This window comes from Amphibalanus amphitrite, unplaced genomic scaffold (genome assembly GCF_019059575.1).
Source record: "Amphibalanus amphitrite isolate SeventyFive unplaced genomic scaffold, NRLGWU_Aamphi_draft 000019F_arrow, whole genome shotgun sequence".
In the NCBI taxonomy this organism is placed as follows: Eukaryota; Metazoa; Arthropoda; class Thecostraca; order Balanomorpha; family Balanidae; genus Amphibalanus; species Amphibalanus amphitrite.
The window spans coordinates 45001-98657 of NW_024881515.1; the positions used below are offsets into that span (position 1 = coordinate 45001).

The 53657-nt window shown below is 50.1% G+C and overlaps 1 protein-coding gene across 1 annotated transcript; it reads right to left on the reverse strand.

Annotated features, from left to right (window-relative positions):
* Positions 1-35097: 35097 nt before the first annotated feature.
* LOC122389071 (protein BTG2-like) lies at positions 35098-36820 on the reverse strand. The gene has a single exon (XM_043380754.1). The coding sequence runs from the start codon at positions 36794-36796 to the stop codon at positions 36338-36340; it is 459 nt and encodes a 152-aa protein (XP_043236689.1). The 5' UTR covers positions 36797-36820; the 3' UTR covers positions 35098-36337.
* Positions 36821-53657: the final 16837 nt, after the last annotated feature.

The following is a 53657-nucleotide window of genomic DNA, read 5'->3' on the forward strand; positions in this document are numbered from 1 at the left end:
CCGATACACGGCGCTGGCGTCAGCAGTGTCTGTACTCGGCGCGCGTCACGAGCGAACGCTCTGTGACGGCTGTGACGGCGCGTCAGCTGCGGTCACGTGTCGCGTCGCGTGAGCGCGCGGAGCGGCTGCGGGGGAGGCTGGGGGGGGGGGGGGGACCGGCAGTGGTCCGGTCCCAGGAGTGCGCACCTACCAGCGGCACCTTATCGGCATCGACCACACGGGGGACGGACGACAGTAGCTCGGGGATCAGGGGCGCAGCTAGCTTCTGTCCACAGGGAGGATGGACGAGTAGCACAGGATCAGGGGCAGAGACAGTCAACCACCCAGGGGAGGACGGGTGACAGTGGGGCAGGTATCAGCGGCGCAGCTAGAGTTTGTCCACACGGAAGACGGACGACAGTAGCACAGGATCAGGGGCGCCGCCAGCTACAGTCACAAGGGAGGATGGCCGACAGTAGCACAGGTATTAGGGGCGAAGCTAGCTGTCCACAGGGAGGATGGCCGACAGATAGCACAGGATCAGGGGCGCCGCCAGTCACTGCCCTGGGAAGGACGGGTGACAGTAGCACTGTGGAGACACCCGTAGCGCAGCCAGCCACTGCACCGTCCACAGGGAGGATGGACGACAGTAGCGCAGGAATCAGGAGCGCAGCCAGCTACCGCTCTAAGAGAGGACGGACATCACACGGACTACTGTGTCCGTTTGGAACACCTGGACTAACTGTGGTTCGGTAAAACAGCGAGTGTATGCGTCAGTTATTGCAAGCACACAGTAATTTTTTAAAAGTGTAAGCTGTTCAATGTTTTGTGTTTTAGAGTCCTTGGTTTAATTGCGCTGTCAATAGTCCGCCTTTTTATCGTAACAATGGTATTTATCTGGGTAAGCTCTTTGCGTAGTCGCCTCTCAACTGCTGCCTCCTTGGCATTGACCATGTAGCATTGCCCGTTGAGTAAAATTGTGAAAAGGACGCTCGAGTTTGCATTTAGTTTACAGTTTACTCCGAGTTACAACTCTCAGCTTAGTTACCTACGCAATGCGCATGCCCTTATTTTCCGTGCATTCTAAATTCTAATGGGACGCCATTTAATTGCGTCCCAGAAAAGCTATTTCTGGCACCTAAAAGCTGACTCGCCCCAAAATTGGTCCTCAGCACCTATTTGGTGGATACCAGCACCAATCATGGAAAATGACCTTAATTAGCTGTTTCTGGCACCTATTCATCGGTACGCGTTACTCTTTTTTCTGAATCTGGCACCTAAATGCTGAGCGTAGCACCAATCTAGTAGAAAAATGACCTACTGGCTGGTAGAATCATGTTGTTCTGGTATAATGACCCCTGGAGTCTAGCCTAAAGGTTGCCAGTGCAGCTACACTCTAAGACAGCCCCGTAGTGATCTCAGCATTGTATATGACGTTTAAGTAAGCAAATAATATTGATTTGTTTGAAAAAAACAAAGTCATTTAAATATTCAAAAGTATTTATTTGTAATGCTTAAAGGGAAACATTTTTGTGAGTAATTGTCTCGATTTTGACCATTAAAACGGGTATTGTATTTTTTGACGTCATCAAATAGCTCCAAAAAAGAAATGTAATGTTTTCATTCCGTTCAAGGCCGCTGAAGAAACGCGGGATCTTGCGTGGGACATTGTCCGTTGTTTGCCGCGCAGAGTTGTGCCGTGGTTGTGCCTTTTCATCCGTTTCTTACTTATGTCATATGTGTGCATGAAGCTTTGATTTTGTTTTTGGTTATTGTGTGGCCGGTCAGTCAAACGCCCCTGTAGAAACCGGATGCCGCGTTTGATCGAGATGGAGTCAGACGATGATTGCAGAAAGCTAATAATATTGAAAAGAGGGCCGGTTGCGTGGCATGTCTGTTCAGAGTTGACATTTTGCTTTACTCCAGTTTATGACCTGAGAGCCTGGCTGGAAGTGACGGATCCAAACTTTTCACGTTAAAATGGCTGAGGGTGCAATAATCTCTAGTCTCTACATAGCGGGCTGGTAAAGGAGCGTCTTGCTATGCTGCACCATAGCTGGCTAGTGATTCTCTTTTGGCTAGAAATGGCATTAATCATTATCTCCACTGGCGAAAATGGCACTTGACATCACCGAATGCAACGTTCATGTTGTTAGGATACATAAAATCAGGAAGATTACGCGAATTAGGTAGGCAAACGTGGAATAAAATAGGTGCTGGATGTTTTGGTTTTGGTGCTGAATCAGCAAACAGCAAATACGGAGTTCAACTAGACGATCTGGCAACTTTAGGCTGTGTGGAAGCAATTAGGTGCCAGATTCAGATATTAGGGTCGAATAAGCATTTTGGGGCTGATCAGCAATTAGGTGCCAGAAACAGCTTTTTAGGGACCAGAAACAAATATTCCCCATTCTAATGTAGGTGGGTATATTATTTATTCGAAAAGTAGATGGGTCGAGGACAAGGCTTACAAAACCTTTTTTGTTAAATCGGTCTTTCAATTTGCATGAATAGCAGGCATGAATGATGCGAATAACACTTGACCCCCGGAAAGTAACAAAGCAAACACCTACTGTGACGCCTATTCGTTATTCTGTCTATGAGCTTCCAGCGCTTTCTACGGTGATTCTTTCCCAACGATGAACGTTACAAGAGAAGGGACATTGCGAAAGGGATCCGTGATTAGCTCCTATTAGAGAGTATCCAATATGCCTTTCATAGGTCGAATACACTACAACACAGCGACGGCTGTAGGGGCCGAGGAGCTGTAGTTTTCCACCAGGCATGGGCCGTTCCCCCGACCGCTTGCTCGCTCCATTCGGGGGCCCGCGGGGGCGGTCTGAACCGAACCACTTGTGGCGCTGTGGTGGCGCAGGCAGCAGCACAGCACCTGCGGCGGTCACAGGTGGGCCGCCGCCCACCTCTCACCTGCCGGGCTCTGTGGGGGCTCTGTGGGGCTTCTGAGGGGTCGACGGCGGGTCTGGGGGTCTGTAGGGGCCGGACGGACGGAGAGTCTGTTGTGCGGGAGGGCGGGTCTATGGAGACGGACGGGAGGGTCTATGTATGTCTGGGCCGGGACGGTGTGTCTGGGCGGGTCTATGGGGACGGACGGAGTGTCTGGGCCGGTCTTTGGGGCCAGACAGTGATTCTGTGGTGCCGGATGGCGGGTCTGGGGGGGGGGGGGGGTTGGACGGGGCCGGACGGCGGGTCTGCGGGGGGCTTGCACTGGGGGGCCGGACGGTGCCGGACGGCGGCACCAGCCCGCACTCGCCGGACTTCCTGCTGTTCCCCACAGCAGCCCGCTGACCCGGCCGCCGCCGGAAGGCCTGCCGCCGGGGTCAGCGGGACCGGCCGGCAGGCGGCCTCGGCTCTCACACGTGTCCGGTCGGGTCAGCGGGCACAGACGCCGGGCACAGACCCGCAGCCCGGCCCGGCCCGGTCGGCGTGCACAGAGGAACGGGCGGGCGGTCAGCACGCCGGGTGCAGCGTGCTTCATCACTCCGGGGAGCGCTGTCGGCGCCCGTTGCGAAATCAGATAGTCGCGAGAGCGGGGTGGAGTCTCGACACGAGGAGATGGAGGAGAGAGGGAAAGAGAGGGAGAGAGAGAGAGAGGGAGAGAGAGCGAGAGAGAGAGAGAGAAAGAGCGGCGGAATGTAGACATGTGATCGAATCGGAAGAGAATATGTGTATAGGAAGGCAATGATCAGCGGTACAGAGACAGCGGAGAAGGAGCTATAACAATGTGCATTATTCATGTTCGTTAAAATGATTTGCTGATGCCACTGCCGAGGAACGGAAACCTCTCGTTGAAGCAATAAAAAAACGCACACGACTTTGTTAAAAAGTTCTTGGTGTTCCGAATTCTGATGAGACAAGTTCATAAAAGGTCATATAAGGTCATATAAGGTCATATGACTTTGAAGAAGCCGTGAGATACCTATGACACGCTTAGTTCGTTTTGTGAGTTTTCCAAGACGGCTGGGATTTTTTCCTACTCACTGAAAATAAAATGCATTCAACAGGTCAGAATAAACTTCACATCCTGCTTCCACCAGGTTGAGTCCTTTGGAAAGCTACAGGGAATATAGTATACCCGTGTGAAATAAAAACAAATGACGGCACATGAATAAATTTGTTAATGGCCGCAAAACAGCATGTGAGCATGCTGAATCATCAAGGCGTTGTCTAGTGGTAAGAGCACATACACTGTACAGTTAGAATGACTTTAGCCGGGAACATAATCCACACGCATTGCTGGGCGCGGGACCCGGCCGGCTCATTGTTCACGTTATTACGGGCGAAACACGTTTCACAGAGCCGACACCGACTCACTCGCACGAAATCGGCCTCCGTGCATGAAATGATCAACAAAACAGCTGTGTGCACTAGGAGTTCAGGAGAAACGTTCATATAGGCACAATTTAGGGAACAATGGAACTGACTGTTTTTGGAAGCATTTTATCACTGGCTAACGAATGACTCTTGTGAGAGACTTGAACAACATTAGCTTGATCTCCAACAACTTGGGTTTTGAAAAATCACCCATATTTTATACGGCTAAAAAAAATGCACAATTGGATTAACTTCTATAATGCATTATTCAAGGATTCGATGGATAGTGTCCTTGGAATAATGGATTGAAGGTCATGTTATATCATGGTCCCCCGTCCCTTGTTGCTCACACCTGTAGAAATAGGTTAATACCTTCAGCAACCATCACAGATGCTGGATAACCTTGACTGAATTACTCTCGTTGAACAATGGCTCCTCCCCGACTGGCGTCCGCGCGACCGAGCCCATTCACCGTATCCATATATGAAGCAGATGGCTCAGTGTCCTCTCTTGCTAAATTCGGAAATCGGAATGCATAACTATGTTCTACATAGTAATTGTGCATAACGGCGCAGAACTGTCAAAATGTCAAATCTAGTGACGTATGTGCACGTGTGATTGTAGGACGTGCACCGCTCCATGCAAATGTCGGCTCCGTCACGCAGTCCGGGGACGGTGCGCCCTGATAAGGCGCAGCTGACCGGATTGGGAGGATATGTAATCAGTTATACCGGCACAGCGGGCGCCCTGTGCTCGGCAGGTTCGACAGGGAGTGCGTGCAGAAAATTGGTAAAAAGTATGTGTGCTTGTTGGATCAATGCTTTAGTTATAATGCAATCAAACTGTGTTTGCATTTGTAATGCACATCGCAGAGGTGCCTAAGTAAAAAGTCAACCAAAGTTTCATATACCGTTATGCATGATAACGGACGTGGTTACAGCCTTACCTACTTACATGCTGTGATATTCACTCGTTAATTTAATAGCATGAGCAAAGGTTGTGTTCATGTTATGGTACAGATCATGGAGCATGCACATGTGCAATCCGTTGCAACATGAGTTGTAGGCATTGTTCAATCACTGGAAAAGCGACTAGGTATATGCCGCTCTATCGTAATAATCCACCTTGGGAATTACCAGAGTTGGACTTAGAGCAGCGTTGGCCTTCGGATACTTTCCAGCTTGTGTCTCATACTTGCCTATGGCGTTATCATTTGCTAATCAAATAATAATAACATGTATTGTAAAGGCTTGATAATTACAGAGAGACAAAATGATATCCATGGATGTAATCCAGACCGTTTCTTTGCGCACTCTGTCGAAGTTCTTTGAGTAATGCGCTTTGTTTCGACTGGCCGCTGTTAGACGAAATGCCGTCCACTCCCGATTCGGTGAGACTATTGCATCAGAACGTTGCGGGTCAGCCGGGGCTGGTTTACCCTGTACGCAGTCTAGGAAAGATCCTATCTGTCTCCGGTTGATGGTATTGACGGATTCATTTGTGTGAAATGTAGACAGAAGATCGAGTGTGTCACAATGTATGGAATAAGGTTTTTCTTTTTTGGCACGTTTCTTTCGTCAGACGTCGGTAAACTTATTGCAGTCACTGTATTGCTTTAAGGCATGCAGTGCAAGAACAGAGAAAACCGGTTTCAAGTTATACTTCTAAAAGTGATGTTTTAGCAAAAAAAAAAGCAGCAGTTTTTAGAAGACCTCTCCATCCACAACGATGTCATAAAACGACAAAGGCTAAATTTCCTCACCGTTGCTTCATCAAATCGACATTTCTAGTCAAATCTTCATCTAAAAAGTTATTTGGCATCGCCTCGTCCTGTCGCATACCTACGTCTCGTATTAGAGGTGGCAAAATGTGGACCCGAGGACCCGGTCCAAAGAACCAATCTGGACCCATATGGGTCCAGACCGGTTCCTGGAACTTTTCTGACGGGTCCAACCTGGTCCTTCCATTAACTATACATCTTGCACACTACACATTACCGCAAAATATGAAGTGAATGTTTCTTTGCACACAGTATCTCATGAGTATTCCCAGTGGGAAATAGGCTGTTTTACATGATGCAGCTAATGATACCTACAACTAGTTGGTATTAATTGACTTTTGGGGAACGGGTCCAACTGGTTCCGATTCCAACTAAGACCGGGTCCGACTGGTTCCAGAAATGTCCAGCCGGGTCTGGTTCGAGTCTGGTTCCCAAAATTTTCATCTTTTGCCACCTCTATCTCGTATCTCGTTCTCTACGACCCGCGACGCACTAAGGCGTGGGTCCGTCTGTCACACAAGCTCAGATAATGAAATCCTCGTCCGACATATCTGTCGGAAGTCGCAGCTCATACCCTCTCGTCCTCAGCTCTCTTCAGGCAGTGTCATCAAGCCAGCGATTTAATTAAAGCCCGTTTAAATACCCAGCAGTGATTCTCATTTAGTTAGAGTGACCTAATAACATCCTAGATATTGAGCAGATGACGTTCGTTAAATAACGCCTAATGTCTATATGTATTGCGTAGTTCAGCTCCAATATAGGACACTCCTGTCACTGTGTAGATCTCAGACATATGGAGCACCACCGCCGACGGCGCCGAGTGTAAAGCGCTCCTGTGTAGGGCCCTGCCATGGTGCGTCGTAGTAGCGGCGCCTCGCGTCCCGGCCGGCAGCGCTGCGCCGCGCCGCCGGCTCCGTCCGACCCAGGGTATATTGAGTGAACGTCCGACCGACCAGCGCACAAAGGAATCGGCCGGCGGCAGCTCTGCGTGCGGTACACATTGATTGTTGGCCGGTCCCGGCGGACGCCGACCCCCCTCCGCCGCACTTGAGCTGATGGAATAACGCTAATGGTGCTGGGAGGCCGGCTCCGCTAATACCAGACCAGGGAGGAGCTGTGTGTTTGGCAAACAATGCCGTTTCCCTCCTCCCTCATGAGGGCTGATATTCGATAAAAATGCATACGTCACCACACTCACATATCAAACTGAGTGCCTGAAACATGTGCGTGTCCAAGGGCACATAATAGGCAGCCTCGATTCTCGAGGCAGCAGCGCCTTGGACCCGAGGCCATGGCCGCCTTGGCTAGTTGAGCTGTCAATTATCGCCTGCGTGTAAAATCAGAGTTTGGAACTGGTCATTTATGGGTGCTGCGTGTCGAGTCAAATGAGTCAGTCCTTCAAAGCCTTTGTCAGGGACACGGCACTTTGTGCACGCACGTCACAGGGCAAACAAGCTGTTCATGCAGGCCCCGCCTTTCCGTCGTCATAATCAATTGAAGGACCTTGGGAGTTGGGACGGCGCCGAATTAACAATTTACATCGACAAGGTGTGCAGCTGACTGAGACGGCTACTGCGGTCTTATAGCCCAGTGTCACTGCGGTCCCAAAGCTCTGAGTCAGTGGCGGTGAGTGCCCGTCACTGCCCACTGCCCACCGCCTGCGCTCAGTGCCCACTGCTCAGCGGTTGACCGGAGCCGCACGGAGCAGCTGTGTCGGACCACTGAGCACTGAGCACTGAGCAGTGAGCAGTGAGCACTGATTACTGAGCACTCAGAGCAGCCTGTATCCCATCGGTGGAACTCGATGTAATGTACTAACTGAGGCTCCTTCGCGGGCTGCGCTGATGGCCGATGGCGGTCTCTGATTCAGGTCATGGCTGGCTTTAATTCGGGTCTCTGCGGCTCTGACTGAACGGAGGACGGGCCTCACCTTGTTACTGACCTCCGCTGGATATACTGCAGTACCTGTACACTTCTTAATGCACGTCAAAAGACATAACTTCATGATTACGAGTAAACAATAAAGCGGTTGCTCAGTCAACAGAGTGCAGGTATTGTGCGTTAGATATCACTGAAGAAGCATCGCAGTTGGGACTATTGTTCATTTTTCTTATGGGCTTTAGCAACATTCTTCCATCAAAGGTTTTGAGGAAAATTTGGTAATCTTTTTTCATCTAATACAGCTCACTCTCTCGTATAATCCATCCAGTTTCCGAGTTGATCCATCAACCAGCCTTCTCTTTTCAGCCAAGTCCGCCGAAGGGTTTTCTTTGTCCATTATAATCCCCAATTGGCTGCTCGGCTCTGACGCTCCTCTACTCCGGCAGCCGAGTCCAGTCCAATTCAGCCGCAGTTCGGCGGGACTGTGAGTCCAATTCAGCCTAGCTTGGTGGGACCGTGACTCGTGAGTCCAATTCAGCCCGGCTCGGTGGGCCCGTGAGTCCAATTCAGCCGCAGTTCGGAAGGCCCGTGAGTCCAATTCAGCCCGGCTCGGTGGGCCCGTGAGTCCAATTCAGCCGCAGTTCGGAAGGCCCGTGAGTCCAATTCAGCCCGGCTCGGTGGGCCCGTGAGTCCAATTCAGCCGCAGTTCGGTGGGACTGTGAGTCCAATTCAGCCCAGCTCGGTGGGCCCGTGAGTCCAGTTCAGCCGTGCAGCTCTGTGGGACCGTGAGTCCAATTCAGCCGCAGTTCGGTGGGCCCGTGAGTCCAATTCAGCCGCAGCTCGGTGTGCCCGTGACTCGTGAGTCCAATTCAGCTCCAGCTCGAGGTGGGCCCGTGTGCCGACCGGTAAGCCGGGCGGTCGGGCGGTCGGCCGGTCGGCCGGTCGGCCGGTCGGCCGGTCGGCCGGTCGGCAGTGGACACTGAACGGTACCGGCGCTCGGTCCACTGCGGACCGCCACCGCCATGTCACCCACAGCGCCGCCGTGATGGGCGATATACGCTGTGCGGATCACGGCGCTACCCATCGACACGCCGTCTGCACACACGGTACCTCCACGGGCGCCATCGGTCACAGCTCTATACGTCAGCCCGTGTCCGTGCACGCTGCACGCTGTACGCTGCACAGTGCACACATACGGTGCACGCCCCGTGAGCTGTCCGCGTATGGAGGTCACACCCGCGCTGTGACTCTGAGCTGGACGGATGAACGCGGTCGGACTGCCTATCTGACTCAGATTCAGCTCTGGCCGAGCGCTGCAGAAGGTTTGCTGAGCGCTGAGCTGCAGCTGGCGGCGATGAACAGCGGCTGGTATGGCCCGGCTCCGGCCCCATCTGACCACCGCCGGTCAGCCGGGCGCCGTGTGATACTTTTGACCGTCTCTCTGCGCGCGGGGCCGGCCGCTCTCGGTGCCGCTGGACAGCATGGTACTGGCGCCTTGTGCCGCTTATCTGGCAGACAGATGTGGCACGCTGGGTCAGCACGGCTCAGATCCGCTGGACTGATTGCAGCTCACCACGCAGGCGCCAGATCGGGGCAGTGAGTCAGGCCATCTTCAACTGCAGAACGAGGAGTCCGTCTGCAGGAGACAGATAGTCATCCGATTGCCACACAGCTTCGACGTCAATTGCCTATTCAGCCCTGAGAGCTGCAATGGCACTGCCGAATAATTTTGTCTCGTTGCCAAAGCGGTCAGGTATGATCTAACTTCCTGCTGCACGGAGCTATCTGCTAACCCGGATCCCTGTGACGGGGTGAGAGCAGCGCAACTGTCGCCGGCCGCCGGTGAAAGGGAGCCGAGCCGCGCGCCGAAAAGAAACGAGCCGGGAAAACATCCGCAGTCTGGTCGGGCCCCAGATGACAGTGACATGTCAACTGCGAGGCTCGCAGGCCCACCCCGCCCGGTCGACAGAGCGACAGGTCACGGGTCTCGGGCACCGTCACGGACGGATTGTCTGAGAGCGGGCCGCTCTGGTTTCGGCACCTCCCGCCTGCGTGCTCTGAGATGGGCGGTTGTGTGTGAGCGGGTTTCCACAGAGGCTGGCGGTACGCCTTCTCTGTCAGTGGCGCACGCAGGCGCTGGTCAGGGGCAGCGACTGCGGATCGGGCGGGGCCGGGTCACGCTGTCCGAGCCTCGGAGAGGACCGGCGCCGCCGCTGTCCCCGCGAGGGCCGCTCTAACCCGGTCGGTCGGCGGCCCGTCCGTGACACGGCCACTCGCCAGCCGCCGCCCGGGGCCGCGCCGAGAGGTTGCGACAGCGGCGGCCGCCGCGCCGGCCGGCTGGCTGGCTGGTTGACTGCCTTTCGACTGGCGATGGCGGCGGGAGAGGCCGCACTGCTGCTTCTGGTCAGGCTCTCCGACTCAGTGTCGGGAGACGAAGAGGAACTGCGCAGTTCATACTCTCTTTCACACAGATATCGCATATCAATATGCATTGCGAGCAATGCAGTGCTAGTTCAGTTAATGTTATGCAATTATTGATCGCAAGCCTCAGTCGACATCAACGTGGCTAATGCTTTATTAGCAGTAGCCGTCTATGCCATAATATAGCTCAAGAAGTCAACAGACATTTCTTCATATAAAACTTGGTGAGCGAATTCATCGTCAGACTTCAAGTATTCTAAATTTCACCTAACCCCACTCACAGAAGTATCTTCGAGCCGCCTCCGGTCCAATCGCCGTATAGACACATGCGAGGCAGGCTGTTGCAGCCAAGTTGCAGCATCCCTGCTCTCCGTCTCTCCGGTCCGTCACTACCGGGACTGCAGGAGGGCGGGTTCTCGGCCGGACACCGGGCGGATTCTCGGCCTGATCTTGGGCGGACTCTCGGCCAGATCCCGGGCGGAATTTCGGCCGGATACCGGGCGGAATTTCGGCCATATAGGTACCGGGCGGACTCTCGGCCAGATCGAACGGACTCTCGGCCAGACCGGGCCGGCCTGAGGTCCGGTCTCTGCAGCACTCCGCCAGCCCGGACCGGCCTCAGTTCCGTTCCAGTGTCGCGGCCATTTCAGGACGGCCCGTTCCTGGAAGGGTGGTCTAGAGATCGACCCCCACCGGCTCGTTTGACCGGGAGTTTCAATGGGCCGAGTTGTGCCGCTGCGCCACACAGAGGTGATTGGTTGGAGTTGGGCGCCCAACTTGGAATGCGGAGCTCGGCTGTTAAACGCCGACCGCTTGTCTTCGGAGACGTTGGAGCGGCGTCATTTCCGGAGCAGAACAAGCCGGAGTTGTGTGTCGGACGGCTAAAGTAGGCACCGCAGATCCGCCCTGTGTCGAACAACTTCCTGAAGCGCCAGCCCGGACTACGGGACCGCCGGGCCGGGCCGGACTCGGTGGGGCCCAGCAGCCGGATATCGAAAAACTTTGTCGACTGGCTCATTTTGCCTGGTGACGAGCAGCCAACACGGCGGACATCTGAAACGGCTGGAACCAGACATGATTGGAATTTCCACACACCTAAGATGCCTGTTTGCTTGCTGCATGTGCAGCCTTTGTTTCTTTTGTTAACCGATGTGTTATGAAAACTGGAGACAAGTATCCTAAGACCAGGGTTGTATACCAATCAAGTCGATTGAATTGATTGATTTGTTTCAACGCGTATTTTGAGTTGATTGGATTGAGTCGATTGACTTTTCGAGATGACTGGTTGCCTGACTCGTTTGACTTTAGCGACTGGTTGACTGATTTGATTCCTGAAAATTAGAGTGACTCGTATGATTGAGTCGATTGAAAGGAGAGTTCAAATTGAAATAACTTTTAGTTGACGAAAAATAATGACACCAATTGATGACATCAAAGATCACAAAACTACACTGAAAACTGCTTGTCATCACAACTGCAATATGGGGTAGATGGCCGAATAAAGAACAGGGCCTAAACATGAACAGCCAACTTTGACTTTCAACTGCAATAACTTAGAACCTGGCGATGCATCTACCTACCTTTCTGCACTCAGCAGGAAACGTTTTTTTCTAATCCAGATGATAAAGTGCAAGGCCCTATATACTAATAAAGTGTGATTAATTAATAATTCACATCTCCACATCTCCTCAGAAACAACCCACTGAACTTTATAAATATCTGAAACCCCTACAAAAATAACTGAAACAAAAGCGCCGTTTTCGTCTCGCTATTTACGTTTACGTGCCTAATTAATAGCTAATTTGCTGCATTGTTTAATTTGCAACAGAACGTTTGTTGATCCTTTTCTCCTGAGAGCCTAAGCATAACATATTTAATATATTTCATTTTCCTTGAAATATTTTACCGAATATTATTAAGTGGTTTTATTTCAAATAAAATAATAACTAAAACGAAATTGGTGTTGTATAACCGATTTATTTTATGATGATCTACCATACTACATGATAATCAATGACGTCATCTTACCAAAAAATCAAAAGACGTAGAATAAGGATTTATAAAAGCTTAGCATACTTATTGGCAAAACGTTTTCATGCAGTCGCACCGTGCCGTTTTCGGACGCCGGTGAAAACAGGGCGCCGGAGGGCATATTAGTCACGTGACATTTGGAAGTGCTCCCCCTTCGTGGGTCTTCTACATGCTAAACGTCACGTGTAAATTTCACCAACCTTGGTCAAATCGCCCAAGGCGCCCTGTTTTCACCGTCGTCCCCGTTTTCGCGTTTTAATTTTCCTCGTTCCCACTTCCTTTGTCCTTAACTTATACTGTGGTTCCAGAGTTCCTGTCCTTTCCATTTCCTTTTAAATATATTTTTTAATCCTCATCCCTATCCCCCAGTCCTAACAGTGTCAAATTGTATTGCAATAAAATTCAAACACAAATGTTTTGAATTCTTCACATAGGTACCTAACATTGACATGCCACGTCCAGAGTCGTGGACCGCTAAATACTTCAAATCTCTTCCTTCCCAATCTGACAACATCCCACGTCTCAAATGCACATTGTGTGGAAAGATTTTTCAGGCTGCCCGTCAGTCTCTGTCTAACCAAAACCGTCACATACAGGTAAGATATTTATTTCTATTTCCCTATGGTTAATATGTTATTGATGCATATAATCCATTGAAATAGACATGGTGTAGGGTAAATGGCCAAATCACGAACACTGCCAAAATCCGAGCAGCCAACTTTCAACTGCAATATCTGATATTTAGTGTAAATGGAGTTGGAATATGGCCAAAATTAAATTGACAACTTTTAGGTGAAAGGTGGTGATTTGGGTTAAAGGGCAAGTCAACTACTGGGTTATTTTGCACCCATTAAATGAAACTTCTGCTCCAATTCTACCCATTGAACCTCAATATCATGATCCACCTGTCCATCACTAGGTATCCTTCCTTATTACATAGAAACTTTGAATGGCATGGCAATTTATAATTTTAAATGACAATATTTTTATGTTTCTTCTGTAGGTAGGTAGGTAGGTAGGTACACCAGACTGCTATGGACACTTTTCCAAGTTGGTGGGCAAAAAACCTAATGTATGTCTTGGTTTGAGTCGTTTGATTGAGTTGATTGATTCCTTTCATTGTCGCGTTTGAGTCGATTGAATCAATTCCCGAAAACTGCTCTGACTTGATTGATTTGATTGGTTTCCCAAATTTGTCGTGATTGAATTGATTGCTATTGACTGAGTCGTATACAACCCTGCCTAAGACAATATTATACTAATCGCTCCTCGAATGTCAAATGGTAGCCGCAAAGTCGTCGTAGTGGTCGACGCCGGCGCATATGAGAATATTGTACCTATTAACTTGGAAAAATTATATATCCTGCACAAAAATATGTTTTTCAGGGTTTGCCATGGCTTAGATAGCGGACATTTATGTCGCAGGCATCCTGCTGTTGGAGAAAGATAGATGTGATAGGCAAAGCATAGCCGACTAATCACTGTTCATGACGTCAGACGATCGACATCCAGAACAACACCATGCAAAAAAGAAATACTTATTAGTCACATATAACATCGCGTCATGTATCCCGGGGGTGCTATTTTCGGCCCGGATCTGGCTAATTAGCTTCTTTGAGCGACGTCACGCCACGTACAGAGCGGCTGACGTCTGGCTCGCTTTCAGTCCAGCCGACGCACTGCTCGGCCGTCCCGATCTAATCACGGCCGGCAGCTGCGACTCGGCGCCTCCGGGGGTTCCTGGCCGGCCGACCGACCGACCGCCGCCGCCGCTGCACCTTCCAGCAGGGCGGGGACGCCCGCCGCCGCACCACGCGGCCGTTAGCGGTCCGAGCGGCGGCGTCAGCGACGGTACATCGTCGTCAGGGGCGCCGACATTGAGCGGCGGAATGACATCCGCCTGGCATTGATCGGACCGCCGACGGGCCGTAATTCGCCTACTTGGGTATTGCGCCGCCGCACAGACCTGGAGCGTCATAGACGCTCGGTGATAATGTATAGTATTGTGGCGCCGGTGACTAAGGTAACGTGGTAATCGTTGTTAGTTACAGTTTGTGTGATGGTTGTGATAGGCGCTAGCAAACCGAAGGGTTTTCCGAAGCGTTTTCACCCACCAATATGCTGGTCAAAAGCATGCAGCTGACACCCAGTTCACCAACTCGATGGAGAGGGTGAATATGCTCGGATCTCAAATCTCCGGCGAATTTCTGTCTAAATTCGGCGTTGTAACAACATGATAATGAGGTGATGACGCATTGCTGTTTTAAAGAAAGTTTTAGGTAAAGCCAAATTTGGACTTATGACTACAGCCCAATAATAGCATATTTTCTTTGCGGAATTTCGCAGAAGGCCCGCAAGACCGCGGTGCTGTCCGTCTCACGGCTTGACTCGGCCGGAGGGTAGGCCAGGGAGGCAGGCAGGAGGCAGTACCTTTCCCAGGCCGCTCCGGTGGCCGCCTCAGCCCGGAGCCGGGATATATTCGGCGCCGGTCGTCTCGACAACAGCTCGGGGGAATCAATGCAGCGCACCTGGGCGTTATACCGGCCCAGATGGGCCCCATACGTCAGCAGGGATGACGGAACCGGAGCTCCTCGGGCAGATACGGCGGCGGACGAACACGGGGCATTTGCTCATGAATGAACAGCTAGCCAAGGGCACGGAGCAGGTGGTATCCGTCCAAAAGTTGTTAAATGAACAATGAACAAAAGTTGTTCATTACATTTTGCGCTGTGCCTATGAATATGAACACAGACGGAGCGGCCCACACTCGAAGCAGTGCCACATCTGCAGCCCCTTGGGTGCCCCAATGGTAAACTGATTATATTCGGCTCACTCAGGCGTGACCGGTAATATAGGCGTACTGCATAGTTTCCGATCCATTGCTTGCTCTGATGAAAATGCGCGTCGGATGCTGAAAACTGATGAGGAATGTCTACAAAGGACGGGCAATGGTCTGCACCACGGTCACTGGGCAGTTGTTCCCAGAATCAGGGGGCCACATCTACGTTTTCTTTGAGGTGGTATGCATTAGTTCAGGATATTCGGGGCCCAGGCTCCCTGAATCCCAATAGCAGCGAGGTTCCTTTTTGAAATATATGTCCAGTGATCAGATTTCGAGTCCAGTGGCTCACCGACTTGTTACGGCCTCCCGGTATATACCCAATAAAGTCCTCCCGGATATTGAAGTTTTTAGGGGGAGGGCGAGGCGAAGGAGCGAGCTACCCACAGTGTGACTACATTCTTTCCTTTGAATATGAAATGTCCAGGAAGCTTAGGTACTGATATTGGGTTTGCTGAGCGGCCTCTGAGAAATTATGTGAGATTTTCTGTATTTTACTGACTTTTGGCTGTAGAATTTATGCTTACGGTAGTTGAAATGGCATGCTGCGGGTCTGGTTTTTGTGAGAATATAAACACAACTCCCGGCCGACTACGGGTCAATGAGTAACCTTGGAGTGGCACGAGACTGCCCGGGGAGGGTGCCCCCCCCCCCCCTCCAGCCGGCCGGCCCCGAGTGGCGCGGCCAGCGTGCCATATCCCCCCCCCCTCCCCTCGCTGTAGGTCAGAGGGCGGCCGCACGCCGCGGTCAGCTGACTGACCTGAGGCTGCCCGCGCCAGCTCCGAGTGTGACCTATGACCATTGTTGAGCGCGTTCACTCAGTCCCCGCCGTGCGTGTCTGTAACGACGTCCACACTCCACAGCCCTGGGCTCGACTGAACCGAGCACGGTGGGCCAGTGAGTGGCGCAAGAGGAAAGGGCGGCGGCAGCCCTGAATGGCTGTGACCGTTTCTCACGCCGCGCGGGGGTCCACACTGCACCGTGCACACAGAGGTAATTCTGTCACCACCCAACAAGTGATAATCATCGTCACTTTAAATCGTTTAAAGGTGTCGGGTGCGACCAGCTTCAAGGCTCTGATGGTTTCTCATAGTCCGCTGGCGCGAAATGGGCGTGCAAAGTGTGCCTAGTGTTTTTAAAGTTTCGTTTGTGAATAGCACAAGCTTTAGCTCTATAACCCTTTATGGTGAAATGGTTACCTATTTAATTTCGTTGTTGGATGTCTAACAGGTATACCGGTGCGAGTGAAGTATCTCCCCGATTAATTGAGTTCGCCGGCGGGGTTCGGCCGGGCGTCCCCGGGGAGGGGGGGGGGGGGGGGGGGAGGGGGGCGGTCGGCCGTCCCAACTGCGCAGTTTGAAGGCCCGCCGGCGGAGGCTCGGCTGGCTCAGGCTCGGGCACACCAACCGTGAGCGATACGATCGCGTGAACGGGTGCTCCGGCCGCCCGCTCTCCATCCATAGCCCGGTGAAAGCCGCCCGGCCGCCCGGCCGCTGCTGCTGCACTGCAGCCTGCATACGGGCGGGTTATGACCGGCCGCCGCCCCCGGCCACCAGGTCCAGGCACTGAGAGCGGAGGCAGGACCGACTGCAGTCTGACGGATCGACAATAGTCAGGTAAAACCTCAGCCCGAGCGGGACTGGTGCCTAAAGGATGGCCTGTAGTCAGGTAAGACCTCAGTCCGAGCTGTACTGGTGCCTGAAAGATGAACGCTCAGCAGGTGGGCCCTCAGGCCTGACTGCTGGCTAACTGATGGAACACCGTCAGGCTCGTATGGATCCGGCTCGACAGTGGAGCGGAGGAGAGAGAGAGAGAGAGAGAGAGAGAGAGAGAGAGAGAGAGAGAGAGAGAGAGAGAGAGAGAGAGAGAGAGAGAAAGAGAGAGAGAGAGAGAGAGAGAGAGAGAGAGAGAGAGAGAGAGAGAGAGAGAGAGAGAGAGAGAGAGAGAGAGAGAGAGAGAGAGAGAGAGAGAGAGAGAGAGAGAGAGAGAGAGAGAGAGAGAGAGATAAAACTGTGGGAGGCAGGTGAGTTCACTGCATCTTATGCCCATCACCTAGGCTGTGCACTGCGCAGGCGGACCCTATCAGACTCAGGCGGTTCACCCGAAGTATAGCCTGTGCACTGTGCAACGGTGTGCACGGCGCAATGCGCAGGCCACTCGTATCACCCAGACGGTCACGTAGTCCGTATAGCTACAGTAATCAGTGGAAATGCATCATTTGCTACTGTACCACCATAGTAAAACCCAAAGACACTTCGGGATCGGGAGGACATACCTATAACTAATCGCCCATTTACATACATTTGCACTCACGCAACTTCTGGGAACTAAAAACGACAAGCCGATGGGTAGGTTGGAGACGGATGGTAGAGGCTTAGCATTATCTCGAGTCAATGATTGTAATTTTCTGAGGCCTTTGCCATGATTAAATGCAACCCAACACGGTGTTTTGCGCTGACAGGTAAAAACAAAGACTGGCTCGGATAGATTGGATATGGCTTTATTTTAATACAGGCACATGCTTACATAGATATCAGATGACAGAGCGGATAATACATCAATGCATTTACCTGGCCGAGCCGGACATCGGGATCATTGTTTCTATTAGTGATTCTCAGAGCTCCGAAGAAGATTGCTGCGCAGACTTGAGATCAGCGATACATTACCAATACCATCGCCTTAGCAGTTACATGTATAGGACAACTTACTGAGGATTTCTAAGGGTTAGCCTGCAGGGACAATGCACTAAGTGCCGATTCTGATAGTCTATGTGTGTAAGCCGCTGCGCCTGCTGAAACTAATCTGACCTATGGAAGCCTGTCGTCCCCAGGCTCCTACATGCTATTCTGAGAACCACTCAGCCTAAATGCTATCGTTAGGCTGCGTCGCACATTTACCGGTGTACCGGCTGCACGAGGGGCTCGGCACTCAGGCCCGATCCGGCGTACCGTGACACAGGGGGGGGGGGGAAGGGGTCTGATTCCCGATCAGCCGCCTTCCAGGAGGCGGCCATTACTGTGTGCATGCGATATGTTTAATGCAATGCGCCTTTCGCTGCTGGAATTTACTCTTTGAGCGCAGCATGCAACTTCTATAGCTAGAGGATATCCAATTGACAAAATGCGCCAATTTCTGCTTCAAACCAGGCTGGTGTAGACCTCAGCAGTAACATGGAGTTGTTGGTTATCATGAGGGAAAGTTGTGTGCTGCTATGAAAAACTTGCCATTAAAAAAAAAAATTCTCGCAACATTCAGGCCTTAAATCGTCCCTAAGACGAACGACGTCGAACGGCACCGGCCTACGGAGGCGTCACCCGTGAGCGGTAGTCCGTTCCGGTCCAGGCGCCACGATTCAGGAAGCGGATCGACCGCAATATATGCTTGGATGTAAGTAGAATTGGCGGGGAACGAATCAAAAAGCTTATTTAGAGCTTTATGAATCGAGTGGATGGCGCAGAATGTGTTGTGAGTGTCTTGTCATCGACAGACCCAAGTGTTTCCTCACTATCAACCCTTCAATCCAAGCTGAAAACAAACAAACAGCTCGAGCCTGCGGCCGCCTTATCGCGGTGTGTTGGCCGCGGCCCGGCTCAGGGTCGGCTGGCCGGCCCTGGAGCACGGCCGCCGCTCAGGGTCGGCTCCGGACCCGACCCGGCCGCCGCCCGCCGGAGCGGTATGGGCAGCGGCGCGACCGACACCGTTGCCGACCCGCTCTGGTTCTTACCGTTAGCGGCAGCCTGCACCGGGCCGGCCGCCCTGAGCCGAGCCAAACGAGCGGCTGGGCCGGCCCAGAGCGGTATACCGTTCAACTAGGCACAGCCGACAGACACAGTCGAGAAAGGATCGGCAGCAGCTCCGCGCACACACAGTCAGACAGGGCACCGGCGGGCCTGGAAAAGTCTGACACACCAGTCCAGTGCGGAACAGAAACAGACCAAGGAGTAAAGACATTCAACTGTACGCAAAGCAAGCTAACTTCCTAATCAGACTAGTAAAAACTAGGATATGTTAACAGGCTGCCGGCGTCAGTTCGCGATCTGAATCTGTTGAGATTTAAAGGAGTACCGCGCGCGGCTGCTCAGGGAGCAGTATGGCGATGATTAGTATTTCGAAACGTATCCGTATGTGATGTGTTATTTTATCGCTTGCACCGTATGGCACATATTGGTATGCTTCGTGTGCGTGTATGTGTCTGTGTGATGTGTGAACACTATCTCTGCCATATTGACACGACTGCCGAGAATAGCCATCTCAGGATGGAACGGACGGTTATAATGTGAAAATAAATAAAATAAATAAAATGTAGATTTTAGATTGTAGTGCCACACGCAGACAAACAATCTGCAGTAAAAGGGCAGCTTTCGACGTGTAGCACATCCCTGACCTTCGCGCTGGGATGAGACTGCGGAACGCTAGATATGATAAAGTTAAAAGTGACACAAGTGCGCTGACGCTCCATATCTAAACATTAAATGTCCTCTGTTGGTTGTTTCCACTTCACTCACAAAGCATGATGCATCTTATCGCGTGATGGGGGGTCGTGGAAATGGTGATGAAATTTGACCTGTGATGATAGATAAAATACGCTATAGACCGACGTTACTTGAGCTTTGTTCGATGCTCTTTTACGCATGCTGTTGAGTGCTTTGATATCGGTTATTGAACTTCAAGCCGCTTTTGACATGAGTAAAGAAGAAGAAACAAAAAAAGCTTTTGGCTGAACACTTCAAAAACTCATCCATGGCTGATAATTTGGTGTGGGCTACATTTCATGGAAGCAGGGTGACATATTTCTTTAAACGTCTATTTCATTTTTAAAAATGCTCTTATCTTTATGGGTCTTTATGTATTATGGGCATGAAAAAAGAACAACTTCAGTTTGTCCTCACAACCTACCACGACAGCATCGGGGCAGCACCAGGGCACAAGGGCGCACACAAGGGGGGGGCACACGGGCCCGTGCCCCCCCCCCCATTCGAGTTGGGGGGCCCAACTCGAAGGAAGGGGCCCATTTGAGGCGGCCGAAGGCCGCCTGAAATGGGCCTCTAACTAATCCTTAGACCACCGAAGACCGTGTACAACGGGCCCTCAAATGGCCTTAAAGGGCCCTCAGATGGTCTCAAAAGGCCCTCAGATGGCCTCGAAGGGCCCTCAGTTAGCGTCATAGGGCCCTCATCTGGTGTCAAAGGGCCCTTAGATGGTGTCAAAGGGCCCTCAGATGGCCTTAAGGAGCCCTTAGATGACCTCAAAGGACTCTCAGATGGCCTTAAAGGGCCCTCAGATAGTCTCAAAGGGCCCTCAGCTAACGTCAAACGGACGTCAGAAGGCCTTAAAGGGTGTCAAAGGTCCCTGAGCTGGCGTCGGAGGGCCATGCCCTTGCGTCAAATGGCTCTCCGAAGGCTCTAAAGGGTCCTTAGCTGGTGACAGAGGGCCCCCAGCTGGTGCCAGATGGCCCCCAGCTGGCGCCAAATGGCCATCAGAAGGCCTCAAACGGTCCTCAGTTGGCGTCAAGCGGCCCTCAAAAAGCCTCAAGGGACCCTTAGAAGACCTCAAGGGACCCTCAGAAGGCCTTAAAGAGCGTCAAAGGGCCTTGAGCTAGCGTCAGAGGGCCCCCCAGCTAATGTCAGAGGGCCCTGAGCTAGCGTCAAACTTAAAGTGCCCTTAGATGGTGTCAGAGGGCCCCAGTTGGTGTCAGACGGTCATCCATTGGCGTCTAATGGCCATCAGAAGGCCCAAAAACGATCCTCAGCTGGCGTCCAACGGTCCTCAGCTGACGTCAAGAGACCCTCAAAAGGCCTCAAAAGCCCCTCGACTGCTCAAAGGGCCCTTAGAAGGCCTCAATGGGAACGCAAGAGACGTTAAACGGCCCTCAAAGGGCTTGAAAGGGCCCTCTGCTGATGGCAAAGGGCTCGCACCTGAGTCAATAAGAGCCTTGTCAAAAAACGGACCTGAGAAACCTTGCCGACCCTGGTTATCTGCGGGACTCCTACACTTACCTGAGTGGCCCCCGTTTACTGAGGGGCCCTGGTTATTGATGGGGTCCCTGGTTGCTTAAAGGTAGTGTGCCAGCTTTCTTGGACCGTATGGAGTTAATGGCCCAGATAAGGAGAACCGGATTTTTAGAACTTATCCATACCTTCAAAACTCATGGAAACGTCTTAAATTCTTCAAATTTTGAGTACCCCAGTGCGAAATTCGCCCCGACGGGTTGTCGGTCGTACCCCAACCACATTTCACACCACTATGAACAATAAATGCACACACTGAAATCGCTATTACCGATATGCTCATCCAATCAAGTTTCGACAAACCCGTTCATCATCATCTCCTGCGGTTTCGAACACGCCTGTTAGGTGGCTTCTGATGCTCGTCGAGGTCGGAATTTCCAAATACGCGTGGTGCGTCGGGCCGCGCGCTCTGACTTCGGCCAAGAAAAATGCGTCAGCTGATCATTGTCATTTCTGCCACTTGCGTGTGGTGAAATGGGGTCATAACTTATAAGACGGCTTTTTCATATCAATTATTTTACATAAAATCATATTTCAAACCATAAATAATGTTCGACAGCCAAATAAAAGAAACAATACCAATACGGGCTTACAAGCTCGACATTGTGTTGTCTACGATTAGACAGCTGATAACTCATTCCCGTACGTCGTATGGTCGTAACACTATAATGACCTTTGCTTATTGTCACAAGTGCGCCGCATTCGCGATTGTTGCCCGACGCCTGTTTGCAGGTGAGCCCACTACAGTTGTTATACATATCTAACAACCGAAAAACTTTTAGGCGAAAAAGGCACTATTCCAGGCCCATTTTTGATTTTTTTGCGATATTAGATAAAAACAGAAGCTTCTTATCCTAGGAAAAATAAAATGGGAAATCTTTCAAAGGTGGCACACTACCTTTAAGGGGCGCCTGGTTACCAGAGGGGCCCATGGTCACCTGGATGGGCCCCTCACTGAAAACACTTTGGAAGAACGTTAAGAACGTACAGGGGTATTTAGACCCCTGTGGGGTAAAATGTTATGCCACCGTTTTTCAGAACCTCCATGGTTCTTCACGTAGACGGCTTTGCATTCTCATCAAAAGAATCCACACGATTCTTCCAAAGACTCTTATGAGGTTTAGGGTTTATAATAAGAGCGTTCTTAGCACCTAGATAAGAACCCCAAAGGGTCTGTGAAGAAGTCCCTGAGGTTTATAGGGAAACCACCCTGTGTTCTGAATATCGGTTGTAGAACCCTTTCAGTTCTATTGCAATACCGCAAAATCCCCGTTCATTCGTCTATTGAACCTCCCATGCATGGCTATCGACCTGCGCCGTCACATCTGCTGCGCAAACACAGTACTTGATACACCTTAAAATGTATTACCTTCCACTTTACTCTGAGCAATCAGCCTGCAAGTCTCCAGTCAGGAACAACCAGCCCGCAACCAGCCCATGCGATCAGCCCGCAACCAGCCCGCATTCAGTCTGCGATCAGCCCGCAATCAGCCTGCAGGAACGCTTTCCATTCGGCCGCGTCACTTGCCTTACACATCCAAGCCAAAGAACTCCAGGAGCCAAATATGAACACATTTTTAGCTTTAGCAAGTGGATGTTTTCACAAACACTGTATGTTTGCGCTATCGCCCATGTCAGCAGCCGGGTGGCGATATCGCATTCTCCCAAATCACATACAGTTTCTCCTTCCACCACCAGCCCCAAGCCAGCGTTTTCGACGATGTCGACGTCTCCGCGCGGCGCGCGCCAGGACGCTCTCCTCAGACTCCAGGGCCTCAATCAGAGCGGAGATGGCCTCGTCCCCTAGAATGAAGAGTCGGGCGGATGCGTTATTCAACAGGCAGGGAGTAAAGAAACTTAGATTGACTTCAGAGACCATGAGCCTACTCCAAAAATAAAATAATGCACTTGACATATAAAGTGCAGTATAGATAAAATATTGCACTAAATCAGCACGAACATATGTTTATTAAAATCAGCCAAATTATACCTAATCAATTGACCCCAAAATGGCAAGCTGATTCTATTCCTGGTTTATCTTCATTTGGAAGATTTGTCTAAATACCACATGCATAATTTATGCTATGGGGCATTTATACAACATATAAATACTTACTGCATTGATTGGTCTTGCATATGAATTGTCTTCATCCAATGCATTCATCCATGCATTTGAAGAGCGTTGTGATATTGCTTATTATGGTCAATCACAAGTAATATAAATAATACACAACACTTGACAAGCAAAAAATTAACCTTATTTCAGTTCTTCAATATTTGATTACTTGCCATTCACCCAATCTTGCACCAGCCGCTCGTCACTGCACAAAGCGTGATCCAACGCGATCGAAAAATGGCGATCGCTTCCGGTGGACGCTAGAACGTGGTACCGCGGGCGTGGTCTTGATGAAAGCCATTACACTGATTAAACCACAACCCCTTCTTCTTAAACCCGATGCTAGTTCGTGCAAAACCTTCAAAGGGTTTATCTTTCGCGCGCTTGGTGTGACGTAATATCACGTGACTAGGGAGAACGAAGAAGAACCGGTGTTGGTCGAGTTGAAGCCCCCCTGGGGCCACTAAGATTGCACGCGAAGAAGCAGCACGTGTCTTCGGTCTATGTGAAACACGGTGTGTGTTCTTTATGAACCAGACGTTCTGCTTCGCCTCTAAGCCAGTTTACCCTAATACCCAAAAAACCTAAGTGTGGAATATTTTAAGATGCTTTTGCATAACGTTCTTTCAACTTGTTTTCAGTGCTGATCAATTGAAAACCCCTGGTCATCTGAAACGACCCTGATTACCTAAAGGGTCCCATCACTTGGATTCAGTGACATAGCAAGGGAGCGAGGGGGTACGTGCCCGTTCTCGGGTTTAGGGTTCCTTCGAAACCAAGGGGCCCTGCGGCGCCAGTTAGTAGCAGAGGGTTCGCGCTGGCCGCACTTCAACTCGGAAGGACACCACAGGGCTTGTGGAGGGACGTTATTGGCTCCTATGTAGCCACAATTTTCTTCATAAAGGCCCAATGCCGGTTTCTGAGAGACCTCGCCGGCCGCTCAGGGCCCTAAGTAGTAACGGCCAACAAGGGATTGGCTGCTATGGCTCCACATCCGTCTGTGATAGACACACGGTCCACACCAGTGTTTCTAAAGGCACCCACAACGGCAACTGCGAGGCCCCTCGCCCCACCTCCAAGGGACCTCCACCAGCGCATCTTAAGGGCCTACATCGGCGGCTCTGAAAGTCCCCACACCGACGCCTCTGAGGGCCACGTACCAGTGACTCTGAGGGCCTCTTACCAGCCTCCGAGTGTCCTTGCCAGCCTATGACGGGCCACTTTCCACTTGCAGGCCATTTTGCAGGGCCACACACATGCCAATGATGGCCCCACCAGTGTCTCTAAGCCCTAAGACCCCGTAACGGCGCCTGTGAGGACCCAACACCAGCGCATCTGACGGCCTTTCACTGGCACCTCTGAACGCGCCACACACCGGTGACTCTGAGGAGCTCGCTCGCTTGGCTCGCTCGTAAAATACCATGTAAATTAGGCATTAGTGTACATTAGGCACACTCCTCGGGCATAAATGATACTTTTGCTTGCCAATTTTCCACATTTTCTCATGCAAAGACCGTTTTAAAGAGACTCGTCTGCCAGTGAGACTGGACCCACCGTGCCTCCCTCCTCCCATCGAAAGGTCCTGGGTACATCCTTGCCTGAGCTGACCCCGGGCGCCCGGGTGACTCGCGGGCCCGGGGTCAGGTGACCAGCAGGTGACCCCCTCTTGGGCGAAATTCTGGGTACGTGTCCGACATGCATCGTACATAGTCTTGTTGATTTGATTCATTGGTTAAGCATTAAATATAAGTTATAAGCTGGATCTCTAGTCTGTGATCCCGCATCGTATCAGATATAATGACATTTCATGTCGATGTGCCTAAAAAAATATGCGAATATACGTGAAAAAGGAGTGCTCCTCCCGCTCCTACACAGCTGGGCCAAACAGTGACAGGCCCCTGCTTCTAGCCACCCAGGGCCGGTCGGCCGGCCGGCAGTCAGTCGCTGCCCGGGGCTGATTTCTGAGGGACCTGCTAAAAATGTTTATTAATGAAATGTTTTACGTAATAAACTAGATGATTAGGTATATGTACCGGCTCTGAGTCGCATTTGAGAAAAAAACAGCCTAGCGTAAAAATATACCTATATGTTTTGAAAACTAAGCTGATACCGAAATAATTGTTTTACCATGCATTGACAAACCAATTGCTCAAGCTTCAAACCAACCGAAATATAGCCCCGTGGGCCGTATTTTTTTTTTTGGGGGGGGGGCCCTTCGGCATGGGGGGCCCAGTTCGAAGGTCGTGCCCCCCCCATTCAAAAATCCTGTGTGCGCGCCTGCCAGGGCAGAGCGCTGATATTCATAAGAACATGCAGTGTCCACCGCTTCCCGAAAAGAACGGCATTTTTCCGAAACTACATACACCGCTCCCAATGTTCTCCTTTACAGTCGCTCAGACGGTTACTGTGCAGAGCCACAGTTCGTGACCTGCTGGCCGTGACCGGTGGCTCCGTGAACCGCCCAGACGGCGTATATGTGGGTCCGCCGAGAGGGCGGCGCCGTGCCGCGCTGCCGATCTAGGACAGGTGGATTGTTCCACTCGCGAGCTGCGGCGCCGTGCGGCGGCCATTAGCGAGCGGCGCCCGTCGCCGCCGGCCCGGTGGACGGCTGACCCCGATACGGGGGCGGCACCGCCGCGGGCAGTCGGTCAGGTCAACCGTCCCGCCCACCGAGCAGCGCTCAGTGAGGTCAGAGGTGGCATGGAGCGAGACTGTCACAGAATGCCGCCATCTTACAGTCCCAAAGCGTTCCAAATTAGTTTGTCTTCCAATGTCAACACTGCGACAATCGCTGCGTGTCTATATCTGTCTCTGTCAATCTGTCTGTCTGTCTGTCTCTGTTTGTATGTCAGTCTGTGTTTCCGTTCTGTCTGTGTGTGCATCTGTCTGTCTGTCTGCGTGTCTGTCTGTCTGTGTCTGTCTGTCTGTGTCTGTTCTGTCTTCGTCTGTCTGTATATATGTCTGTCTGTCCGTGTGTGTCGCCGCGCGCTGTCGTAACCGGGTCAGCCACACACGCAGCGGCCGCTGACGGTCGCCGGTCGCATCACGGCGAGGTCGCCGCTCTACCGCGCGAGAAAGGAGCTCGCGCCGCTCCCAGCGCCGGAGCCAGGCTCCGCCGTCGGACGGAGCAGCGGCTCCCGCGCCGGTCGCGGGCTCCCACAATCCCGCAGCCTGGTAACAGGCAACAGGTAACAGCCGACAGGTAGCAGTCCCACAGCCTGGTAACAGCGGGCTCCCACAGTCCCAGCAGACTGCTGACAGCAGACTGTCCGCCAACCGTCTGTAAGTCCACTGGTCCACCCGGCACGTCGTACGCTCCGTAAGACTTTCATATGGTCCGTCCACCCGTCACATGCAGTCCGTCCGCCCGTCATACGGCCGTGGTCCTATCGTCGACCTATCAGTCTGTCTTTTCGTTCATCTTTCCTTTACGTCCCTGCCATTTCGTCAGTCAATACGCCGGCCATGACAGCAGGGTAGTGCTGTGATGAAACTTTAGAAAGCCGGGAGCTGCGGTGCTCCGCGGCCCGGCTGCCATTGTACTCGTAACTCTTCATGGCGGTATGTAACGCATGCGACACTTCGGCCGTTTAAAGAGACAACCAGCAGCATCCATGCATCGAACAAAGCGCTTTCGCTTTGTGAGGGAAATTCGGTGTGCTCACTGGTCTTTCAGGTCTTCGACTGGAATCTGGAATCGGACTGAACTGAATCGACTCGCATGCTGACTGGAATCATAAGTGCCGCTTCAAGAATATCCCATTTTGACATCAAAGTTAAATAAATAACAAAATAAAGGATGACAGCATGTTTTTGGTATTAGGAGTGAAAGGGGACAGGGAGTGAGTGTGCGAGAGAATGAGAGAGAGAGAGAGAGAGAGAGAGAGAGAGAGAGAGAGAGAGAGAGAGAGAGAGAGAGAGAGAGAGAGAGAGAGAGAGAGAGAGAGAGAGAGAGAGAGAGAGAGAGAAATGAGAGAGAAAAAGGAGAGAGAGAGAAATGAGAGAGAAAAAGGGAGAAAAGAGACGTTAGGGATAGAGACGCAGAGGGATGGAAAAAAAACTCGAGAAAAGCACACCCTCATCTTCATTCTAAATCTCCGCGAGGGCGAATTAAGACAAATCCTCCCAATCTGGTGAGCTGTTGAGTGATTCTAGTTTGATTTATCAACCAGTGCGGTTTTCACAGAGCCAATGAACGTTTGGGGTTAGTGCCACATAAATCATTAAGAAGAAAAAATATTCAAAAAATAACGATAGGAACATTATATTTTACGTGAACTATGAAGAAATATGGAGGATTAAAGTTATGTTCTAGGCCGTATAATGCACAGCTTTACAGGATCACGAAATCGCTGCCCTCCACTACATATTGACCCTTGTGGTTACGCCAAAGTCCTTGCCGTGACTGTGCACGATCAGTTATTAAAACAGGTCAGGATTTGTTGTATCGTAACAACCATCTTTAGGTCCTAACAGCCCTCCCAGCCGGTAGTTAACCTGGAACGAGGTCACAGCACTCGACCGCAAATCAATATCGTAATAGCCTGCATGACAGCTGCTTCAGTTTAGCACCGCGTCCATCATCGTTATCCGACGGGAGGTCCAGCACGGGGTATATCGGTCGAACCGACCGGCGCGGTCGTTCGACCGGTCGGACTGACCGACCGCAGTCGTTTGACCTCCCCTCTGCACTGGCCCGGTGCAGTGGGCCGGTCGGTGCCATATGCGGCGCGGGAGCTGCCCGGCGGCGGCGGCGCGTGCTCGCGGGTTTTTCAGCGCGCACGCAGCGCTCAGAGGGCCGCGGCCCGGCCGAGGGAGCCGACTCGCGTGCCGAGCGGGGCTCGCGGCGCCGTCACGGCCCGCTCACAGCGGCCCTGACCCGCTAACGTCCGACGGGATAAGCTGCGTCGTCGCCACCTGAGGAGGCCTCGCCCCCCCCCCCCCCCGCCCCCCTGCAGACGGGTGGTGGTGACCTCTCCCCCCACCCCCCACCCCCCAATCCGTTCCGTTTGACCTCTTGTTCAACCCTATTTAAAGATCGAAACAGACAGGCACCCGACCGTATCGATTGGAAAACACTATTATGGCGAATAGTGTTTCTCAATTTCCAAACAACCTGCGCCTACCAACATTTGAGCCTCAACCCATTCTGCAAATGCATTTCTAGCTGCTGCCTGCTCACATTGCCCCAACAGACGGTAAATAACTTTTGAAAATACCAATTTCCAATTTTAGTGTTTTCTGGACCAAAATTTTGCGAGGAATCCGATGGTGTGGTCCCCGAAATCTGAAAAATTTCCATTTTGGAGATAGCACCTATTTTTTGAAAAATAAATATTCGTCAGGCTTAATAGTCAAATAAATTGGAAATATAATGAGTTAATTTTTGTAACAACACTAGAATGTGTCGAACATGAATCAGAGATATATTTTAGCTGAGATGATACTATATCTGCGCATACATGTACATGAACTAGTACATTAACCCTCGTCGGCCCAGAAGGGGTGGGGCGGGTGCCGCCTAATAGGGCTTTTCGCGATAGCTTAAAACTCGCTTAGGGTAGACAGCTGAAACTTGGCATACCTAATCTTTTATTCAAGCTGGATCTTTTGACCTCAACTGCGTTTTCACTTTTCAGGTCAGGTCAGGTCACTGACCTATGACGTCATAAATGAGCCTCTGCGAGGTCCTCAGATGTTGCAACTTTGCAACGCCCTCAGTGCCAGAGGAACTTTCACAGGAAGATAAAACTTACAGGACGTAGTATCCTTCAGAGGTCTCACAACTTGTATATCTCGGATTTAACCTAAATGTCACATGAGGTCAGGTCGGTCACGTGACCTCACCATTATAAGTCAATGGGGGAAATACGAAAACTGTTATTTTGGCGCGGTAATGATCTAAAACTATCCCAAGCACATGAAATCGTGGCTTCATGATCGGACCTTACAAAGAGTACATGAAACCACGATTTCATGTGCTTGGGACAGTTTTAGATCATTTCCGGCGCCAAAATAACAGTTTTCATATTTCCCCCATTGACTTATAATGGTGAGGTCACGTGACCGACCTGACCTCATGTGACATTTAGGTTAAATCCGAGATATACAAGTTGTGAGACCTCTGAAGGATACTAAGTCCTGTAAGTTTCATCTTCCTGTGAAAGTTCCTCTGGCACTGAGGGCGTTGCAAAGTTGCAACATCTGAGGACCTCGCAGAGGCTCATTTATGACGTCATAGGTCAGTGACCTGACCTGACCTGAAAACGCAGTTGAGGTCAAAAGATCCAGCTTGAATAAAAGATTAGGTATGCCAAGTTTCAGCTGTCTACCCTAAGCGAGTTTTAAGCTATCGCGAAAAGCCCTATTAGGCGGCACCCGCCCCACCCCTTCTCGGCCGGCGAGGGTTAATGTACTAGTTCATGTACATGTATGCGCAGATATAGTATCATCTCAGCTAAAATATATCTCTAATTCATGTTCGACACATTCTAGTGTTGTTACAAAAATTAACTCATTATATTTCCAATTTATTTGACTATTAAGCCTGACGAATATTTATTTTTCAAAAAATAGGTGCTATCTCCAAAATAGAAATTTTCCAGATTTTGATGACCACACCATCGGATTCCTCGCAAAATTTTGGTCCAGAAAACACTAAAATTGGAAATTGGTATTTTCAAAAGTTATTTACCGTCTGTTGGGGCAATGTGTGCTGGTATATGCTCTATAAACATTACACTGTAAACATTAAAAGCAGTTGGCGCTCATACGGATAACTGTGTGGCGTGCAACCCAAAACATTAATTAGCGAGCCCAAGGGAGCACGAAATAAGCCGCTCAGCGCAGTGTCGCAATACACTAATTGCATACCTAGGGAACACGGCCTGATAGACTGCCGGGTTCGAATTCTATTCGAATTCGAATTCGAATTCTATTCGAAAGCTGATTTTGTGAAATATATTTTGGAAAATCACGCGGTAAAATGATGCATATGTATGTGGTGTTGTTCCGGTGATGTCACATTGTTCGTTGTAATAATTGCCGGTTAATTATGAGGCTTCGCTGTCTCATCAAACTTTGTGTTATAGAAAATCGCTTTTGTTCTGCATTTTGATTTCGTTATACGTGTTTATGAATGACAGGGCACTGCGCTGCCTGTATTGTATGTATATGGTTTATGTGTGTCAATGTGTTTCCCTCTGTAATGCCCACCGAATGGTGGTTAGTGGGAATATGAAATAATAATAATAATAATAAATAATCCGGGTCGATTGTCATGTTTCGTGCGCGGCTCGAACTCGGCGTTGACGGGGCTGATGCGGGCCGATCTGGTGACCGTGTCGGCCGGCAGTGCCCGCATTACAGACAGCGGCTGGCTGGCTGGACCCGCAGCCGCCGTGTATCCAGGATGTACCCCCAGCGGGGCCCCAGCGCCTGCCCCACATGTCCGCTCCCAATGTCCCCCCGACCATTAGAGCCGACCGGCGAGGCCACTGGGCTCTGACGTCCGGTTCCGGCGGCCTCCGAGCCCGGGACGACACGCAGCAGCCGCCACCGGCCACCGTCACGTATTTTACAGCGCCCTTAATGTGTAGTGGTCTATGCTAAAAAAAAAAAAATGTATTGCGTTGGAAACCAGAAGGGTTCAAATCATTGGAAATAACCTGTGGGATTGAAATAATCGCAAGGTTTGGGACGACGCCAGGTTTCCGGTGTAGGCCCAATGCTCACCCATCCCTTCCCCACAATGGCGAGGGTTAATTAATAATTAATAATCGTGCTGGTTAGCGCCGACAGGGTGTATATCATATGTGCCATTAAGTCCACGTCTCACGATCGTCACAATTGTCTTTTCACATTAAAATATAAAACAGAATATAATACCTATAGCCTAACCTAACCTTACCTACACCCTACAACGTACACTCGGGGGCAGATTGATGTTCCACCACTCCCTACCCATCGGGCTCCCATGGCTCAGCACTGGCTGCTGCCAGTGGCAGCACTGGCAGCACTGGCACTGGCAGGCAGTGCTGAGCAGTGCGGAGGGCAGGCAACACTGGAAGCAGCCAGTGCTGAGCCATGGGATCGCCCGATGGGTAGGGAGTGGTGGAACATCAATCTGTCCCCGAGTGTACCACCTACCTACAACCTACAGAATCTGCTGTGGCATATGTGTGGCAAATATGAACTGGGGAACATATGGATGCCCCCGAGTCGGCCCGCTTTCTTACCTCTGAGAACATTGTCACTGGTCAGCTAAGTATTTAAAATTCAAACGGAGTTTGATGCCTAATAGCTCTATCGCCTAGTTTTGCGCCTAGTTTTAGCGCCTAGATTTGCTGACATCAAGGTCATACATGTAAAAAAAAAAATCGGATGTTACAATTTTTATCACAGGTGTTAAATGGATTGATATTATTTTTGGGACGGTAACACTGAATGTTGGCGGCCGCTCGACAATTTAATCGGACACTGATACATTTTTCACTGATAAATTTACTCGTTTGTGTATGCACTGTATGCAAAACGAATCTTAAAAGCCAGGAGCCTGCTGCATTGAGTAACAGCGCAACACGTCTCTTAGTTGCCGTCTTCAATTGGATCCTATGTGGAAAATATATCCTCGACCTATGATCTCATAGGATCTGACGTCAAACAAAGAACAGGGATCTATGATCCGAGTGGATCCTATCGACCTAACAACTAACAAGTGAAACCAATGAAACCATGTTTCCATGTGGTTCCATGTCACAAAGTACCACATAACAATGAATTCTGAAGCATAATCACATAACAATAAAGCAGGACCAGGCGTTTCTTGAGGAGTAATGTGTCGACAAAATATTGAGTGAGGATCTATGATCTCATTGGACAACCAGTCCAGATTTATGATCCCAATAGGTCCACGACAAACAAAGCTCTATCTATGATCCTATCGGATCCGAGTTAAAGATCCGTGGGATCAGATCCAAGATGCATTTTCTTGGATCCATTCTGGTCTGCCCACCACCGTCAACACCACAGACCAATGTCGTGGATAGTAGTCAGACACACACATTTGCGGCCTTATTCCTTGATCTTCAATTCTTCTGGATCGCTACACAATGTGCATTCACAATCACTTCTTTCACCTTTCCTTCGATGTAGCTGGCGCATGCTGCTTCGCAGTTAAAATATTTTAAACTAGCAATAATCCCGTTAACATCATTCGAAGCTTTATGCCTTTCCTAAAAGCTTCAATATCGACTTCATCTTCTCATCGATTATGCCTGCTCAATTTCATAAGATATTTTCAAAACAGCATCTTGCAGGATCAGTAAGCGGATGAGTCGTCGGAAATTGCTAATACTGCACTTGGCAAGCGTGCTCGAAATTCAGAGCAGGGGTGTCGATTTTTCAAAATGGTTGGGGGTGCTCAACCCCTGCACCGGGTGAAAGATTGCAGCTTTGCTATGGGGCACAACCGTATAGGGTTGGTTATCCCCATAAGGTACTGAATACTGATAATGCCGAGATTTCCACTAATATTTCCCAAGGGCAGAACGTTCTTCTTGAAAATCATTCCGCTCGCCCTAGTACTTGGCTACCTTATTACATAAACATCTTTCCGAAAAAAGTCGTATATTTGCCGGCAGTATGGCAGCAGCCCCGGCACCTCTGTTAAAAGGTGACAGAAACCGATGACGGCGATTAGCACCGGTGCAGCAGTCGCTGCGGTCCGCAGGGGCGGACATTGCGCGGAGACAACGGTAGCTATGATGCTCTGGCAGTAATTAGACGATCACAATAATCGCTGAAAAAATGAAAGGTGATCGCATTTGGATATTTACAGGTTTACGATTTTCCTCAGTGGCGTAGCCAGGTGGGCCCGTGAGGCACGTGCCCCCCCCCCATCAGGTTCAGGGTCCCCTCGGGTTATTCGGGCCTGAGGGTCCATGTTGACCATATTTGGACTCAGAAGGGCCCCACAGGGCTCGTAAAAAACACCTCATGGGCCCACAAGTATCAACAATAAGATCTCCATAAGGGCCCAAGCCAGCCTCTGAGGGCCCCTTACCGGCTTCGGAGGGCCACTTGCCGGACTCTGGGGGTCCTAACCGGCCTATTCCCAGCCAGCAAATTTGGCCTTGGCCGTAGCTGGTTTTACTCTGGATAGCTCAGGCATTTGCTCCGGCTAAAGTACGGGCAAGGTCTGGGGCTCTAGTGGAGCTGACACGATCCCGGAGCTCGCCCGCACCACAGCCGGACTTATGCCGCATCAGCCGTGCCGTACCTCCACCGTACTTCAGCCACAGTAAGCCAGAGCAGCTATGAGGCAGCCGGACTGGTCGTAAGGGAGCCGGACTTGAGCCGTGGCAGGGAGCCGGACTTGAGCCAGACTTGGCGGTCCGGAACCATACCAACCCGGGAGCGCTACGGCCAAGACTGGCTAACCGGAATAGAGCCGTATCGACCCAAACCCCGGTTCTGACGGCGTTCCTTTTATACTGGCCCGAGTCTGGCATGTCGGAGTTGCCGGGGCAAAACGGACTTGCGCCGAACCAAATTGCTGGCTGGGTTAGGGGGCTCTGGGAGCTCTCTGGGAGCTCCACACCCGCCTGTAATAGCCCCACACCTATTTCGCTGAGGGCCCCTATAACGGCGACTGTGAGGGCCCTCACCGGCGCCTCTGAGCGCCACACCGGCGTCTCTGAGGGCCCCACACCCCTAACTCTGAGGCCCCACACCAATGCATTTAAAAACCCCACATGGGCGGTTCTGAGGGCCCTTGTCAGTTATCAGCGACCCTGACGGTCCCACACAGGTGACTCGGAGGGTCCCAGCGGCGTCTGAGAGCGCCATGCCGGTCTCTGAGAACCCCACAAGGCTCCTGATGGCACCGGTGACCTCTTGATATCTTCTTGTCGGCCTATGAAGGGTCCGTTCCGTAACAGCAGTTCTGAGGGCCACACGCGCGCCTGTGATGGCCCTAAACCAGTGTCTCTGAGAGCCCCCACAACGGCGCCTGTGAGGGCCATACATTGCCATATCTGAGGGCCCCACACTAGTGCCTCTTAAGGCCCTATATCGGCGGCTTTGAGGGCCCAACATCGTCGCTTCTGAAGGTCCCACAAGTGCACATGTGATGGCCACCCACCGGTGACATTTGAAGGCCCCACACCGGCGACTCTGAGGGCCCCATCGGCATCTGAGCCCGTGCCGGTCTCTAGAGACGACCCCACAGGGTTTCTGAAGGTACCACCGGCCTCTGATGGCACTTTGCCGGCCTCTGAGGGCCCGTCGCCGGTCTCTGGAGCCCCCTGCCGGCTTGTAAAGGGTACACGCCATCAGCTCTAAGGGTCCGACACCCGTCTACGACGGACCCACACCAGTGTCTTTGCAACTTAACGTCTTTTTACGCCCTTCTTCTTAAGACTAACTTTTACTTTCTTTACATCTTTACTTCATGCATTGTAAACTGCGTAATTGTTTTATTTTTAGTAGTGAAAGACTGCGGAACCAATTATTTTCCTCAAGCAGATTTAGTGGGAGTTTTTGAGGGACCAAATCATTGGGGATGCTAAACTGGAACATTTGGGGGTGCCCGGAAAACCATTGGGGGTGCTCATTTGAGCATTGGGGGTGCTGCAGCACCCCCAAAGGTATACAAATCGACACCCATGATTCAGAGTATCCCTCACACCAAAACGACGCAAACTATAGGTTCACTTGCAGAATTAGCATATATTTCTGTACAAAACATCTACGACACGGCGGACTCATCGAGGCAAATAAAATACAAATTTGGAAAGCGTCTTGCAGGTGTGTGATGCGACCAAATTGGTACGCCCACACGCCACAGCCAACAAGAGGGTTACTATATACATAGGGTTCCAGCACGACAGTTAAAACACCAGCACGTCCGGACCACGCGAGTGAACTCGATAAAATCAACAAATTGACCCAGCAGGCAGGAGAGAAAACTAGCGTGGCGGAACGAATCACAGGCTATGCTCGACTTATTTGTACCTTTACCCTCAGGTGACTTCGACCCCTGTCGTCGTATTAAGTACAATCCAATTTATACATAAAATACGCAGAAATACCATCCACATCACTGGTCAACCATGTTGCAATGACTGTGCAAAGAATCGACCCAAGTCGACTTGTACTTGCGGCTTTTGTCAGATTAAAAAGTTGGAAGTTGATGAATGAAGGGCCAGTGAGAGCGATGGCCCCTGGGTGATATCGATGAGAACAAAGGTCAGCCGCTCCTGGCGCACCCGGGGATCAAAAGTGACCTGACCTGACCTCGGCAGAGCACACCAGCAGCAGCCGACACTTCAGCCGTCACGAACGATGAACATGAACACGAGCACCTAGGACTTATCCCCAGCGTGATTGCGCAGCACTCCAGATACATTTCTCTCTATCACATACCTCTCACAGAGCAGCTCGCCTTTGGCTTAGCTTCATTATTAGCACAAAATAAATTGTCAACAATAATCGAAACAGATTTGAACATGGCTGGCCTGCACCATTTTGGGTCAACAACGAGCGAGCCAGTCGTCTCAGCAATAATGGCACCACGGACCTATCGCCATTCCTCGGATCGGCGGCGTCAACAACGAGGGGAAAGGTCTTCGGATGCTCTTCCCCGAACCTCTCCAGGGCTGAGGAGAGCGGATATTTATCACTTCGCAGTTGACTTTAGCACCACTTTTTCTATATTTTGCTATTTTTTTGGTTCCGCATTCTTCATGCCCTGGCTTCGGTGGGGGCGGGGGTTCAGGCAGATGGGAATGCGATGACAGCTTTTTCGCTCACATGAATGACCCAGGGGACACCAGCTCAAACATGCCCTGATGCTCATGCATCTCTTAGCACCGCCGATAATTACCACTTTGCTGAGATCATATCACACTATGGCTGGCAGGATGGGAGGCGACGAGGAGGGCTGGTGTTTAGCTGAAGGCGCAGGCCGAGACTGGCTCGGGCGCCCAGCCGCCGAAATTGCCGTACGCGGAGCGCATCCGGTCCTTCTTGGCCGGCTCCGGACGAGCCCGCTCGTCCAGCAGCACACAGACGGAGCCGTTCTCGCCGATCCGGTACGACACCTCGTGAGGGTCCACCCACAGGGTCAGTTCGCTGGGAAAGAGTGAGCGCAGAAAGACCGCATCCAAGCCACAGCTGGCCCCCGCCGCCGCCACCAAAGGGTCCATCTGACCGTTGATTCGGATGCACCGGTAGCCCGAGCCCTTGAATGGCCTTTCCGGGAACCAATGGTTGTGGTAATGATTCCGCATTACCATGGCCAGCGTATCCCGGAAAACCATCAAGTTCTCTTCACTCAAGCTGCTCGGACTGCCTACCCGGAGCAGACTCACGATGAAGTCCGATGCCGCAAACACTTCAGCTTTCATGACTGGGCGTTCCTCAACCAGGAGCTGAAATGGTTAATGAGCGTCAGGTGGCTGAACAAAAACTGTCTTTTAAATTCAAGCTTACTAAGCGTTAACAGTTAGAAAGAGAAAATGCAAACAAGTGGCGGCAAATACAGGTGGTGCCCTACCGATGGCGAAACTGAAGCATCAATTTTAATATTGAAAAGCGTTGTAGACGCAGGAATCAAGCAGCACACTAGACCATGCTAGAGCACGGCCAACACTGGCACAACACAACCTGCTAACCACACACGCTGCACTGGTACGTGCATGCATCAAGCAACTCACGTAGTCAGTCCTTGCTCCTGTCACGGTGCTCCCTTCGTAATATGTCGGCAGGTGCTCAGCACACTCGCATTCGTGTTTGCCGACACAGCCTTAGTCACAAAGAACAAAAACAGCACTCGCCCAGACACACACACCACGCCAGTCTCTCTCGCACTGCGACAAATTCCCTCGCTCCGCAAAGGTCTTTCAGGGCCAGTGCTGACGTCAGAGACGCTCGAGCGCCACCAGCCAATTGGAGGCCGGGGAGTGCGGAGTGCGGCCGGCGACTGGCGAGGTTTCACGTGTAGAGCAAAATCGCATCGGGGTCGTCTACTCAGCACTTCGGAGGCGTGAGGCTCGATCAGGCAGCGCTGCGGCGGTAGTGCAGAATGTAATTTTGGTGGGCGAGGGGAGGGGGGCTTTTTAAAGCCGCGATGAACTGCGATGAACGAAACATTTATTTTGACGATTCCGCATCCCGTAGGGCTATCGGCGGACCCTACCAGTTACCACCCGTTATAGGGAGGGGGGGGGGGGCGTTTCTTCGCCCCCCCCCCAAGATCTCGGGAATTTACCGGCCGATTTTCAAAATTCAAACGGCGTTCGATAGCCCCACCTGGGAACTACTTTGTGACCAAATTTCATTGGCCTAGGTCAAACCGATGACGTCACAGGTCAGGTCAAAGCACTGGCGGTCGCAGCCGCTAGCAAAAGGGGGGGCCAAAGTCACACTCGCGGGACATAACATTTATCCGTCACCGGGGGGGGGTGATTGGCTAATTTTTTACGTCCACGAGGCGCCGCACAGTTGGCATTACTTTGCTTCATCCATCTCATTCTTGCGTGAAATCTTTGAGCTCAATTTAAGGCAAAATCACCAGTTCCATTTACCGTCTCACGGTGTGCCCACCGGTCGGGCCGCTGCACCATGACGACGGATCGGTGTAGCATAGGTATATTGGAAGGTCAGGCACGCGGATTCATGACCTTACCACTATAAAACAATTCGGAAAAGTACAGATACCTCTTGCTAAAAAGTACAGATACCTCTTGCTTTGAACAAGCATGTGAAACCCAGAGAGCATTTTTAGACTATGACATTTACCCATATAGGTAGGGGAGAGTGGGGCAAAGCGGCCACCCTAACGTTTCTAACGATGCCGACGCTTGATTTTTAAACTTGGAAAGATTCTTTCTATACCAATGTGATCCCTATTAAATTGTCTTTTATTCCAACTGCGTTTCATTTCCAAAGGCGTTCACATATGGGAGATATTGACAAAACTTTAAACCTATAGCATATTGGCCACTTTGCCCCATCCCTGAGGCAAAGCGGCCACTGGCGACTTCTCAAGTCCCGATATGAGAAACAGAATAGTTGCCTCATGCACGACTAGGGTATTCGATGGTGACAAGGTTTAAGGGAAGATGGATGTTTACCTTGTTATCTTCCCACCTATTGCTAAACAAAGAAAGAATTTTCTTGGAAAAACATTTAATTGCATAATTTGGTAGCTCATGTAACCGAAAAGTGGCCAAGATGAATGCATGACGACACATTTGAATATAAATAATGTTTGTATCCAGATGGAAACAACTTATGGCCAATTGGGGGCTGGCCACTTTGCCCCGGCCGCTTTGCCCCGCGCATACCGTCCGAGACAAAAATATTCCAGCTCAGCTATTAGTGGGGTAAAAAGCATTAAAATTGGTAGAAGGCATGTACGATAACCACGCAATGCATGGACAAAAACGCTTATAAAAATTCCAAACGGTTATGGAATAAAATAACATTTAAAAATTGTAAACATAATTGGTAATCTGGCAAGAAATGCTTTTCCGTGTTTCACAGAACAATGGCGATGGGCCTGAAACCCCGGTCTGGCTCATTCGAACGACCGCAAAGAGAAGTATAATTGGAAATCATAAATTGGAACTGACGCCAGCTGTGGAGGGCTAAAACGATGGATGGCCGCTTTGCCCCGGGTGGCCGCTTTGCCCCACTCTCCCCTACCTAGTTGTGTGGCGGCGGGAGAGAGTAGGTCGACTCGGAGGGTGCTTCTCCCAATTTCTAGTACCAATTAGTTCCAAATAATGTTGAACTCAATGGGCAGTGCCAATTGCAGTTTCAAATCAGTCCCAAATGATACCAAATGCATAGCCGCGCGTGTTAACATTTGGAACTATTCGGGCCGCATTTGGGACTCATTGGTACTCGATTGGGACTGCCGGCCAGCGGCGGATCCAGCGGGCGGCGGGGGAAGCTGATTGGTTGTCTTTGTCCCGTTTCGCCGGCCGGCCACAGGGTGCGCTAGCGTCGACTGCGGGCGGCGGCCGGCGGGCGGCCGGCGCTGAAAGAACGTATTAAAATGACAACATAAAAATGTTTTATCTTACATATCTCCCCTCACATTAGTCGCATAGATTTGTTCTTGGATTCAATCGAAGGCGCTTTCAACAAGCTATGTTGCTATGCCATGTTTATGCCAGGATATAGTCGTTCAATGAAGTTATTGGTGTTTGAAGCCGTTTATTTGTCCTATTATTTCGCATTTTGCTACGTTAATTGTTGCCTCCTCCTTATCAGCTCTATCTACCGAAACGTCATGTTGCTATGCATTTTTTATGCTAGGATATAATAATTTAATGAAGTTATTAGTGCTTGAAGCCGTTTGTTTATCCTATTATTTCGCAGTATGCTTCGTTAATTGCTGCCTTCTCTTTATTCCTGAGACTGGTATCATTGTGACCCTCGCACTTGATCCCCGGTATGATGGCGACCTCATGATGGCGAGGTCAGGAGTCCGAAATGACCTCACGTGACCCTCAGGAAAAATATATCCATCATGAATCGTAAAACAAAAAAAATGTGTAGGTTGCTAAGCTACTAGCCTCTGGCGACACGTACCACGTCAGTGCGCGTTTCAGTCGGGTGAATGGCGATGTACCGAAACATTACACTCGTTCTTGATTAAAAACACAGCCGCGTGAACATTCCTCCCTGATCAAGACACAGTCACGGTGGGGCGCTGGTTGATCCAGCGAAACAGTTCAGTCACAGCCCACGTTTTGAAGGGTACGGGACGATCTATCCAAACATTACAGCCCACGCGCCACATGTGCGTCGCCACCACTACGGACACTAGACAGTGTCCGTACAAGTTTTCGGACCTTTCAAAACTTGTACGCAATGTCCGTACATGTTTCGAAGACCGAAAATTGGCTTGTTGCATCATATTTGAGTGACATAAATGCCGCAAAAGTATTATCAGCATTGCTTTTATTATTTTTCTGTAAGTATTCAGGACATTTGTTTTGACAAGGAAAGAAAGCGGTCTTTATCACATTTTATTTTCGATGCATCAATGACTTGTTCTCTTTCAATTGTGTTGGTTAATTAGGTACAAATTGATTTCAGATGATCTTTTGAAAGAATTCGCTTTTCCTCACACTACTGAGCAGTTGGCAGGGCAGGGGCCGCCCCTCAGCCCCGACTCTCTCCTTGTGGAGCATCAAAGGATACGGAAGGACAAAGTCAGCAGATTGAAACTGACTAGACCGGGTCGAACCGAACTGAACAGAGTGGGCGAGTCAGGTTAAGGCAGTTGATGGGGGAAATGTAATGTTGAAACATGGGCATTGGGCAGTGCCAAGGCAGGTGTAGAACAGGCAGGGTAGGGTTAAAGGGCAGGGATGTTAAGTTTTAACCCTCGCACCGACGGGGGGGGGCGGATATCCGCCCCCCCCGTGAAATTTGGTATGACTATAACCTCATCAATTTTACACATGGTGTGCAAGTTTGAACCTCCTACCTTTTAAGGTCAGGTCACCAGGTCACTTTGAATGACCCAACCTCAAGTCACTTTTTTGCAACTTTGTCACCGTGCCAGAGCTACAGTAGATGTCGGAGGCCTTTGAAAGTCGCAGGATATTATTAGGTCATTAGTAGCTACAATTCGTATATCTCGGAATTTTGATATCGGTGACCTAAGGTCAGGTCAATTTCGCGACCTCCCCATTATAAGTCAATGAGGGAAAAATCAACTCCCTGTTTTTACCACTAAAACGGGTCGGAATGGCCCCATATACCATACATGACTTCATATACGATCAACCCTCACTACCTTGAGGTCTGTTTTGCTGTTGGGCAGCTGTGAGGTCATGTGACGTCATCAAAGGTCACCAAAGGTTTTTGGCCAATAACTCCGTACAGGAACAAGATACAGACGCGTGGATGGTCTCATTGTGTTCAGCTCGTCAAGACGCATCGAATGGTATACATGCTGACCTCGAGGTCACGTGACCTGAGGTCAATCTTTGACCTTGACCTTTCGAGGTCAACATATATATATCATTCGATGCGGATTGACGAGAGGATCACGATGATGCCCTTAGTTTGTTCCTATCTTGACTAATTCGAATGTTATTCGAGAAAAACTCTCTCCATATCTAGCGCCGCCATTTTGACTTTTTCGACCCCTGTGACGTCATCTTTGACCTGACCTGAAAATGACCTTAGTAAAAATTGTAGATCTTGGCCGTGCGTATCCGATGCCGTTTACCGCTTGTCGCTATTTTGCTTCGTTCTCGAGATCTCAGGGGGGGGCGGTCATCCGCCCCCCCCCCGTCGGTGCGAAGTTGGCGCAGACCCCCGTCGGTGCGCGGGTTAAGACAGGCCGGGTCTGCTAGGGAGAAAGGAGGTTGAAGGGCGCATGCGGATGGTTTGCAAGACCTAAACCATGGACCGGTCATTCGCCAGGAAAAGAAGGGCACCACATTTTAGGGCATTGACGAATGGGGAGGGACTACCTAGAGCAAGCTGGGGCGTCAGACAGAAAGGGCACTGAGCTGGGTTAGGCACGGGAATCGACCGGGCGCAGGGCAGGATAAAGAACAGGCAGGGGAGGGTAGGGTAGCGGATATGCAGTGGATAGGGCATGGCATATGCATGGCAGGAAGCCGACAGGACCAGGCACAGGCAAGGTAATCACAGGGTAGAGCAGATGTAGGAATGTCATATACAGGGCACAGGAATGGCGATAGATATACAGTGCAGGATAGGGGCACAGAACAGACCACAGTAAGGGCACCTACACACAACACAGGGAGGTACAGAGCCCAGGTAAGTGGGGACTCAGTAACACAAGGGCCTGTGAGAAAGAGAACTGTTTCCCACAGTATGACGCATGCAAAGAGATCCAATACCGCTCTAAGGTGGTCCCACAAACGACACATTCATGCTAGTCAGAAAAGTATCAATATTTGGAGAACACAAGTGATTCTTACCTACTTACTCAAGCGGACCCAAGCGACGTGGGCCGATACGAGGAAACGTCATACGGGGAAACCGTTAATCGATAGAATGAAGAAAAACTAAAAGTGCCATCGTTATTGGTAATGTTGTTCGTGATGTTGTTTATGATAACCACAAAGTTTAACTTTCGAGTTAGACTGTCAACTGACTGGACTCAGCGATCGCTGGCCCGACATTCTTCAAGGCATGTCCTGGAGCCCTCATAGGTCGACGCAGGCTCTCAGAGGCTGGTGGGGCCCTCAAAGTTCTGCAAAGGATCTATAGAGGCCGGACTGAGGCCCTCAGAGACAAATGCAAGGCTAGGCCCTCAGAAGCCAATGGGGCCCTTAGAGGCAGACTTGGGCCCTCGTGGGCTGGAATGGGGCATCCAAAACCGCATGAAAGTAAAGTCAGCTGCGTTGGACTCCTAGAGGCCGGCTTAAGAGCTCCAAAACTCGGCGTGGGCTTCTAAAGATCGGCTGGAGGCTCTCAGCTATCTGTGTAGGGGTCTTCTAAGGTTTATATAGGCCCGCCCCTCAGTAGCCGGGGAGGGCTCTCAGTGGCCAACAAAGACCGTCAGGAGCCAACGCTGAATGTAAGGGCCTAAAGTCAGTCAACAAACCAGTCATCGGGATACATACTTTTTTGGACGGGTTTGTTATTCGAGGAGCGCTTGCAATTTGCATTTTGTATGCGATATGGGGATGATGGGGATGTACAGTTACATACACTATTATACCAGATATTCCAAATGGCCCACTGCGGCCGGAATCCGATCTAAAATACCACATAGATCCGTGAAAAATAGAAAATCAAGACGTACAAATCCTCGAGATGACCAGAATTCACGAAACGACGTCAGCATTGTCGCTTGAAGCTTGCCAAAGAGCGCCAAATCTGATCTTTGAAGCCTTTTCATCCGTCAAACCGGCAGAACAACCGCGTGGGGACTGCTGATGCATCCGATGTCCCGCCCGTTCTACCCTTCCAGCATCCGGCAAAGGTGCAAATCACCGGGCAATGAGGCTCCGGGTATTGTCAGCCTTTCATGTGGTGCCCCCAAAAAATCACCAAAAATAAGGCATATATGCAACCAGTGGAACATCCTCTCAGACGAGCGTCCCCGTCTAATCCACTGATGGGGCCAAAGTGGGGAGATGATTAAGCGCACTATCGTGCCCGACGCAAAGGAAATCTTTCTTCATGTTTGCTGAAGTCCTTCCTCATACGGCAAATATGCGCAAGGTTGGCGCTGTGAGAACCTGTCCTTCCTCTGGATGTATACAATAGCTGACCTGGGAATAACTCAGACCTTAACCCGGCAGTTGCTGGGGTATTTCGCCACCCACCGTTTGCTGGGGGGGGGGCGTTAAACGCCCCCAGCCGATAACTCGAGAACCAATAGGCGCAGCGAAACGCAGGAGGCGGCAAACGAAAGAGCGCGACGAGACGCTTCAGATGAGTACTTTAAAGTTGAATTTTGAGGTCACAGGTCGGGTCAAGGTCAGGTCAAACACCTGAAATCGGGCTTTCAGTAGCATGGACTTCAGGACTTCGCAATGGGCGCCTCTCGTCATAAACTCTGTCAAAACGGTGCACAATCCATCATATAAGGCCTACAAGAGTGTCAGCTCCATGTAGGGGTCAGCCAATCATAGGTCAGGGTCAAGGTCAGGTCAACCGGGCAGGCACATATCCCCGAAAATAAAGACTGATATTCGCAGCCTGTGACACATGTTTTATGGGTAATTTGGGGCGTAGAACACGATGGTGACATTCATTTTATCATATGTGTACGTGTTTGGCTCAAAAAGTTCAATTTAAGAAATGCATGTATCATGGTCGTGAAGCGGTCACGAGAAATTGCCAAGATTCAGTTCAAGATTTTGGAAAATGCGGAACGATAATCAATAATCGAAGATAGCCATTTGATTGATCATGGTATTGGCAGTCTAATGGCGTTTACGGCATGTCTGTATGTCTATTATGTGATTTTATATGATTTTTTGAACATACGCCGTTTTTGGTCGAAAACTCAGAAAACATGACGTCACTAAAACCTCGATATCTCAAAAATTTTCCGACTGATTTTTTTGAAACTTTGTCACGATAAACTTCAATCAATTCCCTACAGGTACCCAAAATTTGGCGCGCCTGCGGCGCGCCGTTTTTATGCTATGGCCCGGCGAAAAAAGTGGGGGCGTTTAACGCCCCCCCCCCCAGCAACTCGCGGGTTAATCCCATCAAAACTCTCTGGGCGACTCTTCAAGAGAACGTCAAAGGGCTGCTAGGAGCCACCAAGATCGTTTGCCTCACCAGACAGCTCCAGAAGGTGTGGGCTAAGCTTAACCCTCGCATGTATGCGGCGTTTGCCAGCTTCTGATGTGTAGGGGGGGGGGGGGTCGGTTGGACCCCCCCCCTTGCCGTTTCGCCCTTTATCGAGCTAGAGCTTTGCGGAAAGAACGATCGTGTTGCCCGTGACGAGAGGAAGCCGATAATGCCCAATTTTAAGGTCCTAGATCAACAAAGGTCGGGAAAATCGGACCCTGTTAGAAAGCCATAAAGCGTTGCTGGTATTCGACTCGAGGGTCCTGAAAATTTCATCGCGATCGGCCGGTTTTTGCGCGAGTTATTCGCGAAAAACCAATGGGGGTCCATCCGACCCCCCCCCCCCCACCTACACATGCGAGGGCTAAGCCAGCAGTGCTTCACATTCTGTCAATCATGCCAGAACGCCTTTTGCAGTGTAGCTCCCCTAAAAAAGGATACCGGGTTGCCCAGAAAAAAAAACGTTCTAAACTTTAAATCAATATTTCTCAGAAAGTGATATAAATACAACATTGAAACTTCCATTAGTCAATGCGGCATATATTTTCAGTAAATGACATGATTTTTTATGTTATTCGGTCAATTACTTTTAAAACGGTTTGTGTTTCTAGCATGCCATGTAAAAATTACTTTTTTGCTTGGATGCTTACTAAAAAATGTGAGTGAACGGGTCACTTGACTCGGCTCCATGGCCTGCTGCCATGACCAATGACCATGCTACTGGCATCTAGTCTCATTGATGGTTCAGGCCTCAGGGTGACACATTCCATCTAGCTTTTTTCGTTATTCGGTCAATTTACTGTTTGATTTTTTTGAAGGGAGAGCGATCAGCAGTAACCCATGCGCCGTGCCACTGCCATTCATCGAAAAAGCACTTAGTGTTGAAACGAATGTCATCCAGTACCACCATTTTGGCTAAGTATTTGAATATTTGGCATATAATTGGGACACAAATATTTAAAATAGCATCACACGTACTGGTTTTATTCACGTGTTCTATTTTTCCATTTCTTTCTAACATGGTACGTCTAAGCCAATCATCATTACCGTTCAACATCGGCAAAAAAGCAAAAACGTCTTACTTAATTCAACATAAGATTGCTGGCTTGAAAATGATGGTACAGTGTCATAATTTGGCATACCAATGCGCAAAGAAGTGACGCAAACTTGATAAAAAAAAATTGGTTCGTTATTTGCACTCGAATTTGAGATATAGGCCTCCAGAGTTCGGAACGTTTTTTTTTTGGGGGGGGGGCCACCCGGTAATATTAAGAGATGAAATGTTAATGTAATCACCTCTTTTCATTGCTAAGAAACGAATAAGCATGTCAAGCTGAAACACGGTGTCAGGGTGTGATATGTGTCGGTTGAGGTCAGTAGCTTAGCAATACACAGGCTTGTTGTTTTATGATTGCCATATTTTTCCTAAAGGTCACGTGAGGTCATGTCGGACTTGTGACCTCGCCATCGTGAGGACGCCATCATACCAGGAACCAGGTGCGAAGGTCACGATGATACCAGTAGTAGAAAACCGATGGATAGGGCTGAAGCTGTGATTCTTGGTGATTCAGACAATGTGCGCATCGGCCACTCGCTGATTGATCATCCGTCGCGGTCGCCTGCCAGCCGGCCAGCCCGAGCCGACTCGCCGCCCGCGTCGCAGTGCCTGGCGACGCGTCTGCGACGGCGGGCGACGGTGGCGCCGGCTGGCGATCGGTCGGCAAAGTGCCGGGCCAAGTCGGCGAATCAAGCTCGCTCTCTTCGCCCCTCTTGCCCCCTGGCTCCGCCCCTTTTATCCCCCTCGACGGAGAAGTTTATGCCCCAGCTTAGTAGGTCGACTCGGAGGGTGCTTCTCCCAATTTCTAGTACCAATTAGTTCCAAATAATGTTGAACTCAATGGGCAGTGCCAATTGCAGTTTCAAATCAGTCCCAAATGATACCAAATGCATAGCCGCGCGTGTTAACATTTGGAACTATTCGGGCCGCATTTGGGACTCATTGGTACTCGATTGGGACTGCCGGCCAGCGGCGGATCCAGCGGGCGGCGGGGGAAGCTGATTGGTTGTCTTTGTCCCGTTTCGCCGGCCGGCCACAGGGTGCGCTAGCGTCGACTGCGGGCGGCGGCCGGCGGGCGGCCGGCGCTGAAAGAACGTATTAAAATGACAACATAAAAATGTTTTATCTTACATATCTCCCCTCACATTAGTCGCATAGATTTGTTCTTGGATTCAATCGAAGGCGCTTTCAACAAGCTATGTTGCTATGCCATGTTTATGCCAGGATATAGTCGTTCAATGAAGTTATTGGTGTTTGAAGCCGTTTATTTGTCCTATTATTTCGCATTTTGCTACGTTAATTGTTGCCTCCTCCTTATCAGCTCTATCTACCGAAACGTCATGTTGCTATGCATTTTTTATGCTAGGATATAATAATTTAATGAAGTTATTAGTGCTTGAAGCCGTTTGTTTATCCTATTATTTCGCAGTATGCTTCGTTAATTGCTGCCTTCTCTTTATTCCTGAGACTGGTATCATTGTGACCCTCGCACTTGATCCCCGGTATGATGGCGACCTCATGATGGCGAGGTCAGGAGTCCGAAATGACCTCACGTGACCCTCAGGAAAAATATATCCATCATGAATCGTAAAACAAAAAAAAATGTGTAGGTTGCTAAGCTACTAGCCTCTGGCGACACGTACCACGTCAGTGCGCGTTTCAGTCGGGTGAATGGCGATGTACCGAAACATTACACTCGTTCTTGATTAAAAACACAGCCGCGTGAACATTCCTCCCTGATCAAGACACAGTCACGGTGGGGCGCTGGTTGATCCAGCGAAACAGTTCAGTCACAGCCCACGTTTTGAAGGGTACGGGACGATCTATCCAAACATTACAGCCCACGCGCCACATGTGCGTCGCCACCACTACGGACACTAGACAGTGTCCGTACAAGTTTTCGGACCTTTCAAAACTTGTACGCAATGTCCGTACATGTTTCGAAGACCGAAAATTGGCTTGTTGCATCATATTTGAGTGACATAAATGCCGCAAAAGTATTATCAGCATTGCTTTTATTATTTTTCTGTAAGTATTCAGGACATTTGTTTTGACAAGGAAAGAAAGCGGTCTTTATCACATTTTATTTTCGATGCATCAATGACTTGTTCTCTTTCAATTGTGTTGGTTAATTAGGTACAAATTGATTTCAGATGATCTTTTGAAAGAATTCGCTTTTCCTCACACTACTGAGCAGTTGGCAGGGCAGGGGCCGCCCCTCAGCCCCGACTCTCTCCTTGTGGAGCATCAAAGGATACGGAAGGACAAAGTCAGCAGATTGAAACTGACTAGACCGGGTCGAACCGAACTGAACAGAGTGGGCGAGTCAGGTTAAGGCAGTTGATGGGGGAAATGTAATGTTGAAACATGGGCATTGGGCAGTGCCAAGGCAGGTGTAGAACAGGCAGGGTAGGGTTAAAGGGCAGGGATGTTAAGTTTTAACCCTCGCACCGACGGGGGGGGCGGATATCCGCCCCCCCCCGTGAAATTTGGTATGACTATAACCTCATCAATTTTACACATGGTGTGCAAGTTTGAACCTCCTACCTTTTAAGGTCAGGTCACCAGGTCACTTTGAATGACCCAACCTCAAGTCACTTTTTTGCAACTTTGTCACCGTGCCAGAGCTACAGTAGATGTCGGAGGCCTTTGAAAGTCGCAGGATATTATTAGGTCATTAGTAGCTACAATTCGTATATCTCGGAATTTTGATATCGGTGACCTAAGGTCAGGTCAATTTCGCGACCTCCCCATTATAAGTCAATGAGGGAAAAATCAACTCCCTGTTTTTACCACTAAAACGGGTCGGAATGGCCCCATATACCATACATGACTTCATATACGATCAACCCTCACTACCTTGAGGTCTGTTTTGCTGTTGGGCAGCTGTGAGGTCATGTGACGTCATCAAAGGTCACCAAAGGTTTTTGGCCAATAACTCCGTACAGGAACAAGATACAGACGCGTGGATGGTCTCATTGTGTTCAGCTCGTCAAGACGCATCGAATGGTATACATGCTGACCTCGAGGTCACGTGACCTGAGGTCAATCTTTGACCTTGACCTTTCGAGGTCAACATATATATATCATTCGATGCGGATTGACGAGAGGATCACGATGATGCCCTTAGTTTGTTCCTATCTTGACTAATTCGAATGTTATTCGAGAAAAACTCTCTCCATATCTAGCGCCGCCATTTTGACTTTTTCGACCCCTGTGACGTCATCTTTGACCTGACCTGAAAATGACCTTAGTAAAAATTGTAGATCTTGGCCGTGCGTATCCGATGCCGTTTACCGCTTGTCGCTATTTTGCTTCGTTCTCGAGATCTCAGGGGGGGGGGGCGGTCATCCGCCCCCCCCCCCCGTCGGTGCGAAGTTGGCGCAGACCCCCGTCGGTGCGCGGGTTAAGACAGGCCGGGTCTGCTAGGGAGAAAGGAGGTTGAAGGGCGCATGCGGATGGTTTGCAAGACCTAAACCATGGACCGGTCATTCGCCAGGAAAAGAAGGGCACCACATTTTAGGGCATTGACGAATGGGGAGGGACTACCTAGAGCAAGCTGGGGCGTCAGACAGAAAGGGCACTGAGCTGGGTTAGGCACGGGAATCGACCGGGCGCAGGGCAGGATAAAGAACAGGCAGGGGAGGGTAGGGTAGCGGATATGCAGTGGATAGGGCATGGCATATGCATGGCAGGAAGCCGACAGGACCAGGCACAGGCAAGGTAATCACAGGGTAGAGCAGATGTAGGAATGTCATATACAGGGCACAGGAATGGCGATAGATATACAGTGCAGGATAGGGGCACAGAACAGACCACAGTAAGGGCACCTACACACAACACAGGGAGGTACAGAGCCCAGGTAAGTGGGGACTCAGTAACACAAGGGCCTGTGAGAAAGAGAACTGTTTCCCACAGTATGACGCATGCAAAGAGATCCAATACCGCTCTAAGGTGGTCCCACAAACGACACATTCATGCTAGTCAGAAAAGTATCAATATTTGGAGAACACAAGTGATTCTTACCTACTTACTCAAGCGGACCCAAGCGACGTGGGCCGATACGAGGAAACGTCATACGGGGAAACCGTTAATCGATAGAATGAAGAAAAACTAAAAGTGCCATCGTTATTGGTAATGTTGTTCGTGATGTTGTTTATGATAACCACAAAGTTTAACTTTCGAGTTAGACTGTCAACTGACTGGACTCAGCGATCGCTGGCCCGACATTCTTCAAGGCATGTCCTGGAGCCCTCATAGGTCGACGCAGGCTCTCAGAGGCTGGTGGGGCCCTCAAAGTTCTGCAAAGGATCTATAGAGGCCGGACTGAGGCCCTCAGAGACAAATGCAAGGCTAGGCCCTCAGAAGCCAATGGGGCCCTTAGAGGCAGACTTGGGCCCTCGTGGGCTGGAATGGGGCATCCAAAACCGCATGAAAGTAAAGTCAGCTGCGTTGGACTCCTAGAGGCCGGCTTAAGAGCTCCAAAACTCGGCGTGGGCTTCTAAAGATCGGCTGGAGGCTCTCAGCTATCTGTGTAGGGGTCTTCTAAGGTTTATATAGGCCCGCCCCTCAGTAGCCGGGGAGGGCTCTCAGTGGCCAACAAAGACCGTCAGGAGCCAACGCTGAATGTAAGGGCCTAAAGTCAGTCAACAAACCAGTCATCGGGATACATACTTTTTTGGACGGGTTTGTTATTCGAGGAGCGCTTGCAATTTGCATTTTGTATGCGATATGGGGATGATGGGGATGTACAGTTACATACACTATTATACCAGATATTCCAAATGGCCCACTGCGGCCGGAATCCGATCTAAAATACCACATAGATCCGTGAAAAATAGAAAATCAAGACGTACAAATCCTCGAGATGACCAGAATTCACGAAACGACGTCAGCATTGTCGCTTGAAGCTTGCCAAAGAGCGCCAAATCTGATCTTTGAAGCCTTTTCATCCGTCAAACCGGCAGAACAACCGCGTGGGGACTGCTGATGCATCCGATGTCCCGCCCGTTCTACCCTTCCAGCATCCGGCAAAGGTGCAAATCACCGGGCAATGAGGCTCCGGGTGTTGTCAGCCTTTCATGTGGTGCCCCCAAAAAATCACCAAAAATAAGGCATATATGCAACCAGTGGAACATCCTCTCAGACGAGCGTCCCCGTCTAATCCACTGATGGGGCCAAAGTGGGGAGATGATTAAGCGCACTATCGTGCCCGACGCAAAGGAAATCTTTCTTCATGTTTGCTGAAGTCCTTCCTCATACGGCAAATATGCGCAAGGTTGGCGCTGTGAGAACCTGTCCTTCCTCTGGATGTATACAATAGCTGACCTGGGAATAACTCAGACCTTAACCCGGCAGTTGCTGGGGTATTTCGCCACCCACCGTTTGCTGGGGGGGGGGGCGTTAAACGCCCCCAGCCGATAACTCGAGAACCAATAGGCGCAGCGAAACGCAGGAGGCGGCAAACGAAAGAGCGCGACGAGACGCTTCAGATGAGTACTTTAAAGTTGAATTTTGAGGTCACAGGTCGGGTCAAGGTCAGGTCAAACACCTGAAATCGGGCTTTCAGTAGCATGGACTTCAGGACTTCGCAATGGGCGCCTCTCGTCATAAACTCTGTCAAAACGGTGCACAATCCATCATATAAGGCCTACAAGAGTGTCAGCTCCATGTAGGGGTCAGCCAATCATAGGTCAGGGTCAAGGTCAGGTCAACCGGGCAGGCACATATCCCCGAAAATAAAGACTGATATTCGCAGCCTGTGACACATGTTTTATGGGTAATTTGGGGCGTAGAACACGATGGTGACATTCATTTTATCATATGTGTACGTGTTTGGCTCAAAAAGTTCAATTTAAGAAATGCATGTATCATGGTCGTGAAGCGGTCACGAGAAATTGCCAAGATTCAGTTCAAGATTTTGGAAAATGCGGAACGATAATCAATAATCGAAGATAGCCATTTGATTGATCATGGTATTGGCAGTCTAATGGCGTTTACGGCATGTCTGTATGTCTATTATGTGATTTTATATGATTTTTTGAACATACGCCGTTTTTGGTCGAAAACTCAGAAAACATGACGTCACTAAAACCTCGATATCTCAAAAATTTTCCGACTGATTTTTTTGAAACTTTGTCACGATAAACTTCAATCAATTCCCTACAGGTACCCAAAATTTGGCGCGCCTGCGGCGCGCCGTTTTTATGCTATGGCCCGGCGAAAAAAGTGGGGGCGTTTAACGCCCCCCCCCCCCCAGCAACTCGCGGGTTAATCCCATCAAAACTCTCTGGGCGACTCTTCAAGAGAACGTCAAAGGGCTGCTAGGAGCCACCAAGATCGTTTGCCTCACCAGACAGCTCCAGAAGGTGTGGGCTAAGCTTAACCCTCGCATGTATGCGGCGTTTGCCAGCTTCTGATGTGTAGGGGGGGGGGGGTCGGTTGGACCCCCCCCTTGCCGTTTCGCCCTTTATCGAGCTAGAGCTTTGCGGAAAGAACGATCGTGTTGCCCGTGACGAGAGGAAGCCGATAATGCCCAATTTTAAGGTCCTAGATCAACAAAGGTCGGGAAAATCGGACCCTGTTAGAAAGCCATAAAGCGTTGCTGGTATTCGACTCGAGGGTCCTGAAAATTTCATCGCGATCGGCCGGTTTTTGCGCGAGTTATTCGCGAAAAACCAATGGGGGTCCATCCGACCCCCCCCCCCACCTACACATGCGAGGGCTAAGCCAGCAGTGCTTCACATTCTGTCAATCATGCCAGAACGCCTTTTGCAGTGTAGCTCCCCTAAAAAAGGATACCGGGTTGCCCAGAAAAAAAAAACGTTCTAAACTTTAAATCAATATTTCTCAGAAAGTGATATAAATACAACATTGAAACTTCCATTAGTCAATGCGGCATATATTTTCAGTAAATGACATGATTTTTTATGTTATTCGGTCAATTACTTTTAAAACGGTTTGTGTTTCTAGCATGCCATGTAAAAATTACTTTTTTGCTTGGATGCTTACTAAAAAATGTGAGTGAACGGGTCACTTGACTCGGCTCCATGGCCTGCTGCCATGACCAATGACCATGCTACTGGCATCTAGTCTCATTGATGGTTCAGGCCTCAGGGTGACACATTCCATCTAGCTTTTTTCGTTATTCGGTCAATTTACTGTTTGATTTTTTTGAAGGGAGAGCGATCAGCAGTAACCCATGCGCCGTGCCACTGCCATTCATCGAAAAAGCACTTAGTGTTGAAACGAATGTCATCCAGTACCACCATTTTGGCTAAGTATTTGAATATTTGGCATATAATTGGGACACAAATATTTAAAATAGCATCACACGTACTGGTTTTATTCACGTGTTCTATTTTTCCATTTCTTTCTAACATGGTACGTCTAAGCCAATCATCATTACCGTTCAACATCGGCAAAAAAGCAAAAACGTCTTACTTAATTCAACATAAGATTGCTGGCTTGAAAATGATGGTACAGTGTCATAATTTGGCATACCAATGCGCAAAGAAGTGACGCAAACTTGATAAAAAAAAAATTGGTTTGTTATTTGCACTCGAATTTGAGATATAGGCCTCCAGAGTTCGGAACGTTTTTTTTTTGGGGGGGGGGGGCCACCCGGTAATATTAAGAGATGAAATGTTAATGTAATCACCTCTTTTCATTGCTAAGAAACGAATAAGCATGTCAAGCTGAAACACGGTGTCAGGGTGTGATATGTGTCGGTTGAGGTCAGTAGCTTAGCAATACACAGGCTTGTTGTTTTATGATTGCCATATTTTTCCTAAAGGTCACGTGAGGTCATGTCGGACTTGTGACCTCGCCATCGTGAGGACGCCATCATACCAGGAACCAGGTGCGAAGGTCACGATGATACCAGTAGTAGAAAA

What these genes read in the sequence shown, in the direction of transcription:
- LOC122389071 (XM_043380754.1), bottom strand. Translation starts at nt 36,796, where the DNA reads ATGAAAGCTGAAGTGTTTGCGGCATCGGACTTCATCGTGAGTCTGCTC.